Here is a 70,964-nt window from a genome sequence, read left to right as displayed (position 1 = left end):
AATTCTTGAGGCTTCAACTTAAATTCTTCTCAAAATATGAAGAATTTATGGAGAAAAATAGAAGAAAATTTGGGAGAGAGTGGGGAGAGGAGAGTGACGTGAGGGAGAGGGAGTAGGCGTGTAGTTAGTGGGGTTAGGGTTAGGGTTTTCTCATGTATTTATAGAGATCAAGAATATAATCCACAATTAAATAATTAGAGATTTGAGAAGATATGGGGGAAAGGAATTTGGCGTGAAATTTGGGGAGAAATAAGAGGATTTTCGAATTCTAGGCTATTTAATTAGCCTATGATTTAATTTGGTATTTCACGGAGTAGAATAAAATAATACGGAGCAGAATAAAAATAATAAATCCTCCCAATAAATAGTAAGTGTCCTCGACTCCACTTATAGTTAGTACGGTTATTTTCTATTTTTATTGTAATTTCCATTTCACTTGTATTTGTATTGATCTTCGGTTGTAATAGTTAGAGGGACTGCCTGTAAACGGCTCGGGAATTTTCTCAGTTTTATCCAACATTTTATACTTCAAAATCTTTGTATCATTCTTCGAATTGGGTCGGCATTTAGGGTGGGTGGGTCTTCTCTGAATTTTGGGGCTGGTGTCCATTGTTTGGTTTTTAATGAGGCACCATATGATGATTACCAATGGGATCGATCTAAGCCAAAAATTTGGTGTTAGTTCTTCATTATTCAGTTTCTGAATATATGGTGCTAGAAATTAATAACTTAATAAATAATAATGATAATTTAACTAAACTAGTACTAGTAATTAATAAATTTCACATATTCTGAAGTAAACAAACGTAAAAATAATGTAGTACTAATAAATTGTATTGCTAACTTCATCAAATAAATCACATCGGTCTTTATATGTAAAAACATTTATACATATATAATGGGAATAAGGATATTTTTGTCAATTTACATCATATTTATAAAATAATTTTCTGAACTAACTTACTAATAAACAACATCATAGAAACACTATTTTCAATTATCTTACTTTCAGCCCGAAAATATTATCTTAACTTAACTATCTTGTGATATCATATCTATTGTAGATGTTGCAATTTGTATTATACTTTCTCTGTCATATTAAAAGAAATGCGTTTTGTTTGAGTACAAGATTGAAGAATTTAAGTGCAGAAAATAAAAGAAAAAACTGCAATTTAAATCATAAAATTGGTTAACTTGTAATTAACCCAAATATATGATAAAATCACAAATTTCGTCAAAATTTTAACTGGATAGACAATTGAGAAATACTCAAAAAATTAGATTAGCTTCTTTTATAAGTTATGAGATTAATTAGAAGTTAATCAAAAGTTGTGATTTAAATGATAATTTTTTTAAAATAAAATTAAAGAGAAGAATAAAATAGAGAGGTGAAAAATGAATAAAATAGAAAAAATAATAAAGTGAGATAAAATGGTTTATAGTAAGTTAAGTGGAAAGAAAAACAAAGAAAAAAGGTGAATAAAATTGAATGGTGAAAAAATTAGCAAAGTGCAAATGTTTACTCCTGCCGTCCACGAAAAATAGTCTCATCTATGGATGATACAAATTTTAATGAGGAATTGGTAAAATAATACAGATGAGAGAAAAAGTAGATAAATTAGGAGAAAAAAGAGAAAAAAATAAGAGATAGTGAGAGAAAAAGTAGATAAATTAGGAAGAAAAATTTCCATTTTTCAAATGGAACAATTTTTTTATGGATATCCAAAAATAAAATGAGATTATTTTTCAAGCACGAATGGAGTATTATTTGCTAAAAAAATGGCATGCTATTAGACCATCCACAATAGGCGCCCAGCGACCGCCCAGCCGAGCGTCGGCGCTGGGTGGTTCGCTGGGCGGTCTATTGCAGCCGCCCAGCGGCTGAGTGGAGAGAGAAACCGCGCAGCGCTGGGCGGTTATGTGGCGCTGGGCGGTCGGCTGGGCGGTCCGTTCGGCGCTATTGCAGCGCCCGGATCTCCCAGCGCACCGCCTAGCACGAAAAAATAATTTTTTTTTCGAAACACTATATATACGCGCTTTGTTCGTCATTTTCATTCGCACGACTTGTTTTAACGAGTACTCTCTCTATCTTAATTTCTGTTCAAGATCAACAACGCAAAATGAGTAATGCTGGTGGTAGTAGTGGTGGTAGCGGAGGGGATGCTGAGGAGTACGAACGTCGAATGGCCGAGGCGTTGGACGCCTATACGACCAACGCGATAAACCAATGGATGGAAATGGCCTTGCAGCCGGCGATACCTCGACCACCCCCAATGGTCCACCGCCGCAGTGTGATTGATCGGGATCACGTAGCTGCACATCAGCGCCTATACGAAGACTACTTCGCACAGGAGCCTCGGTTCAACGCCAACCTTTTCAGGCGTCGTTTTAGGATGACCAGGAACCTGTTTATGCGTATTGTCAACGCTTTGGAGTCTCGATATCTGTATTTCCGCTTCAGACACGATGCGTCTGGCAGACCCGGCCACACACCTATTCAAAAGTGCACTGCGGCAATCCGGCAGTTGGCCTACGGAGGCGCGGCAGACATGTGGGACGAGTATCTCCACATCGGTGAGACGACTGCCTTGCAATGTCTGAAGAATTTCTGTCTGGGAGTGATAGAAGTATTCGGTGATCAGTATCTGCGAAAGCCTACCCCCGAAGACTGCCAAGATCTGTTGCGGATGCACGGGAGTCAGCATGGGTTCCCGGGTATGTTAGGCAGCATAGATTGTATGCATTAGGACTGGAAGAACTGTCCCGCAGCCTGGAAGGGGTTCTACACGTCCGGCTATAAGGGAAAGAATCCCACGATGATCCTGGAGGCCGTAGCTGATTACCGGCTTTGGATTTGGCACGCGTATTTTGGGATAGCTGGTTCGAACAACGACCTCAACGTCCTCAACTCGTCGCCACTTTTCAACGAGCAGTGTCAGGGCGTCGGTCCGGCCATCAGTTTTGTCGCCAACGGCAACCAACATGATATGGGCTACTACTTGGCGGATGGGATATACCCTAGGTGGCCCGTCTTTGTGAAGACGATCCGATGCCCAGGAGATGCGAAGAAGGCCTACTTTGCGGCACGGCAGGAGTCGGCGCGCAAGGACGTGGAGCGCGCATTTGGTGTGCACCAGTCTCGATGGGCGGCAATTAAGGGTCCAACGCGTTTGTGGGATGTCCAATGCATTGCTGATATCATGTACGCATGTATTATCATGCACAACATGATTGTCGAAGATGAAGGTGGCGAACTGACCAATTGGGTCAACGACGATAATGAAGCCGGTCCAAGCCACGGCGTGGCCGCCCCCAACGTACGGAGTGGGGTACCTCACGATGAAGCCGGCCTCTTACAAGCACACGCTGACATGCGCCAAACGGCGGCTCATATTCGACTCCAAAAGGATTTAATTGAAGAGTTATGGGCACGGAGGATTGACCGCCATTAGTTTTTTTTAATTATGTAATTTTTTTTAATTAATATACTTTTTATATTTTATTAATATTAGTGAATTTTCTCGTTTTTGTGTCGTAAATTTAATTCCGTATATTGTGTGATTTTTAATTATTTCATTTTGTATATATTTGTTAATAATGATGTGGATAGTATGTGGCTGGGCTATTGCTGGGCTATTTGCTTGTTTTGATGATGTGGCAGAAGGATTTTTAGTGCTGATGATGTGGCAGTGGCTGGGCTATGGCTGGGCTATTGCTGGGCTATTCCTATTGTGGATGGCCTTAGAGAAGGGAATATGAGTCCGTTTCAATGGGAAAGGGTGAATATTTAATTTTAAAAAAAATGCATCACATATATTTAATTTACATATGAAGTGGTTAAAGAATGTAAGTTATGTAACAACCACTCTCTCTCTCTCTTAGTGCATATGTTTAAACCTATCTAAGCGAAAATTATGAATCTAAAAAATAAAATTTCAATATATAAAAAAAACAGTTTGTCACACTGGACCATAATAAAATGAGGTCCAATTACAGAAAAAGATTGGGCCAAGGAGTAAAACCCAAAGCCCATTAGATATAGGTTTTATATAAAGTCTGGTAGGGATTGAACATACACAAATTCACTCACTCGCCTCTCATTTCTCTCTCATTCAATCTAGACCTAAAAAACCATGGCAGACAGAGGCGGAGACAGGGGCGGTTTCGGGCGCGGATTCGGCGGTCGCAGCCGTGGAGGAGACAGAGGAGGCCGTGGACGTGGACGGCGCCCTCGCCGCGAGGCTGAGGAGGAGAAGTGGGTGCCGTGCACGAAGCTCGGGCGATTGGTGAGGGACGGAAAGATCAAATCACTTGAGCAAATATACTTGCATTCCCTCCCAATCAAGGAATACCAAATCATAGACCTCCTGGTGGGGCCATCGCTTAAGGACGAGGTCATGAAAATCATGCCTGTCCAGAAGCAGACGCGCGCCGGGCAGAGGACCAGGTTCAAGGCGTTTGTGGTCGTCGGAGATAGCAACGGCCACGTCGGATTGGGGGTGAAGTGCTCCAAGGAGGTGGCCACCGCAATCCGCGGCGCTATTATACTGGCGAAGCTGTCTGTGATTCCAGTGAGGAGAGGATACTGGGGAAATAAGATCGGAAAGGTCCACACCGTGCCTTGTAAGGTCACCGGCAAGTGTGGCTCTGTCACTGTGCGGATGGTGCCTGCTCCCCGTGGATCTGGTATTGTTGCTGCTCGTGTGCCTAAGAAGGTCCTCCAATTTGCCGGAATTGATGATGTCTTTACTTCCTCCCGTGGATCTACCAAAACTCTTGGAAACTTTGTCAAGGTGTGTTTCTCTCTAATTAAGTTTATTCTGATTTAAACCCCTATAATTCATCTCTCTATTTTTGTTGTTTGTGTTTTTCCATATAGTGCCTAAATTTGTTATTTATTGATATATGGTTTGCGATAAAATTTATGTTAAGTCAATGAACTCGCTTTTGAATGCTTTTTCCTGTATTCTGCTTTGTTGCTCACTCTTTTTTTAATATTGAGTTTTGATATTTGCTATTACTGATAAAGATTGTTATTTGCAGGCAACTTTTGACTGTCTGCTGAAGACATATGGGTTCTTAACTCCTGATTTCTGGAGGGAGACTAGATTCACAAAATCCCCATTCCAGGATTATACCGACCTTTTGGCGAAGCCCACTGCCAAGATTGTCCATGTTGTTGACGATGTTGATGTTTGATCCTCTACTCTTTTATATAGACTATTACTTCAAATTTTGTCTTTTTTGGTTTGTTATATCAACTGTGTTGCCAAGTTTCTTATTCTGAACTGCGTAAAAGGCTTGTTTCTCTTGTTAATCAAAGGACTTTTCTACTCTAAATCTTTCTTCTTGTGATTTGTGTATGTCGAGTATTATTGGATGATTTTGCTATAAGATGAAATGTTTAGAAGATTACTTTGGAAAACACTAGTCATTTTTTGGATCTACTATGGACTTATAGTGATCTCATGTCGATTTGGCAATGGGCTTTTGTGATTGCACTTGTTCGGTCGCATCTATTACACAGGTTGTTTTTAGGTCTTGTTTGATAGACTATATTAATCTAAACAGAGTATTCATGATTTTGCTTGTTAGGATAATATTTCTTTCGTTTCATAGAAATAAGTCATTTGAGGTTGGCATGAAATTGTGCAGAGTATAGTGGTGTCGATAAATGATTGAGTAAAAGAGGAGAAAATGTTGCCATAAATAGATATAAACCATCTCTATGGGATCACGAAAAAAGAAATATTGTGTATTTTATATGGCATGGAACCGGTAAGTTTGAAATGTGTTCCCACCAAATATTTACATTCAAATTTACCTAATTGTAATTATATAAGAAGAGTATTATATCTTATTTTTTATCTTACTTTATTATTTCTCTACTTTAATCATTTATTATCATTTTTTTCAAAACGAGTGCTGAAAATGAAATGCCACTCTTACTGTTGAATAAATTAATTAGCCATCCGTCCTTTAAAATTAGTCACTTATTTCCATTTTTGTTCGTTCCTAAAAATTTGTCACCTTTCATTTTTACCATTTTTGGTAGTGGATCACATTCCCGTAACTGATTCCTACTTACATTTTATTATTGATTTTCACTCACATTTTATTATAAAACTAATATATAAGAGTATGATTCACATAACACTAACTTTTTCAACTCACTTTTTATTATAAAATGATGACAAATGAGTATAAAATTTAGAATATATATAATTAAAATTGTGCAATGATTAGAAGATAAATAATACTCCATTAGTTTCAGTAAATATGAAACATTTAATTTTTGACACATGATTTTGTGTAGTGTTGTTTTTTGAATTAATAAAAAGAGAAAAGTAAAAGAGAGGACATAAAAAGAAAAATATTTTATTATTAATTAGACGACTGAGGGTATAAGATTTGTAGTTCGGTCTTATTTGTAGTTATAACATAATTAAATGAGGCTGGTTGCAGTTTTTGTAGGTCTATCCATGAGCAATGAGCTAGTGCACTTAGTTAGCACCTTGTTGAAATACTTCTCTCGTCTCTTCACTATGTTCGAATTAAACAAAGAAGAAAAACAATATAACGAAAATTCTATTTTCTCATAAAATTGGAAAATAAGGTTATTTATACATACTACAACTTGAAACATACTTTCAGTATCTAGCTAACATACTCTTGTAGTAGCCTATCATTGAAGGGGTTGGCAGTGGAAGCGTGCATCAAAATAATCACATAATATCTTGATCTATTTAGCAGATTATTTAGACAAAATCTATTCGCGTAATTCTCACATGTATCATGCTCATAACTTGAATTTAATCATGTTTTAGCGTAATTGAAACCTAAAACATACTTACTACAGAGTTAGCCAATTTACCTCGTTAATTCTCCAAAGAATCGAAGTTGGCTAGCGCATTCTCCATGTGAAGATCTTGAGTACTAAACCACGGATCTTCTGACTGGTTCCCAGACTGTACACTGATATCAGTGTGGGTTGATCTCACCATAGTACTAGGACTTAAATAAAGAAGACGGAAACTGCTCACGGAGGGAGCTGAAAATGGTCCCTCTTGAAGAAAGAGAGGGGGACGAAAATTATGATGATAATAATGTGTCTTTTCTGTCTCCTTTATTCTCCTATTTATATTAAATCACATATTGAGCCCAGACAGGGATCTATGGAAGAATTTGAATATGGTCTCTCCCAATTAGCTTTTTACTAATTAAATTGAACCCACAATTTAATATAAACTCATATTGGAATATTACGAGCAGCCACTACAGAAGTAATATTGCACTGCCAATCCAAATCCGAAATTACAAGTATTCCGGGTTTCCATTTGTTTATCGTTCATTTCCCGTGCTTAAGATAGAAACGTCCATTAATTAATTAATGTCTGCTATGAACTTAATTAATTAACATATTATTAACTCCAAGAGTGGACTTAGCAAGAAACGCTTATTTATTATTCCTAGAGTAATCAAACTCCAACTAGCTAGGTTCTGAATAATAAAACCTTGTTTCGAGCTCCTCTTGTGGACGTTATCAAACGAGACTCACCTCGCGCACGATTCAATATAATAGCAATCCTAGCACCGCTAGATATTAATCACCACTACCCAATATACCAGGATTCTTAGGTTGCGAAAAACCCACACTATTTGGTAAGTCAAAGTAGTGCATAATCAATATCGTATGCTCAATGCTAACGTACATTGATTAAGAAATTAATTATCAAGACCTCGTCTTTCAGTAGATAGCATAAAGACTCGTCTTGCTGTTAGATCCAATTCAGTGTTATACCACACCAATGTCATCTTATTTCAGTAAGACTTAGAAATATGCGGACTGACATTGCAACCTTTCACGATAGGTAGTCTAGGCCTATCTAGGTTGTGAAATTCTTATTTTTCTTTGTTCAGAACTGACCGTGTTACCTTAAAGTTGACGACGCCCACATCCGGTCACCTAAAACAAAGACTTAGACTTTGTTACGTTACTTATACATTTAAATATGCAATAGACATTCATTAAATGTAAAACATAACAACATTATGACAAAAATAATCTGTTGATACATTGGAAAATAAAATATAGAGTTTTATAGTATTCAATCACTCGAAAGGTGATTTCTACTATACAAACTCTAACAATCATAGCAGTTGATAAATGAAAGAAAAAATATACTCCCTCCGTCCGGTAATAAATGTCCTATATTTGACCGGCACGAGTTTTAAGAAATTATTTGACTTTATGAAATAAAATGGGTAGAAAAGTTGGTGGAAGTGGGGCCTACTTTTATATATTGGTTTTGTTAAATGGATCAGTCGGCATATTTCAGAGGAAGAGAATATTGCAAAGCTTATTGATTGTATTGCATGATATAATAAAGTGGTACCCAACACCCATGTATTTATAGGGATGTTGGTGACCCTTGAGTTACTACAATAAATGCTTTCTTGGAACTAGACTAACATGGGAACAAGGCATGATTTATTATTCTAATCTTGGAACTCAAATATTCTTCAATGCTTCTCCTTTTCTCAACACTCCCCTCAAATTGAGTAGTGGGGTCTCCAATACTCAATTTGGAAAGTACTCCTTCATAACTTCTTGAGTCGACTGCTGTAGTCAAAAGGTCGGCAAGTTGATCTTCTGAACGAACAAAAGGAAGTTCAACAATACCGTTTTTAATGTTTTCTTTGATGAAGTGTCTGTCCATCTCGACATGCTTAGTTCGATCATGTTGGACTGGATTTTGTGAGATACTTATAGTTGTTTTGTTATCACAATGCAAATGACACTTGCTAGGTGAGAAATTGATCTCTTTCATCAACCTTCTTAGTCATAATATCTCAGTCAACCCACTCTTGATCCCACGAAATTCTACTTCGGCACTTGAGAGAGCCACCACCTTCTATTTTTTGCTCTTCCACGTTACCAAGTTACCCCCAACAAAGGTAAGATAGCCTGCTGTGGATTTCCTATCATTTGGATTTCCTACCCAGTCAGCATCTGTGTACCCATGGATTTCAAGAAGTCTGTTCTTGGAGGATAACACTCCATGCCCCAGAGTTCCTTTCAAATACCGATAAATACTAAGTGCGGCCTCCATATGATCCGTTTGTGGCTTGTGCATGAACTGACTAACAATTCCCACTGCATAGGCTATGTTTGGCCTAGTGTGCGAGAGGTATATAAGTTTTCCGACTAGTCGCTGATATCGACTACGATCGGTCAGTTCAACTTCTTCTTTGATTTGCAATCCATGATTGACTTCCATAGGAGTGGTTGCTGGTTTACATTCCAGTAGACCAGTTTCTGCTAAAATTCCAAAATGTACTTTCTTTGTCGCAGAAAAATTCCTTTGGTTAACCTTAGTACTTCAATTCCAAGAAAATACTTGAGGTCACCCAAGTCCTTCATCTCAAATTCCTGAAATAGACCCTTCTTCAAGTTCTCAATTTCTTCTATGTCATCCACTGTAATAATCATATCATCAACGCATATAATTAGACACATGATCTTATCACCTTGCTTCTTGAAAAATAGAGTATGGTCTGAATTACTCTGTGTATATCCATATCTAATCATTGTCCCGACAAACTTTCCAAACCACACTCTTGGGGATTGCTTTAATCCATACAAGGTTTTTCTCAATTGACACCCTTCACCTGTCTTGAAATCTGCTGTGAAACCTGGAGGTGCCTCCATATATTCCTCTTGTTTATTCAATTCTCCATGAAGGAAGGCATTCGTTACATCAAACTGATGCAATGGCCAGTCCCTATTAGCTGCAATGGATAGCAATACCCGAACCGTATCCATCTTGGCTACTGGAGAGAAGGTCTCCGAATAGTCAACTCCATATGTCTGAGTGTAGCCTTTCTATTGAGCCATCAGGTATTCTCTTGATAGTAAAAATCCACCGATAGCCTACTGGTCGTTTTCCTTCCGGCAGAGCACATTTCTCCCAAGTGTGGTTCCGGATCAGTGCATCAATCTATTTCTTCATTTCTTCCCTCCAATTTTTGTGTTTCATAGATTCCTCCCATGTCTGTGGTATTTCTTCTTCCTCATATAGTGCATTCTCGAAAGCCCGAGACATTTCTGAAAGATGGCCTTTCGCTAGGTTCACAATAGAGTAGTGCCTTTTTCTGTCAATCTTTTCTGGTGTGCATCTTTTGGGTAGAACTTCTCTGTTAGACCTTGGAGGAAGCGTGTATCTCCCAGTATCAGGATCGACTCCTTCGACCTCATTTTCTTCATTTTCCCCTTCTGTAGCCTCGGTTGGATTTTCGATCTCTTCTGTATTCACAGTGTTAGCCAAACAGTTATCTGTATCCACAAGAGTACTTACATTGGATAACCTCAACGGAGAAATAGTTGGGACGATGTCACTTTCTGCAATAGACTCTACCACATCAGTGACTTGCTTAGTGGAATTGCTTACTGCTTTCTCTATTAGGTCTACCTCAGGATTGCTTGGCGTTGGCATTGGCATTGTCATCCAACTTAGCGGGTCAATGTTATTGTTATTCCTAATAGTATTCTCCCCCTGACCACTAAGGTGGGTGAAGAAGTACTCTGTTTCAAGAAAACTGCAGTTCATTGTAACGAACATACGGTTTGACTTTGGATCAAAACACCTATACCCCTTTTGATTTACCCTATATCCTACAAAAACGCATTTAATAGCACATCAGGATAATTTAGTTCTTTCGTGTTTAGGGATATGGACAAAAACAGAGCATCCGAAGACGCGAGGTTCTAGTGTAAAGGGGGAGGTATTTTGGTGAGGGTGGACAAGAGTTGCAAAGGGGTTTTGTGTTTGAGAATACTTGCGGGCAGTCGGTTTAAAAGGTAAGCTGAGGTGGCAATGGCTTCTGGCCAGAAATGGTTTGGGACTTGTGATTCTATGAGCAGAGAAGGGGTCATTTCGAGGAGAGATCGATTTTTTCTTTCGGCTACACCGTTTTGTTCAGGAGTATAGGCACAAGTGGTATTTCATAGCTTCCTCCCATGTCTATGGTATTTCTTCTTCCTCATATAGTGCATACTCGAAAGCCCGAGACATTTCTGAAAGATGGCCTTTCGCTAGGTTCACAATAGAGTAGTGCCTTTTTCTGTCAATCTTTTCTGGTGTGCATCTTTTGGGTAGAACTTCTCTGTTAGACCTTGGAAGAAGCATGTATCTCCCAGTATCAGGATCGACTCCTTCAACCTCATTTTCTTCATTTTCCCCTTCTGTAGCCTCGGTTGGATTTTCGATCTCTTCTGTATTCACAGTGTTAGCCAAACAGTTATCTGTATCCACAAGAGTACTTACATTGGATAACCTCAATGGAGAAATAGTTGGGACGATGTCACTTTCTGCAATAGACTCTACCACATCAGTGACTTGCTTAGTGGAATTGCTTACTGCTTTCTCTATTAGGTCTACCTCAGGATTGCTTGGCGTTGGCATTGCATTGTCATCCAACTTAGCGGGTCAATATCATTGTTATTCCTAATAGTATTCTCCCCCTGACCACTAAGGTGGGTGAAGAAGTACTCTGTTTCAAGAAAACTACAGTTCATTGTAACGAACATACGGTTTGACTTTGGATCAAAACACCTATACCCCTTTTGATTTACCCTATATCCTACAAAAACGCATTTAATAGCACATCGGGATAATTTAGTTCTTTCGTGTTTAGGGATATGGACAAAAACAGAGCATCCGAAGACGCGAGGTTCTAGTGTCAAGGGGGATGTATTTTGGTGAGGGTGGACAAGAGTTGCAAAGGGGTTTTGTGTTTAAGAATACTTGCGGGCAGTCGGTTTAAAAGGTAAGTTGAGGTGGCAATGGCTTCTGGCCAAAAATGGTTTGGGACTTGTGATTCTATGAGCAGAGAAGGGGTCATTTCGAGGAGAGATCGATTTTTTCTTTCGGCTACACCGTTTTGTTCAGGAGTATAGGCACAAGTGGTTTGGTATATAAGACCTTTTCCTGGAAGAATTGCTTCATACTAAAATTAACTAATTCCTTCCCGTTATTTGACCGAAGTATCCGAATGGTGGTAAAAATGAGTAAAGTGTTATAAAACTTCAGATTTATGTTTCATAAAATATACCCAGGTCATGAGAGTGTAATCATCGACAAAAACTAAACAATATCAAAGACCTTGCCCCTCAATAACTGGTGCGGGACCCCACACAGCAGAATGTACCAAGGAAAATAAGGTTTCAACACGAGTACTGTTAAAAAGATAAGAGTTTCGATGACTTTTGGATAGAAAACAAGTTTCACAGTACATGTCATGCTTAGGAATAATACTAGGAAATAACGGTGTTAAGTAATCGATAGAGGGATGACCCAAACGCCGATGCCAAAGCCAAGCTTTCCGATCTGCCGACCCGTGAGTTAGCATGACAGTTCCTTTTTGAGCTATCTCATCCACGTAGTAAATTCCATCGCGTTCAGTGTCATGTCCAATTATCTCCCCGGTTCGGATATCCTGTAACAAACAAAATTGTGGTTGCATTAGTAACGTACAATTCAACTCCTTCGTGACATAACTAATGGAGAATAACTTGTTAGACATCGAAGGAATATAGAGACAATTTGACAATTGCAGTGTTGGTGATATATTAACAGTCTCGGCCCCCTCAACAACTGTAAATTCCCCATTGGCAGTCTGGATGTGGGATTTGTGAGGTTTATGGAGTTCAATGAGATCGGTGGCATCATATGCTATTGTATCAGTTGCCTTGAAACAAACTAGCTAATAAGATCTCTTTATTTCAGTGTGTGTATTAATGTTGCGGATCCAAACCTGGAAAGGGGGGGAATTTAATATTTAAATATTAGTATATTATATATTTAATTATTAAATATATAATTTAATTTTTTGGATATAATAAAATAGATAATATTATATTAATATTCAAGTAGCACAAGCTTCATTAATAAAATATAAACATGCAATAACTCGCATATATGTATTATTCATCTAAAAATATAAAATCATTGTAAATATTATATACATCCAAAATTATTGTGAATATTATATAAAAAGTGATATAAGTAGAGTATTAAATATTTAGATTTCATAAATATTTAAAATTTTATTTTTTTTACATGGAGAATAAGATGCAATATGGATAAAAAATTATAAACACTTTAGGAAAAAAAACACAATATTAAAAATGATTTTAACTAAAAAATAAATATAAAAAAATAATATATACAAATTAGTAAAAGTTTAGATTTTATAAAGTATTTAGAGGTTTTATTTTGATAATAAGAAGAAATGTGAATTGATAAAATAAAAAGTAAAGAATGGAAAAAATATGCTCTTGTTGAGGGTCAAACCTTAGACCTCCTAGTTAAAAACCTGTTAATCTAAATCATGACTACTAAATTTTATATGAAATTTCTCTCCGAACGGTAGATGTCTCCTACTTTTCACTAAAATGAACTGTGGAAATTGACAACATACATTTGGTTGTGTGCATGCTTATAGAGTCAGCTCCAATATATTTAATGAAATCTTCACAATTGTGCTATTCTTGTCAATGATCAGCACCAAACCAATGATCAATTTCTGAAAAACATCATCATAGTTCAATAAGGCAAATTTATCCATTTCTTGTTGAGGATAAATGCAAATTTCTTACTAAACCTGCGTATTTTATGACATAAGATTACCACTTGTATTTTCACTGGTGTTGTAGGAAATGGAGAAGGCTTTCCGAGCAAACCACGAGCAGAGCCAAAATACAAGCTTTGTAGAACGAGCTTAGCTCCTGCCTAAGGATCATGTAGATTCATAATGGTAGTCTTGTTGTTAGTTGTTTGTAGTTTAGTAGTTGGAGGGATGAGTCTTGGGGTAGAGTAGCCATTGTGAGTTTCCCTCATCAAACATCACTGGGCTGGCTATCTCGTGCCCCATTGAACCTCCATGTATCATCATGTACATGTTTATAGAGTTACGAATTTGTCCAAACTCTGTTCATTGTGGAAGTTTTATTTATAGCAGCATGAATTTTGTATAGAAAAGCAGGATTCAACATGCTCAGTTTTTTCATTTCAGTTATTAGATAGTTTTAAATAGTCTCCAAAGAAGTGAGTCTTAATTTTGATTTTTGCAATATGACAATATTAATACATGATACATTGTCACAATATGATCAACTTGTGATCTATTGAGAACTAAATTAATATGAGAACTTATTAGTTTTTTGATTCATAATATTAGTTCTAGACTCAATATCAGTTCTAATTCCTGACTCATCAATATCAGTTCTAAACCCTAAACCATAAACTCAATATCAGTTTGATGATTCAAGAATATGTTAGGGACTCAATTCCCACATCGGTTGTGAGAACAACTGGTGTGGGTTATATAGATTTAATGGGCTCTCTCACCTAAACGACCAGTATGCCCTCATTCAGTGCAATGAATTCAATAAAGTTGTAAATTAGAGGTTAATGTGAATAATTGCATTTATGCAAGGGTGATATTCAATAGAAGACCATCCCAGAAACAGATCTATCTATGAAGTGCAAGGCGTGTTATTTGTCTCTACGGTTCATCTCTGCAGTACTTGGATGAGCAACTTATGATGAAGAAAGACTACAAATAAACATGATTTAAATGCAGTGTTGATAAATGAGTATTTGGGCAAGCAACAATTTCCCTTCACCAATCATTTATATGCATCCTTCCACACCCCCTTTGCTTCTTATCCATTTGTCCTACACACCCTTCTAAGCATTTCGTCTCTAATTTCTACGACTCCTTCAACAATGCTGAATCTCATTTCCTTCTTGTCCATTACCAAATACTCCTTCTAATTAATTCACTATACCTCCTTTTTCACATGGATATTCACAACCATACTTCAAGATCCCGAAACCCAAGTCCACCTTCTTCTCTTGGTAGACACAGATCCTTCCACGCGCAACTGTAGCATATTTTATACCCTGCTGAAATTTTGACGCGGTCTCTAACATTCATGGGTAAGAGGAAGCAGGGACGGAGGAACCAGAAAACTTAAGTAGCCTGGGCTAATTTATTTTTAAAATAATAATAAATAAAATATATAATTCAGTTTGTTATTTGTTTGGTTTGTAAAAATATCAAATCACATAAAAAAAGTGGAACTAAGTTTAAAAAATTAATATTTTTATTGAAATTAAAAAACATGTTATCATAATAAAGATAAATTATTACTAATGATGATACACATAAAATCAATACACCCTCCTTCTAATACACGTATAGAAGTTCACTGGATAAGAATTTTTGTAAAAGATTAGTTTTTATTTATTTATTTCAACTAGTTTTGATATTCTGTATAAAATTATTAATTACATACTAGTACTAAAATTTAAATATAATTGAACACTTTTAATACAACAATCTCTCAAAAACAAATTACGAGGCCCAATACTTTGAAGTTAAATAATTAATGTTAAGGCCCACCACTTAAAGTCTTCTTCTCCAATGCTTTATCTCTCTATTTCTGAAAATCTCACATAGCAGTCGAGAAAACATCTGGGCGAACAGCGGACAACAGCGTGGGGTTACTGAGTCTGGCTCCGGCCAAGCCCCCGCTGGAGCGGCGGCTTGGCCTGAGCTAGGTCCGTCCCTGAGAGGAAGACTTGCAACCAACAACACTCCACACTGTGCAAAATCAAGCGTATACCTGCATAAGAGAGATTTTTACCTGTCCATTCGTTTGTGTTCGAGGAAATATTTTAAATCAACGACGAATAGTGCACGATGTTGAGAACTTGGGACTCTTGACGGAAACAATGATTAGGAGGACCCCAACTAAGAATCTAAATATTTCTTGAATCTCATCCAAGTCCTGAGAATGTATTTTTCCACATGGAAACATGTTGGATTTGTCTTTGTTAATCTCTAAGTCGGAACAACCAGAAAACTCGTCCATTGTGTAGGCCTATACACATTGCTAGGTGTTCTGAGAGCTTGCAATCTTGATAGATAATCCATACAAAATACTCCCTCTTTTGCCAAGGTAGTTGGATCGTTTCTTTTTGCACTCATTTTGGGCAATTGATATTAAATAGTTGGAGTTGAGAGAGAGTAAAGTAAGAGAGCTCTTTCCACTTTAATAATTTATCATCATATTTTAAAACGAGTATAAAAAAGAAATGACTCAATTGGTCTCTCTGGCGCAATCTCCTTTTGTCGGGGAAAATCCGTGCGAGCTTCCATTGATAGCAATAGAGAACCTAGGTGTCGTAACGCATTCCATCACCCAAGTAAACTTTGGATGAAAGTTCAGCCCATTGAGAAAGAACCGGAGAGGATCACGTCATTCAAATAATACACCGTTTCATCCTACACTAATAAAATAATGACATATGGATTAACAAAATAATAGACTAAAGATTAATTATCATCATACATATCCTCATACGCCAACATTTTAGTTAATCAAACCAATAAATAATACTCTCTCTAAAATTTCTTTCATTTTCTTTCCCCACAGTCCGGCGCTGGTCCTCACATTCTCTGTTTCAAACTCAATTACTCAAGCACGATCGAAAATGGTGAGTCTCCGCCCCTCCGTTTCTCTAGATTTTCCGTCGCATTGCTATCGCGTCTCCTGATTATTTTATCGCTCGTGGCTCACTTGATTTGATTTTCGTTCCTCGTCTAGTTCGAATAAGTTATCGATTTTTGTTTTGGCGAGCTATGTGTTTTAGTCGGCTAATAATCTAGAGCGGTGATCTGGTTTCTGCTGGATGCTTCTCTTTTGAGTTGTTTTTTTCGGTACCGAGATTCGGAACTCGTGTCGAATTCATTTAACTATTGAGATAAGTTTGGAATTCACGTGGAAGGATTGCAACTTAATTGTGCTTGAGGCGTGGTGCCTGATGTGTGATTGATCTAACATTAGTTGCCATTCGTTTCTGTGATTTTGCTCAATTGAAGATGATTTTGTCCAATTTTTGAAGTTTTTGCAAATCTCTCTACCTCTGTTCTTTGTATTCAATTTTATTGCTTGAATTCAGATTCGTCGCCATCATCGGCTTCCCGCGGCAGAGGTCGTCGCTCATTGAATTCCAGCAAGGGAGATCATTGCCGGCAAAATTGAAGATGCCGGATTTTGATGTTGTCCGGTTTAAATTGCTAAAATGCAAGTTTGAGTGGGGATGAGAGGTAGAGAGAGGAAGGGTGTTTGGCGTGAGAAATTTGCATTTTGAGTGGGGATGAGAGGTAGAGAGAGAAAGGGTGTTTGGCGCGTGGAATTTGGAGTGGCAGTATTTTTATAATTTTTTAATTAATATCTACGTGTCAATTTCTTGTTGGTGTATTATGTGATGTTTTATAAAATGTTGGAGGTGATCCTTCCCGAGTGAGAATGAATTGAAGAAGACTAGCAAAAATGATTGTGCCACGTGAAATTCAAAAATATAAAAAACCCCTAACTTAATATTTTTTTAAATATTAATTGATGAAAATAGAAAAAATAGACAATTAATGGGGGATAAAAAATATAAAGATGCAATTAAGTAAGAAAAAGTAAAAAAGGATAAAAAAGTTTAAAAAGACAAAATTTCTTTCAATGAAGTTCAGAGACGAGATATTTTTAAATAATAGAAACTGTATTTGTTAATATGCCAAAGTTTAGGGCAAAAATGTACTAGTTAGGGATGTCCCAATCTGAAACCCGTAGGTCGGTCCAAATAATCCGGTAAAATGAGCGGGTTAGGGCTGTAATTTTGTAGCCCGGATACAAAACGTGCAAAATAGTTTAGCTCGTTAGGGTTGGCAAGTTAAAAGGGTTGGCCCGAACGGGTTGCGGGTCAGCCGGACAGGTTGCAACTCTTATTTAAAAAATATTAAGCTTAGGAGTTTTTGTATTTTTGAATTTCATGTGGCATAATCATTAGTCTTCTTCAATTTTCATTCTACACTTTTCTACTCTATCCTACCCTAATTACTTTCAAGTTCCACCTCGACTCATTATTTCATAGTCCCATCATCTGTCATTACTATCATACCACCACCAAAGCCAATCAAGACAAAATTAAGAATATACCCATCAAAATCTCAATATATTTATCATTTTAATAATGATTAAAGTAAGATATGATTTTTAATTTTTATAAAGAATTAATTATAAACAATGGCAAAATAATGACACGAACACAAGTTTTAATTTAAATTGATTGATTTTTTAATTTTGATTTATTTTTGTTTATGTTATAGTTGATTGAGATGAAATGCTTCTCTTTAACTATTATTGAGAAAAACTATAAAAAAATGAAGATTTTATATAATTCTAAAACTAAGAAAAAAAAAAGATCTAAAATTTAAAATCATGTTATTGAGATTGTTTTTGAAAGTTTTTAGATGGGTTAGGGTGGGAGTTGAAAATTTATGACCCGAAAAATTCATAACCCGAATAGCCCGGCAACCCAAGTAGGTTAGTCCGAACCCAAACGAGTTAGTCTGATTGACATCCTTATTACTAGGAGATAGATTGACACCTCTCCGCTCAAGGAAGAATCATGTAATTGATTCAATACAAAAAATAGTACTAGTAATAGTAGGATAAATTAAAAGGAAAAAGACCTCAAATTCAATGAGCAAACAAGAAATCAACAGCAGCAGCCGCCTGCATCGACTCGCTTCTCATTTGGTTGCGCCGATGGCTTCGGAAAAAGAGGCTGCTCTTGCTGCTTCCCCCTCTGATTCTCCCACCATGTCCGCCTCTCTCTCTCTCTCACACGTCCCTGTATTCGAACTGATTTTTCTTGATTGTTTACAACGTGCAGATTCGACAAAATCATCAACAAGCAAATACCAGCCAACATCGTCTATGAGGATGAACAGTGATGAATCCGCGAATTTCTGATGTTTGTAAATGCTGGTAGAAGATAAAGACTACGACACAAAGAATTTACGTGGTTCGATTTACTGAAGTAAATCTACGTCCACGGGAAGAAGGGAGGGCAAGATTGTATTGCTTGATCTGGGATTACAGCTTACAACACAGACTTGCTATACGATCTTTTATCTCTAGAGTTAGTAAATCCTGGTCTATCAGATCTAAGTTCTATTTATATATTGAACTGAGATCGTGGCTTGCATCACCACCCTAAGTCGTGGAGGTCATGGAGGTCATGAGATCCTGCATGGCCACTGACTAGGCAGTGGCTTACATCATCAGTAATTATGTCGTGGATGTCGTGGAGGTCATGAGAGCCTGCATGGGTCCACCACTAGATAGATCGTGTAGTGGAGGTCGTGGCTCCCAGTTCGGTATTGCCGAGCAGCTTTTGCCGATGCTGAGACCGAACTGCTGAACTATTGCCGAGCAGCTTTGTAGAGCTTGATTGGTCGGCTTTTACCGAGCTATAGGCTGGGGCCGAACTCTTTGGTAACGCCGAACTGATACTCTTTCTTGGGCTTTAGGCTGATGGGCTTGTTTAGTACATACTCCATCATGTTTAGTACATACTCCATCACTACCCCCCCCGAAAAGCGAAGTGAATTACTTCGGCATTCTGGATAAAGGTACGGGGTAAGTTGATGTTTGTCCTCGGTCTTATGAAGTGAACTCTTCTTTGACCGGACTCGTCTTTGGTCTGATGAAATAAACATCTTTGACCGGACTCGTCTTTGGTCTGATGAAATAAACATCTTTGACCGGACTCGTCTTGTGTCCTAATTTGGCGAGTTTTATCGCTCGGATCGGACTTTCCGTTGTCCTAATTCAGGCAAGTTTTATCGCGAGAATCGGACTTTCGTTGCAGTTCGTTTCAGACGAAGTGCTTGATTCTTAAGCTGAATTGCGGTCTTGTATCCTCTTTAGAAGCTTTGACTCACAATCGTTGGCTTATTGCAGCTCGTTTCAGACGAACTGCTTGTTTAAGCTGAATTGTGGTCTTGTATCCTCTTTAGAAGCTTTGACTCACAATCGTTAGCTTGCATATGTTCTAAGAAGGGGATCAGCCTTCGAAGAACAAGATACCTCAGTAACATTTGTAAGAGACGACACGCACATAGACAGACAAAACGCACATAGACAAAACGCACAGAGACAAACAAAGACCAAGCAAACCAAATAAAGCACATTGACCGAAAAGGACTCAAGACTGACTGACCGGACTGTCTCTTACAAATGGAACTTCTTGAGGTTGGAAATGTGCCATGTTCGGGGTACCTGTTCTCCTGACATGTGAGCCAATTTGTAAGACCCTTTGCCGAGGACTTCTGACACCCGATACGGACCTTCCCATGTGGGTTCGAGCTTGCCCAGCTTTTCTGCTCGGCTTACTTCGTTGTTTCTCAAGACGAGATCTCCCACTTGAAATTGCAGCTTCTTCACCCTTTGGTTGTAATACCGGGCTACTTGCTCCTTGTACTTGGCTGCTTTTATGCATGCCAATTCTCTTCTTTCTTCGGCAAGATCTAGCTCGGCTCTCAGTCCGTCGTCATTCATTTCTGCTGAGAAGTTTAGAGTTCGGGGACTGGGTATGCCGATCTCCACCGGAATCACGGCTTCAGTGCCGTACACAAGACTGTACGGAGTTTCACCGTTGGAGGTTGTGGGTGTAGTTCGATAGGACCATAGGACTTGAGGGAGATTTTCTACCCATTGTCCTTTGGCTTGTTCTAACCGAGCTTTTAACCCTTTCACCAGGATACGATTTGTTACCTCCGTTTGTCCGTTTGCTTGTGGATGAGAGACCGAAGTGAACCGCTGTTGAATATTCAGCTCTTGGCACCAATTCTTGAACGTCTTGTCGGTGAACTGAGTCCCGTTATCCGAGATGAGGATGTGGGGTATGCCAAATCGGCACACTATGTTCTTCCAGACGAAATCCAATGCCTTCGAGCTCGTTATCGTAGCTAATGGTTCAGCTTCCACCCACTTCGTAAAGTAGTCCACGGCAACGATTAGGAATTTCATTTGCCGAGGAGCTTGAGGAAGTGGTCCCACTATGTCTATGCCCCATTGCATGAAAGGCCAAGGGCTTTGCATAGTGTATAGATCGGTCTGCGGCATCCTTGGGATATTTGCATGAATTTGGCACTTCGTACACTTCTTGACGAGCTGCACTGCCTCTTGTACCATGGTTGGCCAATAATATCCCCATCTCAGAACTTTTTTAGCTAAAGCTCTGGCTCCGATGTGGCTACCGCACGATCCTTCATGAACTTCTCTGAGGATGTAGTCCGTCTCTTCTGGTCCTACGCACCGCAATAACGGCTGGAGGTAAGACTTTCTAAAGAGGACTCCTTCATGAAGTTCGTACCGAAGTGCTCGGCACGTGATCTTCCGAGCTTCTCTCTTATCCTCGGGCAATTGTCCTTGATCCAGATACTGCAAGACCGGCGTCATCCAGTTCGGCGAGCTGGATACTGAATGTACCTCGGCTTCATCAATGCTTCGATGCATTAATTCTTCCGCCCTTGAGCTCGGATCTGAGGCCAACTTACTTAAGGTATCTGCTCGGCTATTTTCCGCTCTGGGAATGCGGATTATCCGAAAATAGGAGAAACTTCGGCTGATGCTTTGCGCTTTGTCCAAATACTTCTTCATTCTCTCGTCACGAGCTTCACTTGTACCCAACATGTGATTTACTATGACTTGTGAATCACAATGGACTTTGAGAGATTTGACGAGCAGACTTTGCGCTAACTGGAGTCCGGCCAGGAGGGCTTCGTACTCGGCTTCATTATTAGTAGTGGGGAATAGGAACCGAAGTGAGTAGGTTACCTCGTGTCCGTCGGGAGCGACAAGTAAAATACCAGCTCCACTTCCCATCTTGTTTGAAGCTCCATCTACGAATCCGCTCCAGCAGTCCGGCGGCTCTACTTCGGATTCCAAGGGCTGTGCTAGTTCGGCATTTTCAGAATTCTTCTGTTCGGCAATAACAGGAATTGCTTGATCGAACTTGGCCTCTGCAAGAAAATCTGCCAAGGCTTGTCCCTTGATGGCTTTCCGAGGTAGGTACTCGATTGAGTGTTCTCCCAGCTCTATGGCCCATTTGGCGATTCTGCCTGATGCTTCTGGCTTGGTCAAAACTTGCCGAAGAGGCAGATCGGTTAAGACGCATACCTTGTGAGCATAGAAGTATGGCCGCAGTCTCCTTGCTGCATTTACTAACTCCAGAGCAATTTTTTCCAGAGGTTGATACCTTGTTTCTGGACCTCTTAATGCTCGGCTTGTAAAGTAGATGGGAAACTGCTTTAGGCCTTCTTCTCGTACAAGCACCGCGCTAATGGTTTGATCGGATGCCGCTAAGTATAAGAAAATCACTTCGGCATCTGTTGGAGCAGAGAGAATTGGAAGCTCGGCTAAATAACTTTTGAGCTCGTCAAAAGCCTTTTTCTGCTCGGCTCCCCACTCAAACTTTGGTGCCTTTTTTAACACTTTGAAGAATGGCAGTTGCTTTTCGGCTGCTTGGGAAAGGAATCTATTCAATGCGGCTAGACATCCAGTTAGTCTTTGCACATCGTGTATGGACTTCGGCATCGCCATGTTCTGAATAACCTGAACTTTTGAGGGATTTGCCTTGAGTCCGTCCTTTGAAACCCAACAACCCAGAAATTTTCCCGAATCTACCAAAAAGGTACATTTTTGGGGGTTGAGTTTGAGGTTGGCTTTTCGGAGCACGTCGAGAGTGGATTTGAGGTTGTCTTCGTACTCCGAAGTGCTTTTGCTTTTGACAACTATGTCGTCGACATACACTTCAACCTGTTTTCCGATTAGGTGCCGGAAAAGCTTGTCTACCATCCTTTGATAAGTGGCTCCGGCATTCTTTAAACCGAATGGCATCTTTTTATAAGCGAAAATGCCGAAATCGGTAATGAAAGCTGTTTTCGGAGCGTCACTCTCATCCATCAACACTTGGTGATATCCTTTGTATAAATCAAGAAAACAGAAAATTTCGAAGCCGATCAAAGCTTCTACTTTTTTATCTATATTCGGAAGGGGATAGCAATCTTTAGGACAGTGCTTGTTTAGATCGGTAAAATCTATGCACATCCGCCATCCTCCTCCTTTTTTCTTGATCATCACAGGATTGGCCACCCAAGAAGGATATTTCACCTCGAATAGTACATCCGCTTTTAGTAATTGGCGGACTTCGTCATGGATGACTTGGCTTCTTTCTGCCGCAAAGAGTCTTTGCTTCTGTTTTACTGGCCGGATTGAAGGATCAATATTTAACCGATGAGTGATTACCTCGGGGGGCACTCCGGTCATGTCCAACGAAGACCATGCAAAGACATCTTTGTACTCCTTGAGGAGCTGAATGGTCTTTTCCCGGAGTAGAGGCGTTCCTGTGAAGCCGATCTTGACCGTTCTGGATGGATCATCTTCGTATAACTGAACGGTCATTGAGTTCGGCTCTGAAGTGACTTCGGTCATCTCGCTTGCCTCTGACTCCGGTTGCTGTGATTGCTATGCTTGATGGTGCCGAACTGATTGCTCGGCACTTTTAAGCGCAATCTGCAGACATTCTTTTGCTCTCTTTTGATCACCTCGGATGACCGCTATCCCACCTTTAGTGGGGATCTTGATGGTGAGGTGATAAGTAGAGCAAACGGCCTGAACTGTGTTGAGCCAGTCTCTCCCCAGGATGATGTTGTACGGGGACCGAGCTTTCACCACAAAGAACTCGATCATCGTATTGGAGCTTGTAGGCGCTTTTCCCACCGTGATCGGAAGGCTGATAATACCTTCAGGGCGGGTGTCCTCCTGGGCGAAACTTTTCAGAGGAAGTGGAGCCGGACTGAGCCGAGCTGGATCCACTTCCATTTTATCGAAACATTCTTTAAAAAGAACGCTGACTGACGCTCCTGTATCCACAAATACTCTGTGGATCAGTTTGTTTGCCACTCCGGCTTGAATGACAATAGCGTCTTGGTGAGGAGAGATGGCTGGGACGGGATCGGCATCTGAAAATGTAATCACTTCGTCTTTCTTCAGCCTTTTATGTGTCGGCTCCTCTTGATTGGAACCTCTGCGTTCTGCTTTTAGGGACGACTTAGTCTTCCCGGCAGGGAGAGCATCAATAGTCTGGATTACTCCATCATATTGCGGCTCGTCGTCGTCTTCGGGATCTTCATGCCTTTTCGGATCCTGAGGATTGCAGTTCGCACCTCTCTGCTTTTTGTTCTTTTTCGGCTGCTTGCTTTGGTATTTTTTTAACGTTCCTGTTTTCACAAGAACATCAATACCTGCAGCCAAATTTCGGCACTCCTCGGTATCGTGACCGTGGGCTTGATGGAAGGAGCAATATTGATCCTGAGGTCGCCGCGCGGCTGATTTCGTCATCCGCTTTGGTTTTTCGAACATATCGGAATGTAGTTCGAAAATTTCCATTTTTGACTTGTTTAATGGTACGAACTGAGCGGGCGGCTTCTCAGGATTGAGACGTGGCCACAATCTGCCTTGTACCGGTGCCCTTTGAATTCTTTCAAAAGGAGTTCGGCGAGGAAGCACCTGACCGCTTTGATCGGGCTTCTTTTTCTCTTCTCGGGATGAGCTGTCTAAAGACCGTTTTCGACGGTCTGCCTCATCCGCACGGGAAAACTGGTCCGCAATGTCCCACATTTCTTGAGCTGTTTGCGGACCGCACTCCACGAGCTTTCTGTAGAGAGCTCCGGGCAGGATTCCATTTTGGAATGCCGAAATGACAAGTAGATCATTGAGATTATCTACTTGTAGGCATTCCTTATGGAATCTCGTCAGGAAGTCGCTGATCTTTTCGTCGCGACCTTGACGTATAGAAAGCAGCTGAGCCGAAGTAATTCGGGCTTCCGCTTTCTGAAAGAACCTCCTATGGAAAGCATCCATTAGATCTCGGTAGGATCTAATGCTGCCTTGAGGAAGGCTGTCGAACCACCTTCTGGCGTTCCCGATGAGCAGCTCGGGGAACAGCTTGCACATATGGACCTCATTGAGACCCTGGTTCGCCATATTATATTGATAGCATCCCAAGAAGTCATGAGGATCCACTAGCCCGTCATAAGTCATTGACGGTGTCCGGTAGTTCCGTGGCAAAGGAGTTCGGGTGATATCGTCCGAGAACGGAGTCTTTAATGCTCCGTACATGGCGAACTCGACATCTCTTCGGTACGGAGGAGATGGAGTTCTCCTGTGGTTCCGGTACCGAGGAGGAACAGGAACATGTCGGGGTTGAGGATTCTTTCTCCTGGAAGACACGTCACTACTGCGGTAGTGACTTTCATGTCTGGATGAGGAGGGAGAATCCGCCGTTGTCTTCTCCGGCTGTTGGCTCTTCTGCAGGAAGGTTAAGAACTCCTCCTGCTTCTCGGCCAAGAACAGCTTGACAGCTTCATTTAAATCGGGCTGCTGGGAAGACTCGGTGCGATCTCTCCTGGAGTGGCTTGTTCCTTCTTCGTGAGAACTGGAGACAGATTTCTCACGAGGCTGCTTTCCAGGCCTATGGGCTGCTGGATTAGCTTCCTCATGGTTATCACGGACGGAGGCACGGGTGTTATGTGATCTGGTATGCATTTTTTTTTTTTTTTTTTTTTTAGTGGTGGAAAAAGGATCAAAAATTCGCTTTATCACAGATTTGGTTCTCTGGTTTCCCACAGACGGCGCCAGTGATGAATCCGCGAATTTCTGATGTTTGTAAATGCTGGTAGAAGATAAAGACTACGACACAAAGAATTTACGTGGTTCGATTTACTGAAGTAAATCTACGTCCACGGGAAGAAGGGAGGGCAAGATTGTATTGCTTGATCTGGGATTACAGCTTACAACACAGACTTGCTATACGATCTTTTATCTCTAGAGTTAGTAAATCCTGGTCTATCAGATCTAAGTTCTATTTATATATTGAACTGAGATCGTGGCTTGCATCACCACCCTAAGTCGTGGAGGTCATGGAGGTCATGAGATCCTGCATGGCCACTGACTAGGCAGTGGCTTACATCATCAGTAATTATGTCGTGGATGTCGTGGAGGTCATGAGAGCCTGCATGGGTCCACCACTAGATAGATCGTGTAGTGGAGGTCGTGGCTCCCAGTTCGGTATTGCCGAGCAGCTTTTGCCGATGCTGAGACCGAACTGCTGAACTATTGCCGAGCAGCTTTGTAGAGCTTGATTGGTCGGCTTTTACCGAGCTATAGGCTGGGGCCGAACTCTTTGGTAACGCCGAACTGATACTCTTTCTTGGGCTTTAGGCTGATGGGCTTGTTTAGTACATACTCCATCATGTTTAGTACATACTCCATCAAACAGGTTCTTTCTATTGCTTCACTGTTTTACCTCTTCCTCTCTCTGGGACAATAAAGGTCGATTCTTGTTTATTGGGAGTGTAGATTAAGTGATTATAAATTTGAAGTCTAATTGCTTGTAATGCCAAATTCGAATTTATCATTTCTTGATTATTTAGGGGAAATTTGTTCTTTCGCTGTCACTTTGGCTATACTATAAAATTGGGTCTCATTTTCTAGCTAAATAATAAATATTGGTCCTTATCAAATTTATCATGCCAAAATCTCAATGTATCAGTGAGCTTTCTGCTTCTGTGATGGTTAATGATACAGCCTTAACCTGTATCGTTTATTATTGGAGAAAACAAATGGTGGCAGAGTTTAATGGCATGGATTGGAAGAGTCTAAAAGGCAGAAGTTAAACTGAAATAAATTAGAGGAAATAAACAAGGAAGATGAAGAGGAAGGGACAGCAATAACTTGATAAGCTGTTATATTTTAAATGCATACTTTCAATAATCTAGCTGATAGGAATTATATATGTCCTTGAAGTTGGAGAAGGAATCATTATCAATATATATAAGAACTTTGGCTTTTACGGGAGATAATCTGTGGCCTACTTTGAAGGAGTGTTGTTCATTCTAACCATTTCACAAACAATCATTGGCATCGCCATTTCATCTCTAACAGTTAATTTGCTACAGAAATTTTAAGATTCATAATAAATTGTATTGCTTTTGTCATAAACTGGTCATTTGTAGTGTATCTCAGTTATTTTTCACCATCTAAGGAGTATGTAGGGAAATAGTTCTACTTGTTTGAACTCGAAAACTTGTGGCAAACTGTTCGAACTCATGATTTACCTTTTGCAGGTTCTTGCTTTCAGGGACATAGCTCCCCAAGCGCCTACTCACATCCTCATCATCCCTAATGTTAGGGATGGACTGATTGGGATTTCGACGGTAGTTTCTTCTTGATTTACATACTCCACTCCTTATTTGCTCCCTTTCTCTGCACTTGATTTCCCAGTTCATGATCTTTAAGTCTCTTAAATTTTTACCAATCTAAATTCTGATATGTTACGGGGCATTAACTGATTGCTGAATTGTTTGAAGCATGAAGTTTGTTGAATACCGAATTGATATGTTGCAAATCTTTTATGCAAGTTTTTAAGGGAAGACGAAAATTCGTATAGTCTTAAACTCTGTGGTGTAGACATATTACAACTCATCACAAGCTATGAAGATCATGTCTCGAGCTTATATCTTGTGAGACTGGCTTTCCTAATCGTTATGACTTATGAGTATCGAATCTCTCCTCAACATCTGCCCTCGACCAAAGATGAGGGAGGTGGTGTAATCTAGGGCTTGCTGTTTAGGGCCTTTCAAAAACTATGCAGTTCTTGAAACCATCATAGAAAATGTGCATACTTAAACATTGATGTATGGTTTGGTTTATTAATGTAGGCGGAGGAGAGGCACTGTGAGATTCTTGGCCGTCTTCTATACACAGCAAAGCTCGTGGCGAAACAGGAAGGCCTTAAGGATGGCTTCAGAATTGTGATTAACGATGGACCAAATGGATGTTAGTAGCATCCTCTGTTTATCTCTTGCATTTAAATAGTCTTTCAATTCCTTTATACTCCCTCCATCCGCGAATAGGAGTCCCGTTTCATAATTAACATAAATGGTAAAGAGGCCCCACATTCCACTAACTCATTCCACTCACTTATCATTTAAAACCAATATATACAAGTGGGACTCATATTCCACTAACTTTCTTCCACCCCACTTTTCTTAACATTTCTTAAAACCCATGGCGAAAGATAATGGGACTCCTATTCGGGGACAGAGGGAGTAATGAATGTTTAGTTCGGGCGATAAACTTAGATTCTAAAAAACTAGTATAGGTTAAACTTGGATTGGACGAATTATTTTGAGCTTGTTTTGGTAATGTATAATCCTTCGGTTAGTCTATCATATAAGGTCAATCGCCCAAAGTAAATGCTCCATTAGTTGATCTTGAAATCGTTTCTATTATACAGGTCAATCAGTCTACCACCTGCACATTCATCTTCTTGGTGGACGTCAAATGAACTGGCCGCCGGGCTAAGACAGGGGCACGACCAACACGTGTGTAATACCCTACTCCACTTTGAAATCCTTGTCTGCATTTTGTTTGAACTTTGGGAATATGAATAAATGTATTAAGATGGCTGCTTTATACACTGAATGAAGTTGACAGAACCTTGTAGGTTTCATAGAGATATTTGTTGCTTCTTTTGAGTGGTAAAAGGAAGAAGTGTGTATTAGTAATGCGTGTGATATTATGATGTCATTTGGACCCTGCTTTTTGGATCCGCCTGGTCTGGACCCCTACAAAAATCGGGTTTTGTTGGGAAAAACGAAAATGAAAAAATAAATAGTCTTATTTATAGACGACACGGGTTTTAATGAGAAATTGGTAAAATATGAGAGAAGAAGAAGTAGAAGAAAAAAAGGTAAAGTAAGAGAGAAAGAGGTAGAAAAAGTAGGGAAAGTATGAGAGAGGAGAAAAAGTGAATAAAGTATGGAAGAGAAATTTTCTATTTTTAGAAATAAGACTAATTGTTTTTCGTAGAGGTAGGGCGTAAAATGTTTTAATATTTTCAAGGTAATTAATTTCAGTCAACAGTTTGGACAAAGATTTGTTACTACTGCATTACTCTTTCTATATATATATATATATATATACCGTTTGATCCTATAAGCTTTGCGACTGATTGCCTTTCACTTTCCGGTTTTCTTTCTTCTTCCTCTTTTGTTTGCTTTTCGTATACTCCATGAAACTGATTGCAACAGCCCAACATTTTGGTAGGATTTGTGTGTGTCAAAATTGATTGCAATTGCAGTTGAGGTTAGGATTGGTGACTGTCAAAATTTTGGTAGGGAGGAATGTTGCAATTTTGTGGACTCGATAGACCATCAATATTCGAGTTTAGTTCCTAGGCTTGTATGAATGAGATATGCTTGAAAAGTGATGCATAAGAAACGAAACCTGTACATATGTAGCGAGCCGAGAAGCATGCAATAACAATCGTTTATGAATGATAATGTATAGAGCAGTTCCATTTACATATGTAGAAGTGGATGTTTGCTGCAATGATTTTAATTCTCCAATCAAACAGCCCTTATAATTTACCTTCACAAAACACCCTAATTAGTTTGGCCCAATACAATGTTAAGAAGATGTTTTAAGGGTATAATTCTACAAGACGCCATCCATGAATTTGTTATCAGGAGAGAACAAGCAGTCGACAAAAAAGTAAATGATTCAAATAAATATAAAGACTAAAGTTCACATTTGATCATAAACGTATCACCATTTTATGATTTTGGCCTAGCACATTAACTTTTGGATTTTTGAATCTCGAACAAATGAAATAGTTCGGAAATGGTCATTTTTCATGGGTCCGTCTAAAACTGACGATCAACACCAATCAGTACTAATTCATAATTAATCAGCAACTTAAACAAAACTAAATTTTTCCCTAATATTTATTCTTATTATGGAAAAATTAGAGTATTAATACCTCCCTTTGGAGTAAAGTCTATTTCCTCCTATCTATAGTATAAGAGTTTATTTATAATTTTCTCCCTTGTATAGAAGTTAATTTAAAAAAACAAACAAACTTAGATTAATAAATAAACAACCCAATTTCCACATCAATTCACAAAAAATAGCCCAATTAACGCATCAATTTGGAATTTGCTCCATAATTCAGTACAATTTCTTCTTCAATTTGACCGTTTCATCATCCTAACGTCAATTTACGAAGCTTCAAACAATGAGAGAGTGGTGAAGATAGATGGAATTAAAGCTTGATTAAAGTCCGCAATCGAGTTATCTGAATCCGGTTTCATGATGATGACTTTTTGGCGGGGGATGAATTCCTCGGCGGAGTTGAGAAGGATGTGATGTCGGAATTGGAGTCGAAGACGACATAGTATAGAAGTGTAAGAGACGATAGAAAGAGTTGTTTTGTTTTTTGAATTCTCTGTTTTCTTTTAATTTGTAATCTAATTTATGTTTTAAAATATGTAGGGAAAATATTAGATATTATTTAAGTTGCTAATAATCATGGACTAGTAAAGTAATCAAGTTAAAAGTGACTCTATTGGCATTCACAGTCAGTTTTAGATGAAACCGTAATAAAAATATTAGTTTTTGTTTAAGTGGCTAATAATCTAATTCTCGATACTATTTTCGTTTGTTCGGCATAAAAAAAAGACTTTACTCAAAAATCATAAAAATAACTATATATTTAAGATAAAAAATAGACTTTACTCTAAAGGGATGTATTAATATGACAACACTCTTTATTGTAACACCATACCACCAATTTAAACCGTTAGATCTGAAGATCGTGTAATTCTCTAGCTGCCACGTGACAACCTATTTTAATTAAATTGGAAGATAAAAAAATGTTGAACGGTAAAATCAGTATTCTCTATTTTTAGTCTGTTACCAAATTGCAGTCTTACTCTATGAATATTGCAGTGTTATTCTATGAATATTGTCGTGTTACGTGTCTGCATAATTCGTAATAGTTTTTACCATACCAACTTGCAGTCTTACTCTATGAACATTGCAGTATTGCTAAGTAGTATTTGCAGTTTACATATTACTAAATCCGTTTCTGATTTAAAATTTTGGGAATTGTCTAAAATATCCACGCCTGCAACATCCAACACATAAGACTGCAATCCGAACTCTATTTCATCATTTCAATCCTATGCGTCCATCTTATAGATCTAAGAGCTAGGTTTAGTGGTATATTGTCACTTTAAATATGATGGCACCCTAATGCTCCCCTTACTCTAAATATAAAAGAGGTATTTTGCCTATGTGGTTTCTTTTTATGGTTCTGTGAAAGATGATGAAACTGACGTCGACTTCTTCCCATGCATGTTGTGTTTCAGTCGACAACATGGAGCTTCCTCGCTTCCTCCTCATGCATGCCACGTCACTGCCGTGTCAACATTAGATATTTTGGATGAGTTAGTTGGGAAGTTAGTTAGAAGATGAGTTAGTTATAGAGTTAGTTAGAAGATATTTTGCTTACTTACTTAGCTCATTCTATTGTATAAATAGTGTAGTTTTCTCTCTTGTAATGCTCAATGAATCCTTCTATGAAGTTGATTTCATTCCTCTTTGGATCATATGAATCATAGTTCAATATTTTCTACATGGTATCAGATGTGATTTGATTTTCTTCCGCTGTTCAATCACTATCTCTTCTTCATTTCTTCTCATCATGGCACGTGGTAGTAGTTCGAATAACAACGCAAATGTGATTCAATCTTCTCCTATGGAGGACAATTCCAGTCCCTACTATCTTCATCCTAGTGACAATCCGAGCTTGCAGCTAGTTCCTCACGTGCTCACTGGATCTAACTACATTCATTGGAGTCGATCGGTTAACACTGCACTTTTGGCGAAGAATAAGATCGCCTTTGTCAATGGAGCTCTTCGTCGGCCACATGATGATGATCTGCTATTCCTAGCCTGGTTGCGGTACAATAGCATGGTTGTATCATGGCTCAGAAACTCAATTTCTCCTCAGATATGCTCCAGCATAATATACCTTGATGATGCTCATGAGATCTGGTCAGATTTACGCATTCGCTTCTCTCAGCTTGACTTTGCTCGAGCCTATCAATTGAAGCAACGCATCATGTCTCTGAATCAAGGAAAAGATGATGTCAATGCCTACTTCACCAATCTTCGAATCGTTTGGGATGTAAACAAGCACTCTCAACCGGTTGCTTGGTGCATTAGTGCCTTAAAATGACATGAGTATCAGGAACAAGAGTGCACAATGCAGTTTCTGATAGGATTAAATCCTAATTTCGCTCAGATCCGATCTAGTATCCTCTCTATGGTTCCAATTCATCCTCTATCAAAAGTGTTCTCACTTGTTTTGCTGGAGGAAAGGTAACGAACTATTGATGGCTATTCTTCAGTTATATCTCCTTCTATGAGTGAGCAGCCTTATTTAGCCAATGCTGCAACATCTCAATCATACAATAAGGGGAGAATCTGTTCACATTGTGGCAAGAATAACCACACAGTGGACAAATGCTTTGTTCTCCACGGTTTTCCTCCAGGTTTTGGTAAAGGAAAAAGCAAATTTGGTGCTGGTGGCAAGGAGATCAAGTCTGTTAATTTTGTGGAGGATTGCATTGAAGATTCATGTGATAAATCTGCCTTCTCTCCATCAATGAGCATGCCTTCTCAGGAGCAATGTCAGCAGCTCATAAACTTGCTTCAGTCTCAACTTGCTGCTGCTGCCACCTTCACTCCATCCACTCTAACTTCCTCCACCTCTGCCGCACCAAATATGCCTTCATCTCCTCATAATGTTCCTTTCACATGTACTACTCTTTTCTCCAAATCCTTCATCAATTCCATTTCTAAATCTCCATCAGTTTGGCTGTTAGACACTGGAGCCACACATCATATTTGTTGTGACCTATCTATGTTTAATTCCCCTTCTCCTATTCAAAATGCCTCTGTAAACTTACCTAATGGTGCCACAGCTCCTGTTACACATATTGGAACTGTGCACCTAACTTCCTCAATCACTCTTTACTATGTCCTATATGTGCCTACCTTTTCTTTCAATCTTATTTCTGTGAGTTCCTTAACTTCATCCCTGCCATGTACTGTCATTTTCACTCATAATTCTATTGAAATTCAGGCAGCTTCTCAGGAAATTGTGATTGGGAGGGGTAGCAGATTGAGAAATTTGTACATACTTGATGTTTCTTCTGATTCCAAGAATGTAGAAGGTTCTCTCATTCCTTCTTCTTTTACTTCATCTATTGATGTTTCTTATGCAAATTCTGTTGCTAGCATAGATGTTTGGCATAAAAGGTTGGGGCATGTATCCTTTGGGAAACTAAAATCCATGTATGATATTCTCAATTTTCCAAATAGAACTCCTTCATTGTGTGACATTTGTCCTCTTGCCAAACAAAAACATCTACCTTTCTCAAAATCTGATTCTAATGCCACCAACTGTTTTGATCTCATACATTGTCATGTATGGGGACCCTTAAACCCCTCCACCACCCAGGGATACAAATACTTTCTTACTATAGTGGATGATTGCTCTAGATTTGTCTGGACTTTCTTAATGCACAACAAGTCTGATGTTGGAGCCATACTTCCAAAATTCTTCAATACAGTCCTTACTCAATTCTCCAAAAAGATAAAAGCCATTCGTTGTGACAATGCTGCAGAACTAAACATACATTCCTTATTCTCATCCTTTGGAACCATCATTCAACACTTATGTGTTGAAACTCCACAGCAAAATGCTCGGGTAGAAAGAAAACATCAACACCTCTTGAATGTTGCTAGGAGTCTGCTGTTTCAATCTTTTCTTCCCATCCATTTTTGGGGAGATTGCATTCTCACAGCTTCTTATCTAATAAATAGAGTCCCATCATCTGTTTTACCAGATAATATGACACCATTTCAAGTCCTTTTTCAAAAACCCCCATCTTATTCACATTTGAAAGTGATTGGATGCCTCTGTTATGCTTCAACTCTAGAGCGGGGTAGGGACAAATTTTCACCTAGAGCCATTAAGTGTGCTCTGTTAGGATATCCCTCTAATTATAAGGGGTATAAACTCATTGACTTGGACTCTATGCAAGAAATAATCACAAGAAATGTCACATTTCATGAGGATATTTTTCCACTCTCACATTTATCTCCTTCAGATTTTCCCACTTCTTCTCAAACTCCAAATATTCCTAAACCAGCTCCACACATTTCTCCTACCTCAAATACAGACCTCATCACTCCCCCTCCAAATAAAGCAAGCATTTCCAGCCATGGCAGAACAATAAAACCACCATCTCACCTCACTGACTTCATCTGCAACTCTGTTGCATCAGCCACTCCATATCTAATTTCTTCTTACTTCAGCCTATCCAAACTCTCTCCTGAGTATCTAAAATGTGTAATACTCATGTCTACCATATATGAACCTGCCACGTACAACAAAGCCTCCCAATATGAAGAGTGACAGCAAGCAATGCAAGATGAACTGGTAGCTTTTTCAAGAACAGACACATGGTCTGTTACTGTTCTCCCTCCTGGCAAAGTACCCATTGATTGCAAATGGGTCTATAAAGTGAAGTATAATCCAGATGCTACAATAGAGAGATATAAAGCAAGGCTAGTTGCCAAAGGATTCACTCAACTTGAAGGAGTGGACTTTCTAGACACTTTTTCTCCAGTAGCAAAGCTCACTACTGTGAAAATGCTCCTTACTTTAGCTGCTATAAAGGGTTGGTTTTTGTCTCACCTTGATATAAATAATGTCTTCCTCTATGGTGATTTGGAAGAGGATATTTATATGACACTGCCTCCAGGATATGGTGTTGATTGGCAGTCTGTTGAAGGGGCAAACTCAGAATCAACTCTTGTGTGCAAATTAAAGAAGTCTCTCTATGGTTTAAAACAAGCATCAAGGCAATGGTACTTAAAACTCTGAAGTGCTAAAAGGCTTTGGTTTGCAACAGTCTTCCTCTGATCACTCTTTCTTCTTCAAGAATGACAGCATTGGTTTCTTTGGAATTGTGGTGTATGTTGATGATATTCTAGTTGCCACTACTCATCCAGAAATGACTGAGGATTTCAAAGTATTCCTATCACAGCATTTCAAGTTCAAGAATCTTGGAGCTCCCAAATACTTTCTTGGACTAGAGATTGCAAGAAATAAGAAAGGAGTATTTGTCTCTCAGAGGAAATACACAATGGATCCATTGAGAGACACATGAATGCTTGGTTGTAAGCCCTCTGTTGTGCCCATGGATCCTCTAAAGAAGTTGAAATTGGACTTTGGCACACCCTTAAAGATGCATCAAAATACAGAAGACCTATTGGAAAACTACTCTATCTCTGCATTACTAGACCAGATGTTACCTTTGCAATGCATAAGCTAAGTCAATATGTTTCAAATCCAAGTGATGAGCATTGGGAAGCAGCTGAAAAGGTCCTCGGATATTTGAAGAGTTCACCCGGACATGGCTTATTCTATTCAAGTAATAGCAAAATGAGTTTGAGCATCTTCTCTGATGCAGATTGGGCAGCATGTCCAGATACAAGGAAATCTATGACTGGCTATTGTCTGTTCATTGGTTCTTCAATGATTTCATGGAAAGCAAAGAAGCAAAATATCATTTCTCGTTCATCAGCAGAGGCTGAGTACAGAGCCATGGCCCAGGCAACATGTGAAGTAGTGTGGGTTGTTGCTCTCCTCAAAGATTTTGGGATAAGAATTGAAAAGGTTGTTCCATTGTATTGTGATAATCAATCGGCCATCCACATTTTCTCAAATCCAGTTTTCCACGAAAGAACCAAGCACATTGAGATTGATTGCCATACAGTAAGAGAAATTTTTTTAGAAAGTGTGCTAAAGCCATTGCACATTAGAAATAATCTCCAACTAGCGGACATCTTCACTAAACCCTTAGGAACGTTGGCTTTTCGTTCTATATTGAGCAAGATGAATTTTGAGAGCTTATACAATCCATCTTGAAGGGGCATGTGAAAGATGATGAAACTGGCATCGACTTCTTCCCACGCATGCTGTGTTTCAGTCGACAACATGGAGCTTCCTCGCTTCCTCCTCATGCATGCCACGTCACTGTCGTGTCAACATTAGATATTTTGGATGAGTTAGTTGGGAAGCTAGTTAGAAGATGAGTTAGTTAGAAGATATTTTGCTTACTTACTTAGCTCATTCTCTTGTATAAATAGTGTACTTTTCTCTCTTGTAATGCTCAATGAATCATTCTATTGATTGATTTCATTCCTCTTTGGATCATATGAATCCTAGTTCAATATTTTCTACAGGTTCTCACTTTGGCATGTAAATTTTTTCTTTTATTTTCTCCTATTTCTTTCCACACTCACTTTTGTTTTTGTTTTTTTTTATTCCATGAGTTTTTCGCTCGGAATAATTCTATTTTTGGTAATGCATGTTAATGGAATTCCATTTTTATGAAGGGTTTTAGTTGTATTCCGACTCAGGGAGTGACGCATAACCGTTATGCGTCGTTAATAGAGAGATGCATAACCATCATGCGTCGTTATTTAGTGACGCATAAGCATTATGCGTCTTTAAAGACGCAACACAGTTGTGCGTCTTTCGTAAATGATGCATAACACTTATGCGTCTTTTCCTAGCGACGCATAACACTTATGCGTCTTCCGTCGGGTTTTAAAACAGTCAGAAGGCTTCGCAGCACAGAGCAGAAGCAGTGAACCAAGCGAACAAACCGGCAGAAACCGACTTCATCCGACGGATCCCAGCAATTTCCGGTGAATTTCCATCATTTTCAAACATATTCCGGTAATTGTTCTTCAATTTGGGTAAATACATCCTTTATTGCGTAATTTGTGCTAGTTTTCCATAATTTAGAAAAATTAGGGTTTATGAAGAAATTGATGGATTTTTGGTCGATTTTTGTTGTTTTGTTGCCTATTTGTGTATTTCATATGCATATAATTCAATGGGTAGAAGTAAGTGATTCAGTTTTTGTAATTGCGCCCCTTTTGTTGCCTATTTGAATATTGATTATGTTTTCAAATTGGAATATAGCTTGTCGTTTTCCATTGAAGTTGCAATTTAGTTAGATTGTTGAGTTTTTATGATAAAAATTGAATCTTGGTTATGTTTTACAATATATTTCAAAAAACATTTGGGTGAATGTAGATGGCATCTGCAAGTTCCAAATAACAGTTATGTTATGGACTTGAGGATCCATCATTACTCTTTCATCAAAACGAACACATTTCAGCCTCATTGTTGGCAAATGGCACAACAAATGTTTTGAGAGTTCGTAGGACGGAGAGTAAGGTTTGGGCAGTGCCAATACATGAAAATGTGAAGTATTGGCTTGATGTATGGGGTTTCAAAGGCGTGTTGGAATGTGAAAGGCCGATGAGGATGGACAACGAGCTTATAACTGCCTTGATCGAGCGCTGGAGGCCTGAGACACACTGTTTCCACCTACCAGTTGGAGAAGTTACCGTAACCTTACAGGATGTGCAAAGCCTGTGGGGTTTGAGAGCAGACGGTCGTGTTTTTACTGGCCGTGACTACCCTATCGGATATGAAGATTGGCCCAGCAAGTGTCGAGATGTGTTTGGATGGATACCTGACGCAGAAACAGAAACGAAGCAGGGCGGTTTGTTAATGACATCTCTTATCCACCAAGCGACGATACCTTTGGGTGATGGGCTGCATGGTTATGCATACATCCAAAGAGCATGTATACACGCTCTGATATTGTTAGGGGGGCTTATTATACCGGACACCACAGGGTGCAAGGTCCCTTTTATGTGGTTAAATGTCTTTGACGATCCGAAAGAAATGTCTACTATCAGTTGGGGTAGTGTTGCTTTAGCATTTCTGTATCATTATTTGTGCGAGGCTTTTGTAGGCAGGCAGAAAAGAGATGTGGGTGGACCTATGGTTCTTTTGCAGCTGTGGGCGTGGGAAAGAATGCCCACATTGAGGCCATCCTTTTTGATATCGCCTATGCACACACCGTATACCCCGTGTGGAGCCAAGTAATGTATTTTTTACATTAACTCACTTAATTATGTATTTTTTTGGTAACTTTTGACATTAATATTATGTATAGGTGGCACGGAGTTACTGAAATTGGAAATGCTCCACGACATTCAGTAGCTCATTATCGTGATCAATTATCACTGATTCGTCCTGGTCAGGTGAAATTTATTTTTGTTGTCTTAGTTAATGAATTTACTACAGTATGAAATTAATTGTGATTTTTATATTATTTTTTTGTAGTTTCTGTGGACACCGTATGCAGATTGTATCCTGCATGATTACTGCATTGATTCGACTGCATCATTCCTGTGCGACACTTATTTGGTGTGCCGGTCATTTGTTGAGGCACACGAGGCTGGACGCGTTTGCCGACAATTTAACCGCTACCAGCGTATTCCTCAGTATTGTGATAGGATGCTACATAATGCCGGACATTTGTGTAAAAGCCACCGTCGTGGGTGGAAGGGCGCTGATTGGGCTAAGGTACATAAATTCTTCATTGATGAATGGGACTTGAGACACGACAGGTTCCAATCAACTTTTGACCATGCAACGGAGACAATGGATGGTCGCATTAATCCGGGCTATATGGCGTGGTACAATATGATCACAGTGTCGTATCTAGTTCAACCTGGGACACAGTCAACTGATGGGATGAACGGGTCAGCCTCTTCTATGAAAAAAATGGTATGTTATGTTTTTGTATATAAAAAGTATTTAGTTTGAAGTTTGTATAGATTGATTGTAATGATTTTGTATTTGTGTTATCTAGGTTGAGACCTTTTAGGGGATATGGCATTTGACCTCTGAACATGACATAGACCCTCGGTTACGGCAGATTTGGGAAATGGCTGTTGAGGCCTTTCGTGCGATGAACCATACTGATGTGATGGAGTATCCAACTTCGCAACGGAGAAATGTGGTCATGCCGCCACGCCCGCCAACTTCTCTTCGTCATGGACTGTCGGGTGTCCGGACGGGTGGGCACGGGAATACACAACAACATAGGTTGTCGTAGCCGCAGCATCCGCAACCTGAGTATGCGGTACCAGAGCCCTCGAATCCGGAATACGATCCCCCAGGTTCGTCTGTCTACCCAGGGTCACAGTCTTAGTTGAGTGGTGTAAGCCACGAGCCCTCGCAATGGGGAGCACGATCATCATGTGATTCATTCTTTGGCGGTGGGTCTGATTGGGATGCAGCTCTAGTAGGACGTGATCCATACTTCCAGAATTATCAATTTGTGGATCCTGTGGGGGAAGAAGAGGGTCAGGAAGAAGAGGGCGGGGAAGAAGAGGGCGGGGAAGAAGATGATGAAGTAGTATTTCGACCCCCGACCGAGGGATCCTCACGACCAACTGTGAACAGTTCATCGAGTAAGATTGGGAAGGCTATGCACAATGTATTCAGGGGATTTTCAACAAGGAAGAACAAGTGGAAAGCTCCAACAAAGTTCACGCCTTCGGGGAAATAGGTTTTGGTCATATGTTGGTATTTGTTTATATTGAAACAGGTTTTGGTCATATGTTGATATTTGAACATTGTTGATGGGATGAAACAGGTTTCAGGCATATGTTGGTATTTGTTTATATTGACACAGGTTTTGGTCACATATTTAAGGTAAAACAATATTCATCTGACATAACAACCGTCAACAAAAGTCAATAAAAATCATAATAACTGTCATAATACAAATCATAATAACTTCGACAACATCTCACAAATGTTGATACATAAACATAGTAACTGTCAAATAAGATCCATCAAATATGCCCCAAACACAAATATCAACATCATACATCCTCGAAGCCATGCCCTCTGTTGTCAGCAGTTCCTACAATTCAACAAAAATGTCAATACTAAACATAACAGATCTCCAATACACAACTCAATAGCAAATATATACCACGAAGTTACTGAACAACACCAGCTGAGCAATTTCTTCGGTCATGCCCCTCTATCCCGCAATTTCTGCAACGGCGGGGAGCTCTCGGTTCATCTTCCTCGCGGACATCCATTTGATTAAGTATCCTCCTTCTTCTAACTCGGCCACGCGTTCTAGGAATCAACTGCTGAGGGGTGATGCGCAATTTTCCATGAAGGTTCAACCCAATAATCTTCGTGTCTTGGTGCATCAAATGAAATTTGACCATAGTACTGTGATCTCCATGTACCTAGGTAGTAGCACTCATCTATGAGGTCAATCATAACGCGGCCTCTGTCTCTAGCAACCGCACAAGCATGCGAACAAGGAATTCTCCACATCTTCCACTTACCACAACTGCAACTCGAATCCAAATACTTGACTATTTGAACATTGTTGCCCTTTGACACTCCTTTTTCTATTCTTCCTCGAGTTCGGACATGGTACTTACCTGTATCTCGGTCAATGACGGTAATGTAATGTTTTCGTCCCTTTGAGTCATTCTTAGCAAGTTTGTCATTTGTCCATGGGGTTAACTCACATTCGGTGTGTTCTATTGTTGTCTTCTTCTGCACCCACCATTGTACCGTCCTCCAAAATGTCAAATCAACCAACGCTCTAATAGGCTACTCTCTCACACCCCTCAACACGTTGTTCTAGCACTCCGACATGTTTGTTGTGGACACCCCCCACCTAAGTCCACCATCGTAGCACAGTGACCAACATTCTTTTGTAATCCTATTGAGCATTCGAACCGCACCACTGCTAACATCATATAGTGCCCGACATCTTCTGCCAAATTTACGTTCCTGAGTACTGACCCCCAACTTCCATATAATGGCCTTCACATTGGGGCCCTTGTGCTTCTTCAACACATTTGCCCTCACATGGAGCAAACAAAATTTGTGGTGTATCTGCGAGGCCCTTGTCATGATTTCAGACTCCATTGCATTCAAGATTCCTTTATGCCTATCTGATATAATGCACACCTCCCTCTCGTATTTCACCACATGAGTTCTTACATGATTCAAAAACCACGACCAACTGTCGTTGGTTTCTTCATCCACCACAGCATATGCAATAGGTAAGCATGTCTTGTTAGCATCAAAACCACAAGCAACAAGCAACTTACCTTTAAATCTTTCTCGGAGGTGAGTCCCGTCTACTGTTAACACCGGTGTGGCCTTCTGGAACGCATGTATTGCAGGCCCAAATGTCCAGAAAACATAGTTGAACACCATTGAACGCCTCTGACTCAACAGCTCGTTGTGCTTCCATTCAACAATTGTGCCCAGATTCTGTGACTGGAGTTCAAACATGTAGCTTGGCAACTGCCTAAATGATTCCTCCCATCCACCATATACAAACTCTATAGCCTTCTCTTGGCATGCCATGCCTTCTTATAACTGATTAACACACCAAATCTGTCTTGAACATCAACTATTATTGAGAAGACCTTGAAATCAGCACATTGTCACACATGATGTCGAATCAACAAGGCAATCATTGCCGATGAAAAGTTAGCATGATCTCTGTTAGCACGATGGCCTACACAAGTATGTCGGTTCTTCCACTTCCTAACTTCCCACATATAGTCATGCGACCTTTGTGTAACTGAAACCTCCCACTTACATTCTCTCGCCTTTTCAGCGTCGGTGGTGCTGATGATGCCTGCCCCTGTTGCTGTCGTTCCTGCTGGAAATTTGCATACGGCATGCCACCTTTTTAATTTTCTCTCGACGACCTTAAACTGTTTTTCATTCCACAAACTCCACGTAGTTATAGCAGTCTTCACATGTAGCTTGGAATCAAATTTTGTTCCCAACACAATCCGATGCGGCTCTTTCTCATCCCAATACAAAAGGTTGTGTTCATTATCAACAACATCATCAGATACTCCAGACGGACGATTTGGTATTACACGAAAGAATCTAAACCCCCTAGGATTATATTCCGGAAGTGGTTGTTCACCTTGCATAACAGGTTTACATGCTACTATCTCATCATCAGAACTACCATCAACATCATCAGCACCATCACCATCACTGAGATCGGGGTCTGGCTCTGTCTCAGATAGTGGCGCTGGCTCATCAAGATCATCTGCAACATGTACCTCATCATTCAATCCACCACCAACATCAGCAACATCTACAACATCTCTCTGTTCATTCGTACTACGATCAAAGCTCATATGTTCCACCCTCGCAGATGATCCAATACCACAGTCAAAGCTCATTTGTTCAACCCTCGCAGATGATCCAATACCATAATCAACAACTGGTGGGATTTCTGAACTCCTCACAGGTGAATACTCAACAAATAATTCAATACACTCACTTGAATTTTGAGCATTGTTGAACATAAACATCACACTTTCATCATTGTAAATCACAGAACATGTATAACTTATACCGGAAGCAAAGACTATACATTGTCTCCATAATAATTCAATTGTGTGTTGGTTCATATCTATTCTCATCGCATCACAGATCATTGCTACCAATTTAGAATAAGAAACACATGAATTTAATATGATGGAGCTCCTCGCACGAGGTGGTTCATAACCAATACCCATATGTGGTAGTTGAACTACTCTACCACCCCAATACAAACTCACAAATACTTGCATGATTTCTGCATAAAAAACATTTCAAAAAACAACAATTATGGACATTTTTCCTACAAACCCTAATTTAATAAATTGGGTAAAACTAACAAATGAAAGCAAAATAAACATGAATAACGATGAATGTACCTAAATTGAAGAACAATTACTGGATCTTATGGAGAAATCGCCGGAAATCGCCTACACCCGAGAGAGGAAATTCTGTGCGCTGCTTCTGCCTTCCGTGGGCTGTTAAACCTGACTGAAAGACGCATAAGGGTTATGCGTCATTACACTAAGACGCATAATGGTTATGCGTCTTTATCGACGCATAATGGTTGTGCGCCATTATCCAAAGACGCATAAGGGTTGTGCGTTTCATTAATAAAGACACATAACGGTTATGCGTCACTCCCTAAGTCGGAAGACAACTACACTCTTTCATTAAAATGGAATTTTATTACTAGCCTGGAACAAAAATAGAAAGAACTCTTTTTTGCTCTTATAATGTATTTATTTACTTTGTTATGTTTATGTTTTATTTATTAAATATTTTCTTACTAATATCTTACCATTTCACATCCAAGTTAGTACTTTTTTCTCCTATAAATTTCTTCAAAAAATCGAATAACTAGGTCATAATTTAATCTCTCGCCCAAAAATTTCACGGATTATGCAAAAGCTATGAGGGCTTTTTAGTCTACTCATAAAGGAAAGAATAAAAATTAATTAATTCTGAACTTGAAAATTGTCAAAACATGACTATTTCTTGTACATTGAACATTAGATTTGGGTTCTAATTATGTGGGCCCCTCGTCACCAAATTCTCTCATGTTTTAAAACTTCTCATTTCTCTTCTTCCTCTCTTCTCTTCCCGCACAGTCATCATCTCCTTCCCCTCTCTTTTTCATTTTGTTTCTCTACTTCCATTTCCATCAACTACTCATCTCCTCAACTCGAAAATATAGCAAATATGAAGGTATGTATGTGCAACAACTAGAAAAAATCGATTAAAAAAAAGATATTGACACCTAATATCATGGAACTTTTAAAAAGTTGGATTTTTTCCCACGAACTTTGAAATTGGCAAATAATATCACGAACTTTACCTCGAGTTTGTTATTTCCCACCAATTTCCGACCAATGAAAATATTCCTGAAAACAATATCATGATACGAATTTTTTTCGTAATTTCTCGACAACTTCGAGAGCTTCAAATTTTTCAATTTTTGAGAATAGTTTTTCTTGAAGTACAACCTTCAAATTTGTTCTTCAATCCATTAATATAGCCATAATTTTTTTATTGGTAGGAAATAACAAACTCATGGTAAAATTCGTGATATTATTTGTCAATTTCAAAGTTCTTGGGAAAAACCTAACCTTTTGAAAGTTTCATGATATTAGGTGTCAATATCCCTAAAAAAATATTGGGCGTGACCCTGAGACGCCACTGAGTCACGCGACTTCGCCTCCTCCAACGCGCAGGACGCGGGCAGGGACCCAAGTGCGGTCCGGCCCGCCTGCGCTAAGGATTCTCTTAGAGATGTGGTCATCGTGAGAGTTCGGCAATTCTCCGTTGAATGTATCGTGTTCATCTTATCGTTGTATCTTTTGTTTCCAATTACATTTGAGGTTCCATTTGTGTCATATTCAGTTTCAGGCTTCAGCTATCATCAATGCAGTTCCTATTCATTCGTTTAGTCGATTTGTGTATTTCACTTTAGTGTAAGTCGCATCAAATCATGGAGGTAGTGATCAATTGAAGAGTTTGTGTATTTCACTCTAGTGTAAGTCGCATCAAATCATGGAGGTAGTTATCAATTGGAGCTCATCATGTAGTTTAGTCTGTGATACATGCAACAGCAGCTACGAATTACCCCTTAATTCCCATTATTGGAAATTAATCCCAGTTACTACCCAAATCCCCTCATAATCCTCCATTCTCATCACTCACCATGTGTAATTTCAAGCAAAAACCAATTGAGTAGAGAGAGCCGAGAGAGTGGCAGAGAGCAAAGGAGTTTGGTTTCCAATTCATATCGCAGCAAAATCACGGCAAGTAACGTTTTCCGATCCAACTCATAGGTAATCTCACATTCAACTTTCAAAACTCTCAACTGTGAACTAAGTTCAAAAGAACTCTCATGGCAGGACCTTGATCTAGGAGGACATTTCTTTTCCAATCCTTTCACAAAACCGGCAGCGGCGAAGTGGAGGACGGCGAGGGCTCTGCACGGCCTCCGACGGAGCAACGGCGTCTAACCGCGAAGGCGGCTCGGCTGAACAGTGGCAGCAACGGCGGGACGGAGTAAGGAGAGCCGCGGTGTTGGTGACCGGCGTCGATCTGGCGGTGAGATCCGAGAAGAGACGGCGGAAATCTAGGGCAGATTTCCTTCAATATCGGTCGTGACGGTTATGACGGGCGGCGGTGGTGACTTGGGGAAGGCGACGAGATGCTAGGGCGTTTTTCCATTTGGGGATCCTCGGTGTGACGGTGAAGGGGATGTAGGCGACGGCGGAGGAGAGACGTGGCGTAAGGTTGAGGAGGCGACGATTGGGGCTGTTCACACTTTGGGTGATGTGAAGTGAGGAGTATATTTTGATGGACTCCTTTTTTACTTTAATTGGGCCTTCCTAATAGTTTTGTTTGGGCTCACTTCTTTTAAGTTGGATGAATAAGGTGGGTTTGCTTTAATTGTGGGCCACTCATGGGCCTGCTTCTAAAAATAATTGGGGCTTATAATTGAAATAATTGTGGGAATTTTAAATACTCCCTCCGTACCATCAAATATGAAATATTTGATTTTCGTAGTGTTATTTTATGAGTTAATGAAGAGAGGTAAAGTAGGAACGAGGGAAAAGTAGATAGAGTTTGTTTCCATTTTTAGAAACAGTTTCATTTTTAATAGTACAACCCAAAAAAAACATTTTATTTTTAATGTGACAGAGGGAGTAAATTTTTACTCTAAAATAAGTTTTAAGTTTTAGGGACCATTATAATTTACATATAACTTCAATTCCACTTCATCCTCACTCCCGATTAGGATTTCACACTTGTTGGCTGGTAGGTATGAGTTGTATATATAAATAAAAAAGGAATACTACTCAAATGCATTAAGGAATATTACTCAAATGCATTAATTTAGAGAGAGAAAATGTAATTGAATATCAATGAAAGTAGAGTAAAAAATATTCCACCCATTTCAATATAAGTGAGTCGTATTTCTTTTTGGATCGTCCTCTATAAATGATACATTTCCTTTTATGGCAATAAAACAACATTATGTCACTCTCTTACTTTATCTTTATCTCCAACTTTTTCTCTCTACATGTTTCTCACTCGTACTCTACTCTCTCTTTATTAAACCACTAAACATCACTATCTAAAAATCTGTGCCCAAAAAAATGTGTCACGTGTAATGGACAGAAGTAGTAGTTAAATATATTAATGATAATTAATATTTTCTAAATGAGAGTAGGGCTGGCAAATCGTGCAGATTGGGTCACTATCGGGTCAACCCAATATCGACCAAACCCAACCCAACCCAACCTGAAATCATCATGTTCTTATCGGGTCCCAACCCAATAGATTCGTGTCGGATTCGTGCGGATTCTGTGTCATCCAAATATAGCTTGACGCTACACGATAACGACCGAAACATGATATTATATAATTAAAATTTGATATTACAAGATATTAAAAGTAAAGTATAATTTAAAGTATATTAAAATTAAATCTAAATAATAAAGTTAAAATAATTAAAATAATTATTTTTTAATAAAAATATAAGTATGGAGTAATATTTTTTTATTATGAAAAATAATTAATAATAGTAATAATCATATTTTTACTAATAAAATTAAAGTATAATATTTTTTTAATTAATCACAATAATTAAAATTAAAGTTTAATATATTATTTTAATTAATAAAAATAATCAAAATATTTTTTTTTTCTTAACGGATAACCCAACCCAACCCAAAATTTTCGGGTTCTTATTGAGTCGACCCTATAAGGATCCAAATCCTAAACGTGCGTGTTCGTGTCAAGTTAACTTCGTGCGGATTCGTGTCGGATTATCGTGCGTGTTCATTATGAGAGTGTGATATCTTTATTGGAACGGATTAAAACTAAAACTGAACATTTGTTGTGCGAGAGAGTTATTTGTGACACATAGTTAGAAAATTGAATGATATTATATGAAATTTGACTAAATTTGAAGTGAACTGAAAAAATTACGATACTCGAAAAATTCCAAAATAATTTGATCATTCTAAAGTACAAAATAAAATAATTATATTTGGTTCCATAGGATTATGATCAGTGCTAACTAATTAACAATCACAAATTAAGATTAAATTTCAAATTAGGAGATCTAGTGGTTGAAATAATGAGATCTAATGGTTGAAATAATGTCATGTAAATTATATTTTAAATTAACAAAATTATAAATAAATTTAAAGGATATTAATGTCAATTCATATATATGGTAGTTAAAATTAACCAAATTCTCTCTCCTCAAAATCATTTTAAAATTTTAAATTAACGTAACTCTCTCGATTTAAATTATTTTTTTGTAAAAAATATATCAAATTAAAGGTAATTTCATAAGGATTCCAACGAGATCTCAATTGCATATGTTCCGACGATGATCGGATGAAGAAATTTTATATTTTTTATATTTCAATTTTCTTATATATTGATAAAGGTTATTTTATATGAGTAAAATATTATTTTGGTCCTAAACATATAACCGATTTATGATTTTGGTCCAGAACCTTCACTTATTAAAAATCGAATCCAAAACATACGAAAACGCTATCATTTACGTCCTTTTTTTACGGTTCCATCAATTTCTGACGGTCAATCGTCAATTAGCCCAATTTTGATCCGATTAGCTGATTTTGATTTTTTTAAAAAAATTATTAGATATTATATGCAAGAGAAAATATCGGTTGCATAACAATTACTAGCGTGTATGTGAGCGACTAATAATCCCATATAGGCTTATTCCCTTAATTTTAGATTTTTTGGTTAAAGAAAGCCTATCAACATCATTAAATTTCTTTTTTTTTTTATCTTTTCTTTTTGGATTTCTGCCTCTCTTTCTTATCTTTGTTCTTGTAAATAAGCTTTTCTACTATAACATCAATACTTCTTATTAACTTTCTCTCTCCTCGCCTATATTACACTATTTCATTGTTAGTTTCTGATAATTAAATAAAATAGTACCCTTTTTTATTACTCTCTACTTTTGATGATAATTGTATAAAACAATTAAAAAAAATGAGAATTTTGTGATAAAGCAAAGGTTTTTAATTGGTAAAATTAAAAGCATAGATTTAATCAAGAGACTATTAAAATGCGAAGAAGTAAATTATTACATACTACTGCTATTTAAAAAAGTGAATCAAGCATAATGATATAAACAAAGTAGAACAAAGAAATATGTAAATTATAAAAGCATTTCCGAGCATATATGAACAAAGGCTAAAAAAATTAACCTCAAACAAGCATATATGAAAATTATAATAAAAACCTAGGGAAACACATGCAAGAAAGGATACGAAAAGTAAATAAAGAAAAAAAAATAAAAAAAAAAGAAAATAAATGATATTGATGACATGGAAATAAACGAAAGATAATTGTGGGTTTGTTAACAAATATCTAAAATTATGGAAAATAGCTTAGGTGGGATTAGTCGCTCACAGACGCTCACATTTGTTATGCAGTAGATCTTTTTCCTCTTACATGCAATTGTTAAATAAAATACTGAAATTGAGTAATATAAAATGATCGATTTCTCCCTTCAACACTTCATCTTTATTTCTCCCCCTCTTCTTCCCCCACAGCAAGAACCTTAATTTTTTTTCCATCTCTGCAACAACCAAACACCTTCGGGCATGGAGCGTTCGACTTGCAGCCCGGACTCCGTCGACAGTAGCGGCGGTCGTGACTTCAGAGACCTTCGATTTACCTAGACTTTCTGCTATTATAAGAAGACGACGACGCACCGTATTGTCATCGGCCAAGGCAAACCGTCATGGGGAAGCTTTACTTTGTATGTGAGATGGAGGAATGCAGTTTCTTCAAGTAGTGCGAGCCAATTCATGAAGTCGAAGCACGTCCTTGTTCTTCGTCAACCTCCTTGGGTGGTTCCGATTTTGAGGGTTTAGCATTGAATTTATCAGAAATTAAGGACAAAATTCAGAAATTAGTGAATGTTCTGAGATTTGGTCTTCGTTTTGTTGTTGTTGTTGTAACACTTGTTTGTATGTTCATGTAATTTGATTGAGTGTTTGAAAACCCTAATTTTTTTTATTCTAATTTGAATTTTGAATTTGAAAAAATTTATGTTGGTTTGATACATTAGGCATTATTGTGACAAGTTACCAAGTAAGTGAATGCTTCTTCTTCGACAATGAGGCAGAAATCAAATTGAGGCTACAAATGGACAACAAATTACAACTAGGGGTGTCGAAACGGGTAGAGGGTAACGGGTAATCCCGAACCCGACCCGTTACCCGACGGAATCGGGAAACGGGCGGGGTCGGGTATAATAATTTTGGGTTTTGCGGGTATCGGGTATCCCGATACCCGATCGGGTAATCCCGATAGTCCTGAAAATACCCGATATATATATATATATATATATTGATATTTTATAATTTTTTATTTTTTATTTTAATACTTGCTCTTCATGATGTAATTTTTTAATATTTTACATGGCTTGATCTCAATTCTCAACAAAATTAAATAATAATAAAAAGTTTCAAGTGAGACTATTACATTCATCAAGTAGTATTTTTAAAAAAGCATCTAAAATATACAAATAATATTTTAAAAAAGAAGATTTCAAAAAAAAAATGTTTCGGGTCGGGTACCCACGGTGTCGGGTGCGGGATACCCGACTCGGGTATCGGGTAATACCCGACTAAATGCGGGACGGGTATCGGGACTAACTTTTCAGCTAAAATCGGGTGCGGGTACCCGCGGGTGCCCGTTTCGACACCCCTAATTACAACACAAAGTAGTCCTTGGTATTCATTATCTACTACCAATTGGTCCTGGATATTTAACCACACCCAATGCGAACTCACAACCAAAAATTTTGTTTAGTGGTTGTTGGTTTGATAAATTCTGCGTAGTTGTGACAAGTTAACAATGATGTGATTGCTTCTTCGTCGACAATGAGACAATAATCTATGTCAATAAACTGGCATCAAATTGAGCCAATAGATGGACAAAAAAATACAAGACAAAGTTGTTCTTAATATTCATTTTCTACTTCGAATTGTTCCTGAACATTTAACCATAGTCAGTGTCGAATTACATCCAAAAAACCCAGAAACCCTGACACAGAAGAACCCAGAAACCCCGAATAATCGTTCTTTTCAGAACTACCAGTAGCCGACGGACCTTCTTCGGCTTCATTTTCAGGTGTACGTGTGGACTTTCTCTTCCTCGCATATGCGAGTTTCACGTCGACGAGACTGTCGTTGGAATAGAAGTTTGGGTACGACAACTTCCAACTCATGGCAACCAACAATAATCGGTCGGAATCGGGTTGGTTCTTGGTCGGAATCGGAACTAGGGTTTCTTAGGAGAGTGACGAGAGAGAAGAGAGAGTTTGACGTTTCATTGTTCCTCAAATGAAAACTTAAGTGATATTTTAAGTGAAGTTGGAAGATTTTTTAAAATTAAAATATAAAAAATTGAGTTATTTAGCAAAATAATTAGCTTAATAATAACATACTAATAATCTCATATTAAGTCTAATCATTTTTTTTAAATAAAAAACGTCCTTTGTGGGCGGGAGGTTTAGGCAGACCTCCAACCCGTAAATAATATCAAAATAAAATGTTCTACCAACATGATCTTATCCCAAAAGTGACTAGGATCTAAACAAGAACACGAAGAAGCCAAATAGAGGTCCCACAGGTCGAGATCCTCCATACTATCAAGTGGAAAAGAACTGACAATATATATACGAGGGAGAAACGAAAAATTATCAAAACCAGCCACCAAAGAAGCTGGATCAACCACCCACATCTCTACGTTGGAAACGGAAGTTAGGATATCCCAGCTGGTCCATCCTAACCAGCGCCTTCAGAAACCGAGGCGCAGAGATTGGATCATAGTAAGTAAGGGCAGGAGTCTGAATCCCCCTACCTGCAAGAAAATCAGCAGCTCGGTTCCCTTCTCTGTAGATGTGAGAGAACCGAACATGCCGCTGAGAAGTCATACTCCGGATCAAAGCCATGTGATGTCTGAACTCCGCAGCGCCAAGCTGTTCAGATGACAACAAGGTAACCAAAGCCGCTGAGTCAAGCTCAATCCAGATGTGTGTCGAAAGCTCCATAGTCATCTCGAACCCCCGAATCAGAGCCAACAGCTCCGCCTCAAAGCTCGATGATGCGGCTATCGGAGCACAGAAGGCACGCAGAAGTCCTCCATCAGAGCCTCGAACCAATCCTCCCTCCCCCGCATCCATTGTCGATGTACAGAAGGCACTGTCAGTGTTTAGCTTCACCCAAGGGGCATCAGGGGGATGCCATAGGACCATGAGTGACCGCAGAACATGCTGTCTGGGGAGGAAGGCATGAAATCAACTGACGGCGAACATCCCCTCCAGTGGATCGGGGTGATCTTGCCGGCCAAGACAAGCACGTGCAGGTGGTGAGTGACCTGCCAAATAACATGAGAGTGACGAAAAGGACGACCGCCATGCTTGCAGCCGTTCCTCTCCGTCCAAAGAAACCAAGCAATCAAACAGGGTACAAGAAAACTAATATGTAAGGCGGGAGCCCTCTGGAAAGAGGACCTCCGCCAGTGACCTAGTCTAAGTGCAATATCGGTGCTCGTGTGAATCGGTGTGTGCGAGGAAGGAAACTAGGCATCGAAATATTCCCATGCAGAAAAAGCCGACTTACTCAAGAAAAAGACATGACTAAGAGACTCAATTGAAGGAGACCGACAACACTGACATCTAGACGCTAACTCAATCCCCCTCCTCTGCAGCTTCTCATCCACCGGCAACCTACCAAATAACAACCTCCAAATGAACACCGAGATGGTAGGGGTCAACCCTTGGTTCCAGATAAGCCCGAAAATATCCCTCTTCAACAATCTAGTCCGGATGCTTTCCCAGGCTGAGGTCACAGAGAACTCGCCATGTCTAGTCAGACTCCACCGCCTCACATCCTTCGCCCCCAACTCGATCGGCGTGGCTCTGATCTGGTCTATCACATCTGGAGGTATGCCAAACCTGAAAGATAAACTAAGCAGCATGTCCTCATCCCATGCATAATCATGCCAATAAGATGCAACGGCCTGAGATTGAGGAGGATCATTTCCCGAGACGCACAGACTCCGGATGGGGCTAGCCCCCATCCATACATCATCCCAGAAGCTAATCTTCCCCTCACCCAAGGACCAACGAATATACTCATGCATGTATGACCAAATACGACGCAAACGACGCCAAGTAGGACTATCATGCAACCCACAAGGAGATGTATGCAAATGACAAGGAAGGATACTGTACTTCTGGGTCATGAACTTGGCCCAAAGAGAATCCTGAGCTAGCAGTCTCCACCACAGCTTGAACCCAAAAGCCACTGCCACTTCCCTGAAGCGGCGAATACCCAAGCCACCCTCATCAAAAGGCAAGCAAATCTGTCTCCAATAAATCCAGTGTAGCTTCCTCTTTTCTCCAACTGTACCCCAAAAAAATCTAGCCAGAATCTGCTCCAACTCGTCCAGAAAGCCAAGCAGAGGGTTCATGACCTGTAAGATGTGAAGCGGGATAGCGGCAAGGGTGCTCTTAATCAAAGCAAGCCGACCCCCAAAAGCAAGGTGTCGATGAGACCAACTGTGGATTAAGTCCATGAGCTTCTGCTTGAGGGGCAAAAGATGATCTGCCTTCCTTGCTCCTCTGAAGATCGGGACCCCAAGGTATGTGAAAGGTATCACCCCTCTCTGAAAGCCTCCAACTTCCTCAACAATGCTAGCAAACTCCATGTGCTCAGTCGCCAAAAAGAAATGTGTCTTCCCATTATTCACCTTCTGCCCAGACACAGCAATGTAGTGATCCAGGCATCCAACCAACCTTTCCACTGCCTCTCTATGTGCCCTCGAGAATATGATTATATCATCCGCGTATGAGAGATGAGTGATAATGGGGGCCTTTTTCCGGCATCTGTATATCATCTCTCTATTCCCCTTGATCAGCCTATCCAGACATCTTGAAAGGTAATCAACCGCTAACACAAAGAAGGAGGGCGATAAGGGATCCATCCCCTTGTCTTAGCCCCCTTGAGGACTGAAAGAAACCCGCCGGAACCCCGTTCACCAGTACCGAGAACCAGCATGAAGAGATGCATCTACTAATCATACTCACCCAGGCTGTTGAGAATCCCATCGTTTCTAAGACCTTGAGCAAAAACGGCCACTGGACTCTATCATACGCCTTTGCCATATCCGGCTTGAGTGCCAGATTGGGCGATCTCCCTCTACTCGAAAGCTCCTTCCCAGGTCATGTATCAACTCTTGGCCCAGAAGAGCATTGTCACTAAGCAGACGGCCCTTGATGAACCCACTCTGATTCGGTGCAATGATCTTTGTGATGATCTTGTTCGTAACATTGCAGAGGCTGATCGGTCTATAATCCCCCACGTGACCGGGTTAGGCTTCTTCGGAATGAGGACGATCATGGTTGCCGTGAAGCTTCGGGGCATAAACGCCCCACTGAAGAAGTTTGCCACCACTGCAATCACATCTCTCCCCACAGTGTCCCAGCAGTGCTGAAAAAACAACAAAGTGAACCCGTCCGGCCCGGACACACTATCCCCACTGATCCCAAAAACTGCATCCCTAACCTCCTTCTCTTGCGGTGGCGCACACAGGACCTCCTGGTCAACTGAATCTGGAAGTGTATGGATGAGAGGTAAGTCAGACTCTGCAAGGTCACCAATGTCCGATGTCAGAAGCTGCTGAAAGAAGGTTCCCGCTGACTCCCTGATCTCTGTCTCCTCTGTCAGTGCCTGCCCCCCAAACTCGACCGTGTGTATCCTCGACTTAACTCTCTTCTGTTTGACCCAGCCATGAAAGAATTAGGAGTTTCTTTCGCCATCAGCAGCCCATCTAATCGCCGCCTTTTGCCTCCAAAATTCTTCCTCCATCTTCGCTGTGATGATGAGCTCTGCAGACACTCAACTGAATTCAGCTCTATGTACTGGTGTCGGGTCACTGTCATATAAAATCTGTGCCTCAAGCACTGCCTGCTCTGCATCCTTTAGGTTCTGCATGATATCGCCAAACACTTCTCTGTTCCAAACCTTTAGGAGCTTCTTGGTCCTGATGAGCTTGAGTTGGAGGTTCATCATGCCATTATAACATGTCTCTCCTCCCAGACTCTGGCAATCTCGCCCCTAAAAGTCTCATGTCTCACCTACATATTCTGAAATCTGAACGCCGGTCTTGTGGTCTGGACAGAGAATTGCCATCGCACCAAAAGTGCCGCATGATCAGAGCTAAATCTCGGCAAGTGTGTCACTCTCGTCGTAGCAAACACCGATGTCCAATGCTCTCCAATCAAAATGCGGTCCAACCTCTCCCAAAGCCCCCCTGGGCCACGTGAAGATCGGTCGATCGAAACCTGAGTCAATCAGCTGGCACTCGGCAATAGCATCAGGAAAATCCATCATGTCTTTGTGCCTGTCCGTGTCACTCCCCTGTCTATCTTCATTGGTCAGGAACATGTTGAAATCTCCTCCCACAAGCCACGGCCTCCCCTCCATAGCCAGCGAGATGTCTCCCAACTTCTCCCAAAGTGCATGTCTCGTCTCTCTCGTGTGTCGCCCATATACTATGGTGATGTAGATCGGGAAAGGGAAGACTGCGGCAGAGATCTTAACGTTTAAGGCCTGTCTCAAATCATCAACCACTTCCACTGTCCAATCCTCATGGGCAAGAATCCAAATATGACCACTTTCATTGGATCCCGCAAATCAAAGGCCCTGAAAGTTCCTCCCTAAACCTGGTGGTGTCCTTTGTGGTTCAATCACTGCCACAAACAAAATCTTGTGTTCTCGAATCAGATATCTCAGATGTCTCTTAGTGTGGGCATTCGCCACACCCTGAGCGTTCCACACTAGGAATTGGCTCGTCATGGAGAACAAATCAGTTTTTGAGCGAGGTAGAAACCCTCGCTTTCTTCATCGCTGCTTCAATCACAGGTCGACGATCCCCATCACTAGCAATCTCCATCGGTGAGCTCCCATTTCTAGCACCCCCAATCTGTAATCCTTTTGCCCTTCTAGCCTCGTGAATAATATGAGCATCTACGGTCCCGTCATGCAGAACCAAGGCCATGGACGCCTCTGTCTCAAGCTCCTCATCCTCCAAAATATCAAACTTGGTACTATGGACCCCTAGTCCCATGTGATTCTCAATACCCGGCAAACGGCTCCCTCTAAAGGTGGGTGAGAGTGATCTCGGTCTGTTCTGCAATTCCCCATCGTCGTCCGTCTCAAACTCCAAGCCCTCGGTATCTGACATGGCTCGACCCTCAACCTCCTCTAACCGCCTCAGCCTTCTTTTCTCTCTTATCTGGCTCTGCTTTCCGGACTTCTCTTTTTCATCTGTTTCTTGCCCTGTCCGAAAGGTTGTTGGACAATCGTGCTCGAGTTCGGGACAAAATGAGGCTCTCGAGTCTGAAGACTGCTACTATGGTTGTCGTTTCGGTTCGCCACCACTCTGTATTCATACCTGGCTGCCTGACCTCCCTTATTATGTCCCTGCACCGTTGAATCCCTCATAACATTGCCATTCTTACCTACACGGTTCTAGCCTGATTCTGCCTCTGTCTGCACGACTGGTTGTTTTCCCCGTCTCTGTCCCCCTTGTTCCCCTCTCCTCTCATTCGGATACTGTTGTGCCAGTCTGGAGAAGTCTTTCTTGGGTGGGGCCGGATTCTTTCCAAAAGCGTAGCAATGATCCTCTAAATGCCCCACATGCTTGCAGGATGAACAGTAGTGTGGGATCTTATCCCACCTCACCTGCATTGTCACATCCTTTCCCCCAAGTCAGAGTATGTATTTTTCTGGCACAGGTTTGGAGATATCTATTTCAATGCAAATGCGTGCATATGACAGTCGTGCACGTGTGATAGTGTTATGATCAATCTGTATGGGTTCACCAAACAATTTACCAATGGAAAAAAGCCTAGATTCTTCAAATAGATATATAGGTAATGCATGCAGATTACACCAAACAATAGCGATGGGAGTCTCAAAATATAGGTCGAAATCAGCAGTCCATTTAAACATTCTCATTGGATGATGTTCAATAAACCAAGTATTATTGTTACTAGCTCCACATAAAATTTTCACATAATCATCAATCTCAGATAGGGTGATGAGGATATGCTTTGCATTAATAAAATTCCAATTTAGCGTACCTTTCAGTTTGAAGTTTGAGAGGGCCTTGCGAATCAAGTGGGGGCCTGGGATGGAGTGTGAGAACTTTCCAATCAAGGCGAGTCCCATATGATCTGCAAGCTCATTATTATCAATATCAGGTAAATGCAGACAAGGAATACCGTCTTCTTGGGATGTCGTGCCCATCTGTTTCACTTTATTGGGATCCAAAATGTATGGTACATTCGATGACTTTGGCTGCCCATCCTTAAGCATGTCCGCCATGGTCTTATTTGTCTTCACCCAAGGGTTTGTCTTATCTTTCCCTGATCCCTGCACGGTACGGGAATAGCCTTCTTGGCTAGGTTCCTGTATGATGGAGCGATCCATCATCGCCATCCATTCCGGGGAGGGTGTGGGAAGGGTGTCTTCCTGGTTGGGTGTTCGGTTATGAGGGGAGGGTTTAAGAGTGCTGGTACTTTTGGATGGTCGAGAGGAGCGGAAGGAACTAGGCTTGGTCGTGAGTTCTTTTGTAGGTAACGGTTTGGAAGAGGGTAATAAAACCTGAGTAGTATTGGGTTTGAGTATGTGTTTCTGGGGTTTGAGTGAAGCTTAGCTGGAAAGCTGATTAATATTTAGGCCTTCTTGGGTATGGATTTTATGAAAATTGCATACCTTAAGTTTCGAGCCCGGCCTGGGTATGAGTGCGTGTTTAGCCCTTGGAATGGATGCTAGGATTAGCTCAATCTTCTCCCACGTGCCCAAATGTCTGTCAGTTGTAACTGGTCCCACCACAGTAGATATGGTACGGCTGATCTCAATTTGGCTCGCAATCTGTCTCTCTTGTATTTGTAGCACACGTGACTCTTCCAAGTCATAAGACACGTGTGTTTCATGATCAAGATTATGTGTGGCCAACTTCGCGTTTCCGACGATGTCCAAATCATACGGAGTAATACATGGATCCACCACAACGTCGTCTCCATCCTCCCCCCGTATCTCCATTGGCCCAGCCTTTGGGTCATCGGTCAAGTTCGCCGACGATAAGACATCAAAACCACGGGCATCCGCCCCTCCCACGTTGCAGGAGACGCCAGCCACGACGACGTCGGCATCTCCACAATTCAGCACCAGAATTCTATCTTCCTTCACCGGCAATCCCCCGCCCCGTTCATCTCCACCAGCTGGAGGAGCCGCCATAGCGGAACCCTAGTTTCTTAGAGCTGACCGCTGGAACCCCTATCTGCCAACACTTCAACGCCCCCAAAGTCCGACCAACTCCTAACCAGAACCACCATAGAGGTTCAACCCCGACAATAGGACTCCGAGCACTGGTCGGACAAACCAACGCCGGCGACTGGCGGACTGAAAAAAATGCAAAACCAAAAAAGAAAAAAACCCTAATGAGCGCCGCCGCCTTTAACTACCACCACAGGCGCCCTCCAGCCAGAAGCCACCCACCACCCAACCCAGCAAGGCCTTGCCTACACAACATGGCGTCCCCCCACCGGAAGAAGAACGTCCGGTAGCCCGAACAATGCACGACGCGGTGACTGCACCAGAAGCAAAAACACGACGCAAGAACGAGAGAAAACAGGCAAAACAAAAATAAAAAATGGTAGACACGAAGAACTCGACACGAGGAATCTAACGCAACAAACGGGAAAATTTCGACAGGTAGAACTCAAGGAATCGACGATTTCTGCATGATAGAAATTGAAAATCCTAGAGAGAAAAAAATCTTTTTAAGTCTAATCAGGTTAAAATTGGGCTAATTCACGGTTGACCGTCAGGAATTGACGGAACAGTCAAAAAAGGACGTAAACGGCAGCGTTTTTGTATGTTTTGGATTCGGTTTTCAAAAGGTGAATATTCTGGATCGAAATCGTAAATCGACCATATGATTAGGACCAAAATAGTACTTAACTCATTTTATATTTGTATATCAATAAATGCACTATACAATCTCAATATAATAAATGTACAATATCAATAAAACTGTGTTGATATTTTCTAGTACTTGTGTTGAGATTCTCATGTCACTGTGTTGATATTTGTGATACACTATGTTTATATAAAAAAAATTTGTGAAAATTATTATGTTATAACAGATTGACTATTTTACCCTTTTGTTGAAATTTTATGTACTATTTATTGAAATCTGTGAGCTTTAATCTCATCCACTAATTTTAAGATCTAATGGTGTAGGATTGGTCTTAGTTGTGGATTAGATATTATATGCATTTTAACATGACCCTGATTACATATATTTAAATTAAATATTATATAAATTTTTTTATTAAAAATATAACTATATGTATATTGTATATGGGTCTTCTTATATTGCTTGTAACATCATAATCCAAAATTAAGACCAAATCTCCACCCATAGATTTTAAAATGAGTGGATGAGATTAAATCTTACGAATTTCAATAAATAGTAGACAAAATATCAACAAAATGGTAAGATTGTCATTATGTTATTATATCATAATTTTCGTATTTTTTTATATCAACATAGTGTATTACAAATATCAGCACAATGACATGAATATTTCAACACAAGTACACGAAAATATCAACACAGTTTTATTGAGATTTTACATGCATTATATTGAAATTTTTGATGTAATTGTTGATAAAAAAATCTGTTTATCAACATATACGAAAACTGAAATAAAATCATCAAATTTTATCATCCAAACGTCGTCGGAACATATGCAATTGAGATCTCGTTAGAATCCTTATAAAATTACTTTTAATTTGATATATTTTTTTGTGAAAAAATAATTTAAATCCAGAAAGTTACGTAAATTTAATGTTTTGGGATAATTTTAATAATAGAGAATTGATGTTAATACCTTTAATTTTATTTAATAATTATATAAATTTAAAATATAATCCACCTGCATTATATCAACCAATAGATATCCTAATCTAATGTTAGTCTTAATTTATTTGTGGTTTGGATTTTCTGATTTATATTAAAAACCAATCAGAATGGAACTGAATTTTGAAGAAAAATAAGCATAATACGATCTGAAAATCTATACCAAAATTAATATTTAGGTTTGGTGTGATTTTGATTGTTCAGATGCACATATTTTAATTTGAAATGAAAATCAAATCGCCATATTATTTTACTCATTTGTAGTTTGAGTGAGTTGATTTATTCAAAGTTTACGTTTACGTGACAAACGAGAATTGAGGTAATGTTGATGTATTTAGTGGCAATCAAGCCAATGAATATTCATGCACACCATGAAACATTATCATGTAAACCAGTACACGGTATTTGCTAATATGGGAAATCAAGATTTTACACAATTATCATATCATGAAACATTCCAAGTTACAACTGAAAACGCATGATTTTCATAATCAAATTATTCCAAGTTCCATCTCTTTAGCCGCGCTGAAGTCTTCAACACCTGTTCAAGGAAAAGAGAAAAAAAAATGATGAAGAAACATTAGAACTTTCTCGGTCCCATTTTATGTAAGGCATTCCCTTTCGGCCGTAGTTTTGCGAAGATGATACTCCCTCCGTCCCACTCAAGATGACCAGTGAAAAAATTGATTGAATAATGAGGAGAGAGGAGAAAGGGATTTAATTCCAAATATAGAAAGTGGACATCTTGAATGGGACAAATTAAAAAGGAAAGGTGGACATCTTGAACGAGACGATGAGAGTAAGTAAAATAAGAGAGAGAATAATATAGAAGAATTCATATCTACATTATCTCTTACTTTACTTTCTATCTACTCTAACTATTTATTAGTATCATTTTTGCAAAATAACGGCAGAATAAAAACGCCTCAATAGTAATTAATATCCCCGTGATGGAATAAAGAATTTGTTGGTATTATTAATGACCTGTTTCTCCCAATCTGTTTTCCAAACCAAGAAGATCATTGCACAAGTCTCAGTTAGAACCCCAAAGGCAAGCCCTAACCATATCCCCTCTACTTGAAGATGGAGCACGTATCCAAGCACAACTCCTACCGGCAGTCCAATTCCATAGAAACAAACCAAATTTATGACCGCCACCTTCGTTTGCAGACCCGATCCGATAGCCACACCTAGCAGACAACACAAACACACACAAAATGGGATCTCAACATTCACAACAAAATCTGTATTTGGGAGTGAAAACTTACCAGAGAGGACCGGGTAAATGCTAGCAAACAAGGCCGAAAATGCTAGAAGAAGTGAGAGCCGAGAGACTGTGTGGATGACTGCCTCATCATCGGTGAAGAGATATGTAATGTTGGTGCTGAATAGGAAGCAGATGATCCAAAACAAGAGGCCTATTGAAGTAGAGGTGCCCATTAGCACTTTGATTGAGAATCTCACCGCTCCCGCGTCCCCTCTCCCCAGTTCATTTCCAACCCGAACACTGAGGGAAACACTTTTTTAGTCATATATATCACAAAGAAGAGAGGAGAGGAGAGGAGAGGAGAGGAAGGATTAAATCTTGTACCATGCAGCACCCATAATGCCCATGATGAACATCAACATCCAAGAAACTATATTGAGGCTGCAATTAAATAAAACACTACTTACTACTCAGTAAATGATCAAAAACTTACTACTATGAATGAGTACATACCTAATGGAAAATGCATTTATTGCAACTTGTGCATTTGCCATGTATCCAGCCAGCAACACCAGAATTGCGTAGTACCACAGCTCCAGACTGCAACAGAGGAGGGAGGGCATATCATGACAAGAGAGAAACAATAAGAGAAATTTATATGAGTTTTACCATATCATTACACCAGATGATAGTGAGAGCTTCACAACTGGCCATATATCCTTGAAGGCTGCCATACTAAAACCTCTCCATGTCTCCGGACACCAACCTCCGAAAATGTACACAAATTCCCCCAAAACAAGAAACCAAGAAGATATGCATAGCGCAGCCATAGCGCCACCCAATCCAAAATCCAAAACATACACAAAAAGATAAGAAAACGCAGCGTGGATCACAAACTGCATACCCGATAGCCAGGCAACAATCATGTTCTTCTGCTGCGCTTGCAAGTACATCTGTATGGTCAAATTGAAAATGAGTGCGTATACGTATGGAATGAAGCAGAGAGAGATGTAGCCAGCAGATTCCGCTATCCCTTTCTCTTGCCCAACGAGCTTGAAGATCTGCGCCCCAAAGACGAAAACAGGGAGCAAGAGAGTGAGTGTGATGAGATCAATGAGCCATGAGCGCTGCAGGTAGATTCCCATCATCTCATACTGCTTCGCCCCGAATGCCTGCCCACACAGAGTCTCCGTTGCACTCGACATCCCAATCTGTTTACAACCAAAGTAATAACACATAATTCATGATACAGTCAGCCCAAAAGAGAGAGTCCATTTAGTCCATATTAACTAACATTTGAAATGAAAAAAGATACCAGTATGCCGTTGACGAAACGGACGCTAAGAGTTTGGACGAGAGCGTAGCCGGCAAGATCGACGGCGTTGATGTGGCCGATAAAAGATTGCGTGACGACGATGGTGCCGAAAGAGCTCACTCTTGCGATCACGCTTGGCGTGGCAATCCTCCATATTTTCTTCGATTCTTCACATATTCTTGCTTTCAAATCAACAGCTTCTTTTCCATCCAAAAGCCTCTCTACAATGCTGTCATTGTCCATGCTTGCTGTAAACTCGATCTCTTTCCCCTCTGCTGCTCTTTTATTTATATAATAATAATAATAATAGCAGTTGAAAATTTATTGGAGAGGGCGGCTCCATGTGAAAGCTCAGTGTAGTTGAATTTTCGTTCAATGCAGTACGCAAACACGAAATATCAAAATACTACTACTATCTAATTAGATAGTATAATAATATAGTAGGATGTGGTTATCTAAACAAAACCGGGTTACTGGATTCAGAGTCCAATGTCCTAACCACTACACCAGTTGATGCTAACATTCACCCGTATTAAATACTGACTACTGGGCAATAATTAATGTTATTCTTTTCTTTAAATTGTATGCAATCCTTTAATGTAATGGACCACCGACATACAAAAATAAGCTAGTGGGGTGTGTCAATTACATTATTCAAATGCTTGAAATTAGTTGAAACCAAGATACATACATATTGTTGCTGCATTATAACTTAGCATTCAATGTTCTTATCATTATCCGACGGTGATTCCAAATACCATTTCTTGAGACGTGCTGATGTTTTGGATACCTGCCACAATCCAAATATTATAATCTACTCCTATATTGTACTCAAATAAAAACATGAAAGATTGATAAAAAAAAAAAAAAAAAGGTAGTGTTTCACCTCTTCATCCCAGTTTGTTCTCCATATCAAGGTGCTCAATGAACATGTCTGAGTCAGAACTCCTCCAGTCAGCCCAACCCATATGCCCTGTCATGTCCACCAATACAATTTACAAATTGTTGATTTTATTAGAAATGGAGTCAAGATCATCACCAAGTCGATGTGGGACAAGAGTTTTAACAGATTTAAACAAGGACTAATTCATATTTCCATGGACTAAATGCTGATTTAACTAAACTTACCTGAACACCAAGATTAAACCAATATCCAAGAACAATTCCAACAGGTAACCCAATCCCATAGAAGCAGATCAGGTTGATCACTGCCACCTTGCTTTGTAGCCCTGATCCCACAGCCACACCTGTCATAATGGACATGAGATTTGATTCTACACAAGAGCAACTTTTTTCAAGGCCAACGTACCCGAGAGCACCGGGAAGATGCTGCCAAGCAACACTGTGAATGCTAGCAGGATCGAGAGGCCTGAGATTGTCTCCGCCACTTCCTCCTCGTTGGTGAACAAGTATCCGATGCTCTTCCCAAAAGCCAAGCAGAGGATCCAGAACACAATCCCCATTGTGAGTGAGATGGCCATTATCACTTTGATTGAGAATCTCACCGCTTCCGCATTTCCACTGCCAAGCTCGTTTGCAACACGAACGCTGTTTTTGCGATGCAACAACAGTCAGTGATGGTGATGGGATTTTCAATTTCTTTTTGCAAGAAAAGTTTCATACCATGCAGCGCCCATGATGCCGAGGATGATCATCACAATCCAAGCATTGATGTTGAGGCTGAAAATGGAAACTCCCACTATTTTACTCACAGCTACAATGTTTAAATGTGTGTAGAGAGACATTGGATACCAAATGGAGAAGGCAGAGATGGAGACTTGAGCATCTGTGGTGTAGCCAGCCAGCAACACCAGAATGGCGTAGTACCAAAGTTCAAGGCTGCAAGTGCAAGACAATGTGCAACGCTTCAATAAGAAGACGAAGACATGAAATAACAAAATATAAGGCAATGATCATAAATACCAGATCATGGCACCGGATGATACAGAGAGCTTGAAAACCGGCCACAAGTCCTTGGCTGCAGCAATGGAGAAGCCCTTCCACGTCTCGGGGCACCACCCGCCAAAGATGTAGACGAACTCCCCGACAACCAGAAACCACGAAGATATGCAGAGGGCAGCCATCGCGCCAGGCAGTCCAAGCTCAAGAACAAAGACAAAGAGCCAGGAACAGAGAAGGTGGAGGGCAAACTGCAGAGCCGAGAGCCAGGCGATGATGAGATTCTTCTGCTGCGCCTGCAGGTACATCTGCACGGTGAGGCTGAAGATGAGGCTGATGACGAACGGGATGAACCAGAGAGAGATGTATCCAGCAGATTTGGCGATGGCTCCATCCTGGCCGAGGAGGTTGAAGATTTGAGTGGCGAAGAGGAAGACAGGAAGCAGGATGAGGAGTGTGATGAGATCAATGATCCATGATCTCTGGAGATAGATTCCCATCATGTGATACTGCTTCGCCCCGTATGCCTGCCCACATAGAGTCTCTGTTGCGCTCGACATCCCAATCTGCCAATATAATTCAACAAAACTTATTACTACTATTAATTATCCATTCCCGCATCTACGCAAGTAAGTATATGTTAGTTTAGTTACCAGTATTCCATTCACAAAGCGGACGCTGAGGGTTTGAACGAGTGCGTAGCCAGCAAGATCCACCGCGCTTATGTGCCCAACGAATGACTGCGTTACCACTATGGTTCCAAATGAACTCACTCTTGAGATCACACCGGGAGTTGCAATCCTCCATATTTTCTTCGATTCACTACAGATTCTGCGCTTCAAATTGCTACCTTCTTCTTCTTTGAAACTCAGCAGCCTCTCTTCAATGTTGTTATCTTCATCCATGGCTTGCTTCCGCAATACAAAAGGAATGCAAAATCACCCACCTCAAAGGCAATACGAAAAGTGCTTGCTATCCAAGTATTTTATTCTAACTTTATGGCATTTTCCACACTAGATGGGGCCTTGCTAAAGTTAGAACAATATCGGAAATGAGTGGTTTCAGCAACAAAGGAAGGAAATCCCATCATGAACAAGGCTAATGTGATTGGTTTTGTATGATGATAATTTAAAGAAAGGAAAAGCAAAATTGAATGACTACTGCAATCAGATGAAGACGACTCCAACAACTCATTCTCAATCGACGCAAACTGTTTAATTCAAGCATCAATATTTCTTCCATTTACCCACTATAGAAATTAGCACCCCAAAATTTTGGGACACACACAAGAAAATTTAGTCATTCCAACTCGTTATTGTCACAATTCTTCATAAAGTAATAACATAACCTTGATGTTTTTTAATGTGATGGGTACACATGGAATAGCCTCCTAGATTTGTTGAACAATAAATACTAATATTGGAAAGGTAGCTTTGTGTTAGGTGATGGGGAGTTTCTAGTTTATGTTGATTTTACTATTATGAAACCAAATACTATAAAGGTTATATAGAATCATGGATATCAATGCAATCAAACTTGGTATTAAGGGGATTTTCACGTTAATTAATACTTCTTCGTCCCACAAGAATATGCACTATTTTCTTTTTAGTCCGTCTCACAATAATATGCATTTTCTAATTTGGAAAACTCTTTTCACTCTAATGAGGTGGGACATATTCTCCACTAACAATACTTTAATTACTTTTTATCTCTGCATCTCTCTTACTTTCCCAATTTTGCATTAAAATTCGTGTTGAACCCAAAGTATATATTCTTTTGGGACGGAGGGAGTAATGGATTTAAGTGAGACAGAACACTCATATTGTTCATCAATTAGATATGTTGTAACACTCATATTGTCACCCATAATCTTTCTAAACGGAAATAAAATTAGAAAACAATGGAATTATCACAAAATAGGATATGGGAACTTGTTTTTTTTTTATGTATTTTTGTTGTGTACCATACTGCAATAATTGATTGAGAAATCCAATAAAAGTATTATGCAACTTTATATTATTGGAAAGACGTAGTTTGACGACATTCACACAGCATTTGTCCACAAACAGCTTTTAATGACTATCTTTCAAGGAAGAATATAATTTAATACTCCAAAAAGGCTGCGCCATTTGTATATTTCCCTTTCAAATAATAGTAGACGTAAACAATTTGAATATCTACAAGTTGCATTTCTCGTGTCCACGCGCCGTGAAATTAAAGGGATAAAGTTGTTATTAATTTACGCCTAGTTTAGTTGATTTTAGTTTCTAAACAAAATAAATGTTCCATATATAAATATCAGAGGCAGACTGGTTGAGCATGTAGTATACGTCGTTTTAATATATTTTTTTCGTATAGTTACATGATGACTCACAGAATATACTAAAACCTATATACGTCGTCCGTTGAAGTATAAGAGCATTGATCAGAATAGTGAAACATAATTCCGTCCTATAAATTCGTCCATCTTTGTGACAAAAGACATAATCCGTCCTATAAATTCGTCCATCTTTATTTTTTTCCTGTCATGTCAGTATTTTAGTCTTCAGCCCAAACATATGCATAGTGCCATGTAAATCCATACATCCCATTTTCCAACTCACAACTATTTTTAATTATTTTTATTTTTGTGTTTATCAATTAAAGTAAAATCAAAATACAAATAAATTGAAGCCAAGAGCAAAACATACTTAATTAATTTTTAAAAAATATCTACAATGAAGAAAAAATTGAAAATCATAATACAATAAAAAACACTAATAATGGAAGCTGAGTTGTCTCGTTCAACATCGGGATCCATTCTCAACATCCTCTTGGTTTGTTTGAAGAGTTGAGTGAGATGGGATTTGGAGCTCTCGTCCTCTGTAAAGTGAGCATCTTGATAGTGTCGAACATCGTTTTTTTGAAACGATGTTGTAGTGATCTAGCCCCTGTCGTCGGCCCAAGCTGAATCCTCTTGTGACCCGGTCGGAGTACGAGGGAACACCAGTGTACAGGGGACTTCCATCCGGATTCATTGTTTATTATAGAGAGAGAAATATGAGAGAAAGAGAATAGAGAGTATTGATAAGGCTCGTTACAAACATGGTTTTATAGAGGTTTATTACAGTAACAAGGGTGATAATGTGTGAAAAAAGTGGTAAATTTGAGTGTGCAGTGGCTAAAAAGTGTTGGAGCGGCAAAGAGCATGAACAACTTGATCAACTCAGGAAAGAAGCGAGAAATGGCCAGAACCGAAGACAAACTGATCAGTTGCGGACAAGCAATGGAGCCTGCCCAACCAGCAAGTTGATCAAGTGGAGTTCACCAAATGAGATGGTGAGTCATAGGAGAGAGAGAAGAAGATGATATCTCAAGGGCATTAATGTCAAGACAAGATGAGGTTAACATAGGGATTTTGGCCCAATGGCATCCTAAAAATAGTGGAGAGAACGCACACAGAAGGGAGTTTTTCCAGGGGGTTCGGCATCATCATCTTCAGTCACTCACATTCCACACTTTTATTCGTAACATGGAGCAAGGAAGCTAGGAGCCATCAGAGTCACCTTCTACCTCAACTTTCCTCATTTCTTCCTCATCAAGGAAGAAGAGACTCGGATCTGCCAAGAAGTCTTCGTAGTTTGTGTTTTCCTTAAACCCCGAGGGGTCAAAACAATTGTTATTTCGCTTTTAGTTCATTTTTTCCGAAGTCTAGTAGTTCTTTATGTTTTTCTCTTAGTTGCTACTTTAGTTACTTTCCATTGTTCATCGATTTTCAAATCTGAGTTGGGAATTTTGTTTTTGTTTTGCTTTTTGAAGATCGTTTATGAAATGGAGTTTTAATGCAAGTTGTTTTGGATATGGTGTTTTCTGATTTCGTTTCGCTTGTTTAGCTTAGTCCTATTCTAATTTTAAGTTAGTTCTACATAATTTAGTCGTTTATGATTAGATTTGATGTTTAGATGGAGTATGCGATGCATGTTGGTTTGGAATTATTGATCTCTATGTTAGATTTTGTTGTTCAGATAATCGCTCGTTGCTCTATTTTTGATTTCTCGTAGTTAGATCTAAGTTCTAGTTCGTCAACTTGCATGAAATTAGGATAAAGACTTTAGATATGTTTTTCTTCCGTCCGAATTACATGAATCCGTGTGTCAATTTGTTTGTTTCTTATTTTCATGTCATCTGCTTTGTTTTCATTTGTCGTGGGTGTTTTATTTAGTTGTTTAGCGAAGAAGAAGGTCGTAGTTTGTTAGAGAAACAGTCTCTGTCACCTTTTGTTGCTTACAGCTTTTGGTAGTGCGCAATTTCTTTTCAGTGGTCCCACCTACTTACGCTTTCGTAATTGTTTCTTACTTGAGTTGATCCGTTTGAGACATGTTGTTTTCATTATACTTAGCCTGGTTGATTAAGTTAATTTTGTGATCTGAGTAGTCCAGTTCTTAGTGGTAGTTTAACCCACCTTAGTTAAGTGTGGCAGCAGCCAACCCCCAACATGTCCCGAACACAACTCGGCACGTCTCTGTCCCTGTGGGATTCGACCCTTACTTCCATTTACTAGTCTATAGTATTGTGGGTTAAGGTCTTGAAAGCCCTAAATCTCTCCGTTTGCATAACCAACAACCAGATAGTTGTCTGCTTGATCCATTCATCGTCTGACTTAATCAGTTGCGCGAACTCTGCATGTTTTTAATATGTATTGCGAACTAGAGTCCTTAGTCACTATAATGAGCTTTCAAGTAATGAATAAAATGTGGTAAAAATGGGGCATATATAGAGGTTGGAAAATACAAATAAAATGAAAAATGCATGAGATCAGCTGTCGAGCTGATCGCCCGCCAATCTCAAGCAGAGGAGACGACATGTCGGGCGTGGACGAGGCGCCTTCGATCGACGGTGAGGTTGTCTCCCATTGTGAATGTTCTAATAACTTTCGGAAGATTCTATTCGATCGGTACTATTCCTATATGTTCGGTCTGGTTCAGGGCAACATGACAAAATATATACGAATACATTCATATATGCATGCTACTAATTGTTACTCCCTTCGTCCTGCTTTATCAGTCTCAGTTACTTTTGAGCACTCGTTTTGTAAAAATGATAATAAATAGTTAAAGTGGAAAAATGGTAAAGTAAGAGAGAGAATAATATAGATAGTCAAAAATAGTAACAGAGGCGGAGCTTTATCGCTAGAAACAATTACTCCCTCTGTTCCATAGTAATTGAGGCGTTTCTTTTCGACACGGAGATTAAGAAAATTGTGTTAGGTGAGTTAAGTAAATGGAGAATAAAATGAAAAATGAAAAAGATAGAGAGATGAAGAGAGAATAAAGTAAAAGAGAGTAAAGTGGGTGTGGAGAAATGTGTTGACTTTTACTATAAAAGGAAATGACTCTATTACTATGAAACGTACCAAAATGACAAAATAACTCTATTAATATGGAACGAAGGGGGTACAATATAAGCAATGAGAGTTAGAGAGAGATGAATAATGAAATAAATAATTAAAAGGTTATCAATATAACCTAAACATACATTATTAATTACTTATTTCGTCCTACTAAAAATTATGATAAACAAATGATTTATAAAATACTATTGTATATTTTTTTTATAAAAAAACATTAATTTTAAATATAACTTCTTTATACTCCCTTCATCCCAAGGAAGATGACCCCTTCCTTGGACGGCACGGGATTTTATGCAATTTTAGTTTGTGTGTTGAGTGGAGAGACTAAAGTAAAGAGAGAGAATAAAGTAGAAATAAAGGTGTTTCCATTTTAAGTAATGGGTCATCTTGGTTGGGACGGATGAAAAAGGAAAGTGGGTCATTTTTAATGGGACGGATGGAGTACTATATTACGTTTACAATTTTATGTAGCAGGAGAAATTAAATGTAAATAACAGATAGACGAATTAAACAATATGATTTTGTAAAATAGAGGGTAGCTTTATTAAAATTTAGAATATCATAAAATGTACATAAACATTCAGAGAATAAATGAAAGTGAAATTACAAGGGATTCAAATGCCTCCATGGAAAGATTTAATTTGAATACTACATATCATTTTCAGGAGGGCGCTATAGAAACCACCTGCACTACTCATCTAACTTGGTCAATTACACAATATGTATGTAATGCCCCAAAACCCACCTTAGACGGAAAAGCGAATTTCCGGTGCTGTAAATTGCCAAAATTAGGGTTTCTGACGAATAATTCAAAATAAATAACAAAATAAATTCTGATAATTCAATAAATCATGGGATGTTGAAATATAAGTCTTAAATAAGTGTGAGAAAGGATATGTGAGCAAAGAGACGTCTGTGATTTGTTTGTGTAGATGTGGTGATGATTGAAACAAAATAATAAGAATTTAAAAAGAATTTTAAGTTGTATGACTATTGATTGTTAGAGAATTGTGGCTGAAGTGTTGAGTGTGCTGCAGGTTAATTGGATCGGGGATTTCTTTGGATATTTCTTTTGTTTCCTCACCAGCACTGCATCCTCGGTGGGTCACTGATCACTGCTTGCGGCGTTTGTGTCCATTTCTGTTAGATGTGGCATGTATAGTATTTGAATATTTGTAATAGCTTCCGTTGTGTTTGTAAATAGTGTTGGAACTCTTGCTGATAGGTTAGTGAATTAAGTTTAGTTTTTAATTGACTATAATTTATGACACCGTAACTGCGACATTTCCTATTCGACCGTTCGCCGATCGGGTAGGGGGTGTTACAATGTATGTTATGTATGATATAGTAATTAATAAAATTGGTAGGGGGACCATGCCCCCTAACCTAACGTAGCTTCACCACTAATAATCAACCATCTAACTTCATTTATACACACTACAAGAAAAATAACAGCTAAGGATACCTTTTATTATATTAGGAACGCTAATTTTTATTGCAAAATATATAACCTCTTTATTGGTGTGCCTATAAATACAAACAAGAAATGCCTGTGAATTAATTTTAGGACACTTTAAAAAAGCACCCATAAAAGGGACAATTAATGGGGACTTATTTTTCTAATGTTAATTTTTTTAGTATTTATATATATATATATATATAGAGTTGTGATAAATGTCGAACCAATTTTAAAGACCGAACTAGAGACCAAATCTGGGCCATTAGATCTAGTTTTTTTGATGAGATGTGTTGCTGTGTAAATTTTTCGGTCTTCATTACAAGTCCATATTACTCCATTGTATAGGTTTATTACTTCATTCCGTATGTAATACCTTGAACCTACAACATGTTTTTATTTTCTCCCAGTATGTTTTGAAATGATTCAACATATGTTTCATTTGAATTCATTGACATGGGTTTTTACTTTATTTACATTAAAAAATGCAATTTATTCAAGTGCATTTATTACTTCATTCAGAAACGTTATTACTTCATTGGATAAGGTTTTTACTTTATTCCAGTAGGACTTCAAATGCTTCTACACATATTTCATTCCAATAATTTATTACATCATTCCATGTGTTTATTACACCATATCAGCGTTGTGGCGGTGGTGATAGATATTGTAGAGAGAAAGAATGGCACGCGACGGCGAAACCGCATTTACGTACTGGAATGAAGTAAAAACCTACTGGAATGAAGTTAAATCTTCGTAACATGTTAGTATGACTTATTTACCTTCGGATGAATTAAAATATGCTCGTGATGAAGGTGAAAATAATTGATAAATTTGTGTCTCGTATCCATAAAAAACTAGATCTAAAAACCCTAATTTGGTATGGTTCGGTGGTTCGGTCTTTAAGAGTGGATTTGTGAATAAAGAGACTATATATATATATATGAGCTTTTTATTTGTTTCATAGTTCATCATTTTAAATT

The 70,964-nt window shown here is 39.3% G+C and overlaps 6 protein-coding genes and 1 long non-coding RNA gene across 11 annotated transcripts; 4 read left to right on the top strand and 3 right to left on the bottom strand.

Annotated features, from left to right (window-relative positions):
- Positions 1–4,065: 4,065 nt before the first annotated feature.
- Positions 4,066–5,340, top strand: LOC121753137 (40S ribosomal protein S2-4-like). Its single transcript, XM_042148325.1, has 2 exons — positions 4,066–4,793; positions 5,044–5,340. The coding sequence occupies exons 1-2, from the start codon at positions 4,134–4,136 to the stop codon at positions 5,197–5,199; spliced, it is 816 nt and encodes a 271-aa protein (XP_042004259.1). The 5' UTR covers positions 4,066–4,133; the 3' UTR covers positions 5,200–5,340.
- Positions 5,341–18,523: 13,183 nt separating this feature from the next.
- Positions 18,524–28,548, top strand: LOC121750565 (14 kDa zinc-binding protein-like). Of its 2 annotated transcripts, none has more exons than XM_042145122.1 (5): positions 18,524–18,732; positions 18,804–18,861; positions 27,106–27,195; positions 27,700–27,817; positions 28,278–28,548. In XM_042145122.1, exons 1-5 carry the CDS (start codon positions 18,611–18,613, stop codon positions 28,343–28,345), a joined length of 456 nt encoding a protein of 151 aa, XP_042001056.1. In that variant the 5' UTR covers positions 18,524–18,610; the 3' UTR covers positions 28,346–28,548. The 2 variants fall into 2 exon arrangements, with proteins under 2 accessions (XP_042001056.1, XP_042001055.1); XM_042145121.1 differs by having other exon boundaries at positions 18,525–18,732; positions 18,804–18,858; positions 27,103–27,195.
- A 2,981-nt stretch (positions 28,549–31,529) lies between these two features.
- Positions 31,530–32,066, top strand: LOC121752873. The gene has a single exon (XM_042147964.1). It carries the CDS (start codon positions 31,530–31,532, stop codon positions 32,064–32,066), a length of 537 nt encoding a protein of 178 aa, XP_042003898.1.
- Positions 32,067–44,236: 12,170 nt separating this feature from the next.
- On the top strand, positions 44,237–45,047 carry LOC121751334. The gene is made up of 2 exons (XR_006040056.1): positions 44,237–44,488; positions 44,555–45,047. It is a non-coding gene; the product is annotated as an uncharacterized LOC121751334 (long non-coding RNA).
- Positions 45,048–50,442: 5,395 nt separating this feature from the next.
- LOC121752871 lies at positions 50,443–50,970 on the bottom strand. Its single transcript, XM_042147962.1, has one exon. The coding sequence runs from the start codon at positions 50,968–50,970 to the stop codon at positions 50,443–50,445; it is 528 nt and encodes a 175-aa protein (XP_042003896.1).
- Positions 50,971–59,094: 8,124 nt separating this feature from the next.
- Positions 59,095–61,642, bottom strand: LOC121752045 (protein DETOXIFICATION 24-like). 3 transcript variants are annotated; one of them, XM_042146926.1, is made up of 7 exons: positions 61,238–61,642; positions 60,592–61,133; positions 60,436–60,522; positions 60,307–60,363; positions 59,984–60,222; positions 59,700–59,905; positions 59,095–59,256 (listed from the first exon to the last, which is right to left on the bottom strand). In XM_042146926.1, the coding sequence occupies exons 1-7, from the start codon at positions 61,478–61,480 to the stop codon at positions 59,212–59,214; spliced, it is 1,419 nt and encodes a 472-aa protein (XP_042002860.1). In that variant the 5' UTR covers positions 61,481–61,642; the 3' UTR covers positions 59,095–59,211. The 3 variants fall into 3 exon arrangements, with proteins under 3 accessions (XP_042002860.1, XP_042002858.1, XP_042002859.1); XM_042146924.1 differs by having other exon boundaries at positions 59,700–60,222; XM_042146925.1 differs by lacking the exon at positions 59,095–59,256 and having other exon boundaries at positions 59,520–59,905.
- A 211-nt stretch (positions 61,643–61,853) lies between these two features.
- On the bottom strand, positions 61,854–64,592 carry LOC121752043 (protein DETOXIFICATION 24-like). 2 transcript variants are annotated; one of them, XM_042146923.1, is made up of 8 exons: positions 63,790–64,591; positions 63,161–63,702; positions 62,990–63,076; positions 62,861–62,917; positions 62,547–62,785; positions 62,366–62,484; positions 62,124–62,210; positions 61,854–62,027 (listed from the first exon to the last, which is right to left on the bottom strand). In XM_042146923.1, the coding sequence occupies exons 1-8, from the start codon at positions 64,039–64,041 to the stop codon at positions 61,950–61,952; spliced, it is 1,461 nt and encodes a 486-aa protein (XP_042002857.1). In that variant the 5' UTR covers positions 64,042–64,591; the 3' UTR covers positions 61,854–61,949. The 2 variants fall into 2 exon arrangements, with proteins under 2 accessions (XP_042002857.1, XP_042002856.1); XM_042146922.1 differs by having other exon boundaries at positions 62,861–63,076; positions 63,790–64,592.
- Between the last annotated feature and the right edge of the window lie 6,372 nt (positions 64,593–70,964).

This window comes from Salvia splendens, chromosome 10 (assembly GCF_004379255.2).
Source record: "Salvia splendens isolate huo1 chromosome 10, SspV2, whole genome shotgun sequence".
Lineage (NCBI taxonomy): Eukaryota > Viridiplantae > Streptophyta > Magnoliopsida > Lamiales > Lamiaceae > Salvia > Salvia splendens.
Note: the sequence above shows the minus strand (reverse complement) of the source record. Positions and strands in the feature narration are given on the sequence as shown.

What these genes read in the sequence shown, in the direction of transcription:
- LOC121753137 (XM_042148325.1), top strand. Translation starts at nt 4,134, where the DNA reads ATGGCAGACAGAGGCGGAGACAGGGGCGGTTTCGGGCGCGGATTCGGC. An exon ending in CTCTTGGAAACTTTGTCAAG is followed by an intron (nt 4,794 to 5,043) that starts GTGTGTTTCTCT and finishes TGTTATTTGCAG; the next exon opens with GCAACTTTTGACTGTCTGCT.
- LOC121750565 (XM_042145122.1), top strand. Translation starts at nt 18,611, where the DNA reads ATGAGCAAACAAGAAATCAACAGCAGCAGCCGCCTGCATCGACTCGCT. An exon ending in CCCTCTGATTCTCCCACCAT is followed by an intron (nt 18,733 to 18,803) that starts GTCCGCCTCTCT and finishes TACAACGTGCAG; the next exon opens with ATTCGACAAAATCATCAACA. An exon ending in TAACGATGGACCAAATGGAT is followed by an intron (nt 27,818 to 28,277) that starts GTTAGTAGCATC and finishes TCTATTATACAG; the next exon opens with GTCAATCAGTCTACCACCTG.
- LOC121752873 (XM_042147964.1), top strand. Translation starts at nt 31,530, where the DNA reads ATGGCACGTGGTAGTAGTTCGAATAACAACGCAAATGTGATTCAATCT.
- LOC121752871 (XM_042147962.1), bottom strand. Translation starts at nt 50,970, where the DNA reads ATGGTCCTATGGCATCCCCCTGATGCCCCTTGGGTGAAGCTAAACACT.
- LOC121752045 (XM_042146924.1), bottom strand. Translation starts at nt 61,480, where the DNA reads ATGGACAATGACAGCATTGTAGAGAGGCTTTTGGATGGAAAAGAAGCT. An exon ending in TCATCTGGTGTAATGATATG is followed by an intron (nt 60,523 to 60,591) that starts GTAAAACTCATA and finishes CCTCTGTTGCAG; the next exon opens with TCTGGAGCTGTGGTACTACG. An exon ending in GGCATTATGGGTGCTGCATG is followed by an intron (nt 60,223 to 60,306) that starts GTACAAGATTTA and finishes TGTTTCCCTCAG; the next exon opens with TGTTCGGGTTGGAAATGAAC.
- LOC121752043 (XM_042146922.1), bottom strand. Translation starts at nt 64,041, where the DNA reads ATGGATGAAGATAACAACATTGAAGAGAGGCTGCTGAGTTTCAAAGAA. An exon ending in GGCATCATGGGCGCTGCATG is followed by an intron (nt 62,786 to 62,860) that starts GTATGAAACTTT and finishes TCGCAAAAACAG; the next exon opens with CGTTCGTGTTGCAAACGAGC. An exon ending in GAACAAACTGGGATGAAGAG is followed by an intron (nt 62,028 to 62,123) that starts GTGAAACACTAC and finishes GGATTGTGGCAG; the next exon opens with GTATCCAAAACATCAGCACG.